The sequence below is a fragment of the Mytilus californianus genome, unplaced genomic scaffold, assembly GCF_021869535.1.
Source record: "Mytilus californianus isolate M0D057914Y unplaced genomic scaffold, xbMytCali1.0.p SCAF_7, whole genome shotgun sequence".
NCBI lineage: Eukaryota > Metazoa > Mollusca > Bivalvia > Mytilida > Mytilidae > Mytilus > Mytilus californianus.
This window is the reverse complement of record NW_026262723.1, coordinates 95586178-95652858: the sequence shown is the minus strand read 5'-3', so window position 1 is coordinate 95652858 and position 66681 is coordinate 95586178. Positions and strand designations below refer to the sequence as shown.

At 32.1% G+C, this 66681-nt stretch overlaps 2 protein-coding genes and 1 long non-coding RNA gene across 3 annotated transcripts; 2 read left to right on the top strand and 1 right to left on the bottom strand.

Moving 5' to 3' along the window:
• The first annotated feature begins 6007 nt into the window (after nt 1-6007).
• LOC127708849 (uncharacterized) lies at nt 6008-38158 on the top strand. The gene is made up of 13 exons (XM_052214007.1): nt 6008-6149; nt 12951-13578; nt 14997-15090; nt 17338-17471; nt 18254-18319; nt 19078-19219; nt 20337-20497; nt 22330-22502; nt 22909-23022; nt 24385-24446; nt 32792-32851; nt 33639-33854; nt 37570-38158. Exons 1-13 carry the CDS (start codon nt 6067-6069, stop codon nt 37713-37715), a joined length of 2079 nt encoding a protein of 692 aa, XP_052069967.1. The 5' UTR covers nt 6008-6066; the 3' UTR covers nt 37716-38158.
• Nucleotides 26638-31503, top strand: LOC127708872 (uncharacterized). Its single transcript, XR_007985413.1, has 3 exons — nt 26638-26713; nt 28757-30094; nt 31015-31503. It is a non-coding gene; the product is annotated as an uncharacterized LOC127708872 (long non-coding RNA).
• A 5930-nt stretch (nt 38159-44088) lies between the features above and the next one.
• On the bottom strand, nt 44089-63489 carry LOC127708853 (eukaryotic translation initiation factor 3 subunit L-like). The gene is made up of 19 exons (XM_052214012.1): nt 63417-63489; nt 62663-62714; nt 61907-62060; nt 61353-61432; nt 57021-57082; nt 55611-55680; nt 54269-54342; nt 53695-53775; nt 53013-53103; nt 52489-52643; nt 51760-51930; nt 51414-51547; nt 50005-50104; nt 48985-49058; nt 47850-47907; nt 46939-46977; nt 45909-46001; nt 45410-45490; nt 44089-44204 (listed from the first exon to the last, which is right to left on the bottom strand). Exons 1-19 carry the CDS (start codon nt 63456-63458, stop codon nt 44175-44177), a joined length of 1641 nt encoding a protein of 546 aa, XP_052069972.1. The 5' UTR covers nt 63459-63489; the 3' UTR covers nt 44089-44174.
• Nucleotides 63490-66681: the final 3192 nt, after the last annotated feature.

Here is a 66681-nt window from a genome sequence, read left to right as displayed (position 1 = left end):
AAGAACTTACATCAAAAATTTATCTTTATACCATGTTCTATATATATATATATATATCTTTTATTTTTAGCATCATGTCAGCGTTGAACGATTCACTTCCCCTAATTTTTTTAGTCCAACATGCCAAAATTGAAGCTACTTGCATTCTTCCTAAATTGTTTAGATCAATAAAATACATTTAAGATAAAACTATGCCTTTCACATGTGGACACTATCCACATTTATTTTAGCAAGAGTAAGGAGAGTTCTACAAATAATGTGAATACACAGAACCCTGATCCAATTTATCTTTTGCTAAAAGTGTTCATCATTTTCTGTTTTGTATCTACTAACAAAATTCCATTTTTCTATATTTCCTATTTTAAAAGTGTTACAAAGACTGCTTTAAAAATAGATATTCCCAAAGTTAACATTCCGCTGATTGGTTGAGCTACTGAGGTCATCCCTAAAATTCACAAACCTAAACTATAAATACTGTGGATTCATTCATTTTCGTGTGTACCAATTTTCGGGGATTAAGAAAAACTTGCATGTTCATGGATACTTAATTTTGTGGTTTTGCCGAAGTCTGCCTACAAGCCTATATATATAGGAAATATGTCATTTGTTGAAAATTTAATTTCGTGGTTCACCTGTTCCCACGAAATCCACGAAAATTGGTATCCCACGAATAATAATGAATCCACAGTACATTTCCTGTGCTTCATGTAAGTATTCAGTGAAGCTACTGTAAAGGTAATATATTAATCCTGATGTAATCTTTAATATTAAATGAAGCAGAAACTGTATACCAGTAGATGAGAAGACACTGACAGATTGTTAAATGAACGTCTATATAATGTTGTTACATAAAATCCGATAGTGAGTAAGGATCCATGATCCCGCCATAAAAAATTTCATGTTTGAGACTTCTTTGACTTTGAGAACAGAAAATATAATCTTTTTGTTTTCAGAAATTCTGTTAAGCATTCATGATTTATTACAATAATTTGTATTGTATTTGGGTGCTGTTGACCTTTGTCTTTGAGAGCGGTAAGTAACAATCTCATTTCTTAGAAATGTAGGGGACAATGAACAGATATGGGTCACTGACATTTTTCTCTAATTTTAATACCAAACCATTTAATAATTTCTGAATTATCTGTATTTGCAATATCTTTGTATTTTACGTGTAATCATGAACATATCTTCAATTTGTTCAAGTAAATACAGGATAAATGGCTATCATATGATGATGCACACAAAAGATGGCAACAAGACATTATTATTTGTAAACAATCGTCGAAACGAACACGTGTCAGACATTTTCATATCAATCCAAATTTTGGATTATTTTCTACAGATTTTGCAACAAATACTGGATTTCCACCTATTTGTCTAACCAAATTTTTGTCTTGAACTAATATGTCCAAGAAACTTATTCAATAGACAATACAACACCATCATCCATATATTATTAATGTAATATAGCTATAATTTGAATGAAGAACACATTGAAAATATACACTTTATCGCTATTTGGAAATCTGTCCCGGTTGACCCGAGAATCTGCCCCGCTTGAACTATTGACGTCATACGACAATCACTTTTCCATTGTAGCGTCAGATATTTTGTATTATAACGTCGAAATTTTACAGGAACCTTTGTGATGTCCAGTAATGGCAAACAATTAGCGAGCAGGTGTGTTATTTCAACAAACATGTTCAATACTTTGTAAAACTAATCACTAATAAATGGACTTATTTTTTTGACAGTCACCATTACATATAAACACTGACAGCTGCAATTGTAGGTGAGGAACCCTTTCCCAATAGACCACTTTAGAGTTAACGATATGTTTGCTGGAAAATTTCGTCAATTATACACGCCTTCAAGACGTCATTTACTAGATAAAGGGGACCGCCTGTATCCCTGCACTATTAAAGTTCATCAAGTGTCTTCGTAATCGTCAAGATGAACAAGAAATAATAATGTTTGTTCCAAAAGGTCCTTGCAATAACATTTCTCTAATGACTGATGTGATGATTGGCAATTGTAAGAATTTAATTTGCGAAAATGATTCGTTCAATAAAGCATTTTTTTTTCAACCAATCGCTCAACATAGGAACAAAAGTGACGACGCCCTTAAACGCAAGAATGATGTTCACTTAAACCAAAGTTTTTGAAGGAAATGCAATTAACTTGAAAGTTGTCTATTTCTTTGGTCTTGCGCATGCTGCAACAAAGTCTCCAAAGCTTAACTAAGGTACAAAAAATGTATGCTGTTTTTTGCATAGCCAATGATGTTAACAATTTGTTAAAGATTATGATTACAAATTTTGACTCAAATATAATCTTTATTGACTATGACTGTCAGTTTTCCAACCCTCTGGCTTCCTCCACCTATGATATAAGTCCACATTACTGTTTGTTTACCTGTAGGTTATTTTAACAGGAAACACTTAGGGAAGTCAACGATACATGGTATATGCGTGTACTATAATGCAGCTGAAGGAGCATTTGAATACATGTATCTCATTCTTTTGATATTAAGGGGCCTGCCCCCAAAAAATATTGGTTAGTTTATATTACAGAACTCCATATCTAGATAAGATGCGTATTTGTGTGATCATGCAATGAAAACAATTGAAAACCCAATGCAATTGACTATTGCAACGTTCAAAAACACAATTCATACTAAGGAAAACCCAATTATCTATGAAACCCATGGGTTCTCAACCCTTCTAATCGTTTTCCTGTGCATTATTTACCCTTACCTATTCATTATCTTCATGTAAATCTATTTTTGTAATATTAATTATCTGCTCTTTGGTCGTGTTGTTGTCTCTTTGACATAACCCCCATTTCCATTCTCAATTTTACTTTTTACAGAGTTTGTCTTTAGTGCCGTGTGGAAACAGTAAAGTGCCTACCTGTGCTTCAGGTTTATGCTCTTATATCATATTAGATAATGGAGTGTGTGTTTCGACTCCATTTGACTAATCAATGGTGCAACAATAAAATCAGTTGTTACAGTGAAACATCAAATCAAATATATAGTTGAATAGCATTGGAAACCAAAAGTTACAATAAGGAACAATCAATGCCAAGATAAAAAGACGCTGCTATTTTCAGTGTTTGGTACAGGTTGGCTGTCACTGTGTACAACATAGAACCCTATGGTGAAAACCCAGATAACTTTTTTGTCAGAAAACACTGTCAAACATCCAAACATACTATCCACACAGATATGTGTCCACACTTGTAAACTTTATAAGATATATCGTATAGTTTATAAGATATCTTATATAGTTTACAAGATATCTTATATAGTTTATAAGATATCTCATATAATTTATAAGATATCTCATATAATTTTCTTTATAAGATATCTAGTATGAAATATCTTATATATTATATATGAGATATCTTGATTCGAACGAAAAATATTCTGAAACAGACATTATCAAGATTCTTCAGTTTTTTATTCATTTTTTCTGCAGACAATCGGCATTCCTATGCGAACTATCTGTGTTCCTCATTTGTCGACCTTTACTTTACCTTTACTTTATTCATTTAAGACAGACGACATACGGGACCTTTTAAAGAAGAATGAAAAGGAGCTACCATATCCTTTAACTTCACGTATCGCTAAGTATATGATGTTCTCTCACTACAAATGAGCCAATGAGAAAACTCTACAACCAGAAACCACAAATGACGTAGAAGTTAACAACTATAGGTTACCGCACGGCTGCTACTTCGTATCAGAAATTGACAATGAGGATCGGTTGAGAAATAAGCTTTACGACATTACTATTTAGCAACATTTCAGAAACGCGTTCATATGGATATATATATCTCCCAGTTGATACGACATTCCAGAGCTTACGTATCCTATCATGATTTCTCTTTGATAGAAGATTACTGCTTACAAATTGGTTCCATATGGTAAAGTTGAAGTCATCCCTTCGAAAGTTCACAGACGCCATCATGATTTGATTGACCGTTATGGAATATAAGTGTCACAGACCCTCCGCTTTTGTAACATCATCGAATGCGACTTACTAGTATTACCAAATGTTTACTTGCCTTGAGCAACACGTCGGGTGCCACCAGTGGAACCGGATCTGCTTACCAATTAGGAGGACCAGACATCAATTCGCTAATTTATATAATAGTATAACCCTGCAGCAAATTAAATGTTCCTGTTTCAAGTCATGATGTATTGGGTGTTGTTAGTTGACCTTTGATTGTTTCTGTTTAATTCATCCACACTTTTTAGAGAAACGTGACGAATAAGAACTTGACAGAAACGCCTGTCTATTGTTGAAGACTGTATGTAATACACCGAATGTCTTCTAGATATCACTCGCTTGTCATCCGTGCGCTCCACAGAGGGCCAAATAGTAAACAATCATATCAACACTACAACTCAGATTGATGCCTCTTTGAACATTTGAAGGTCCTTTCTATGTATTGGCTACCTAAACTACTAAAAAAATACGTCAAATATCGTTTCATATTGGCCTATAGTATGTGTTCTACGTCAAGTCTTTCAATGCCTTTATTTCCCCCTTTTTTACTACTACCAATGTATTTATCATTAATTTTTGTGATAAAGCATATGAAAACAATGGTATTAACTATTTCTGGAGTGTAAACGAATCTTTAGATGTTTCAGATAAATTACTGAATACTTTTATGATCCTTTTAATTCGGTTGTCAGTTTTGACTTTTCGACTCTCTACACTATACTTCCAAAAAATCTTATTAAACACACGTTTTCCTAGTTATTAAATGGTCCTTTGAAAAATATGATTGCAAATTTATTTGCTGCAAATCTTATAGAGCTTTCGTCTGAAATGATAAAGGGAAATATGCTAGATGTGATTACTGGAAGTGTGATGAGATGATGGAAGCTGTAAATTTTCTTCTTGACAACGTCTATGTGTGTTCCGGTAATACATTGTATCGACTGGTGGTAGGTACTCCGAAAACATCCGTCTACATTTAATTTGATTGATAAATTCAACAACACCCATCGTTAAAATGATGACATTTTTTGTTAGATAACCAATAATTCTCTAAATATAATGCCGAAATTAACTCAATGGAAAATTCAGCAATAATTTCCATTTCCTAGAATAAGATATTTCAATTTCATACTGGAAATTCTATACTTACTAGAGGCTCAAAAGAGTTTGTTTCGCTCACCTGCATCTTCAACAATGGCCACTTTTTAGTAAAAATCATCATTAAATGGGGAAAAACTCTAAAAAGAGTTAACTAACAATTTCATTCATGTTTGATATATTTGTAGATCTTATCCTGCTGATAATTTTCTTTTTTAAGGTTTCTTGTTATCTAAATATAGTTTTCATGATAATAGGCAAAAAATGCATAAAAATGTTAAAAATTATCATTTAAGACCAATAACTCAAATAACTTCAACAAGGAGTCGACTAACGATTTCGGTTATTTGACTTATTTGTAGATCTTGTCTAGATAATTTTTTGCAATTTAAAGTTTCTATATATCTATTATACTTTTTAAGATATTAGGCAAAAAACGGAAGAAATTGGTTAATAAAATCTTTATTAATTCGTTTTAAAAAAATATCTGTTAATTGTCAATTTGAATTCATTATTTATCATATTTTTCTATTAAAATCTCATTGTATTTAACCAAAAGTCATTATTGAATTAGATTAAATCAACAATCGGTGAAATTTGATTATTCCAAACTTCAACAGCATACAGATACATCTATACAGATACATGTCTATACAAAATGTCAAGCTCTAAAAATGTCTTTCACTCAATCAATCATTTATACAGTGAAAAATAATAATAGTACTTTGTTTTAGCTGACATTATAGACAGTCGAGTTGACTTTATAGACGGTCTGAATTTACTTATTGGACGATCCGGGTTACCTTCATAGACCGAGTTGTCTTTTTTGTAGACGGTCCGAGTTGTCATCGGGCCGAGTTAGCTCGCATCCTGTATGGGTCGAGAAAAAAAGAACAAACATTTTGACGACTTGACAATCAAGTTCATTTTTTTCAAGGTTGCGAAAATCAAAATGTTCGCACGTGGGGGTGTTTGTAAACTCATAGGAACATTATATCAAAGCAGTGCTTCATGTATTGTCATCAGATATCCAAGGTAAAGACGAAATTAATTCATGTCATTTTTTGATTGATCGAACCAAGACAACAAAGTTATGTAACACGGTACCGCCGGTGTCGCTGATTTCGTAATCTTTTTTCACGACATTTTGTCCTCTTACTTATAGTTACTTATAGTTACTTATAGTTGATTTCCAGTACAGGACCCCTCAAGGTTCCTCTTCACCAGACTCATAATTTAATGTTTTTCTATTACTGTTTTGTCCGTGACTTCCGGATATTTCTGCTCTGTAGTCATTATAGTATATCTCTTCGTCTGACCAAAATTTGTCTAATCGGTTTTTAAATGCATTTATTGATGGTGACTTTGTTATTTTATCTGGTAATTTGTTCCAGGTTTTAGCAATTCTAACAGAGAAAGAGTGTTTACGGATATTTGTTTTGAATCTTTGATGAATGACTTTATTACTGTTGGTCCTGCTACTGAATCTTTGTTGAGAATCATCTGCCGTTCTTAAAAATGAGCTTACTTCTTTGTCGTAGTATCCATTCATTGTTTTGAAAGTTTCAATCATATCCCCTCTTATTCTCCTATAGGATAATGTTGGTAAGCCTAGTTTTTTAAGTCGCTCTGGGTAGCTCATGTCTTTGAGACCTGGTAATTGTTTTGTTACCCTTCTTTGGACACCTTCTATTTTGTCGATATCTTTTTTCCTGTATGGGGACCAGACTGAGCTGGCATAATCTAGGTGGGTTCTAACCATGGTTTTGTACAATGGCATGAATGTCTCAATTCCCAAGTACTTAAATGTTCTTCTAAGAACTGCAAATATAGAGTTGGCCTTGTTCACTTTTTCACTTATGTGATTTTCAAAGGTGAGTTCTGAGTCAATAAGGACTCCTATATCTTTTTCCTCTGTAACTTGTGCTATTGGATGGTTTAGAAGACTATAATTTGATGGTTGGTCAGTGCTATTAGATTTCTTACATATTTTCATATATTTACATTTTTCCGGGTGAAATTTGAGTAGCCATTTGTCACTCCAGGATTCCATCTTGTTAAGGTCTTCTTGTAGAATTTGTCTGTCTTTCTGGGTTTTTATTATTCTAAAGATCTTGGTATCATCCGCAAATAGGTATGCATCAGAATCCACTTGGTCTGAAAGATCATTTATATATAGAACAAATAGTAATGGTCCTAGTACTGATCCTTGGGGTATCCCAGATGTAACGTTAGCCCAGTCTGATTCTTCACCATTCACTATGACCTTTTGTTTCCTATCTTTTAAGAAGCTTGTTATCCACCCTACTATATCTTCACTGACACCTAGATTTTTGATTTTGGCTATTAATCTTTTATGAGGTACCTTATCAAAGGCCTTCATAAAATCAGTATATATGCAGTCTATGTCTAAACCTTGATCTAATGCCTCTGTCCACTTATCAATCACTTCTAATAATTGAAGACCAGTTGACCTCCCTGCAATAAATCCGTATTGCTTTTTAGAGAATAAGTTGTTCTTTTTCATATGCTCTATAATAAATTCACGCAATATCTTCTCCATTATTTTGCATACTACAGATGTCAAACTGACTGGTCTATAATTTTTGGCTAGTGACTTATTACCCTTTTTAAATATAGCACTTATCATAGCATTTTTCCAATCGTTAGGTACTGTCTTACTTTCAAGTGATTGATTATATATTATAAATAAAGGATTTGCTAATGATTCAGCGATCTCTTTTAGCAGCCTAGGGTGTAGTTTGTCCATACCTGGAGATTTATCTATTTTCAATGCATTTAAGTGTTTCAGCACTACTTCTTCCTTTATTTTCTGATTTGACATTACATTAGTTACTAATACCGGCGTTGGTGATGGCACTACTCCGTCAGGTTCCTTGGTGAATACGCTGGAAAAGTATTCTACTAGTAATTTGGCCTTCTTGCTATTATCCTCCGTTTTATCTGATTTTGTGTCTTCTGGATCCAGGTGTAAATCCCCAATTCCTTCTTTGGTTTTAGTTTTTGACTTGATATAACTCCAGATAGCTTTTGGGTTTTCTTTAGCTTTTTCAGACAGATTTTTCTCATATTCCCTCTTCAACTTGTTTACTCTACTTTTTACTTGATTCCTTATCTTATTGTATTCTTTCCTCACATCTGGGTCGTTATTATGCGTTATCTTTTTTGAGAGGATGTTTTTCCTTTTAATTTTATCTATGGTGTTTTTATCCATTGGAAAATTGTTTTTCCCTCTACCGATTTGTTTCCTTTCTTTTGTTGGTATATATTTTTTGTCCATATCTTGAATTATACTTAAAACTGATCTCCAATTTTCGTTTATATCATTTTCTTTCTGTAGTAATTCTGACCATTTAATGTTATCTAGTTCTTCTTTTATTTTTATGTAGTTTCCTCTATTAAATAATTTAATTATTTTTGGTTTACTTTTAATATTTGTATAGCAACTAAAGTCAAATTTCATAGTGCAGTGATCGCTTTTTCCCAGTGGACTTTGGTATTCTAAATTTGAGATCATATTTTCCTCATTTGTTAAAATCAGGTCTAGGGTATGGGGTGTATTTGTACCCCTCCATCGTGTTGGTCTTGTAACATGTTGAAATAAGAAGTTTTCTTGTAGATTCTCTAAAAATTTGTATTCATTACTTTCTGTACTTTCACCTGGTGAATTCCAACTGTCCCAGTTTATTTCTGGAAAATTATAATCTCCCATTAATAGGATATGTGAGTAGCCTTTACTACAAGCTTCAGTGGTAAGCGTATTTAATTGTTTAGTGTATTCCTGTGATCTGTTTGATGGTGTTCTGTATATTAGGCCTAATAATAGCTGGTCTGACTGGTTTAAATTAATCTTAATAAATAATTTTTCTTGGAATTCTGTATTCATTTGGACCTGTGATGCGTCCAGTTGTTTATCTATGTACAATAAAAGAACTCTGCCTGTGTCAACGTCTAGGTTTTTACCAAACATGTTGTAATCGGATACATCGGCTAAAGAATATTCTGAAATTCCTGGTTTGTACCGATTATTTTTAGGTTTAACCTCTGTAATACCAATTATTTTTGGTTTATCGTCTCTTGTTCTTACTGTTAATTCAGGCAGCTTGTTGAATAACTGATCTGCATTTGTGTATATACAGCTTAATTTGGGTAAAACTGTAAAATTATCTGTTTTTACATTTTTAAAAACCTTTTTACCATTAAAATTATTTACATTCTCTTTTCCTCTTTTATCTTTTAGGAGTCTAGCTTCCTTAATTTGACAACCTTCCTTGCCCAAGGTGGGCCCCTTACTTTGAAATGGTAGTCCCCCGAAATCTCTTCTTCGGTTTGTCTTCTCACTTGATCCCACAATCTTTTCTCTTGCTCTCTTTCTGCTTGGGTTAGGTCATTACTGACTCCCACTTTTTCGTATTTTGGGTTTGTTTTTATATAATGGATGTTTCTAAATAGGGTGATCTTAGGTTCTGCACTAGGTAATTTTACTAGGATTGGTCTATTTAGCTTTTCTTTGTTAAATTTCCCAAGTCTTTTGACCATTTTCAAATTTTCCTTATCCAGTTTTATTTTGCAGTCTGTAAAGAGCTCGTTTAGTTTTTCTTTGTCAGTATTATCTCTTACTTCTTTGCTCTCGTCATCTATTTCAGGGATCCCAAAGACGATCAGGTTATTTTCTCTTGCCTTTCTCTCATTAATTTCTTCAAGAACATTTGTTACAGTCTCCTTTCTTGTTATAGGATTGGCTGCTATATCTATCTCATTGTTTGTGGAATCGCTATCTCCTTTATTCTCGGGCTTTTGTATCTTGCTTATTTCTTCTGTTATTATGGCTTTAACTTTTTCCTCATTACAACTTTCTTCTATGATTGGTGCCTCTATTTTGCCAACTTCCTCTTGTACCATCAATTTTACCATATCGTCATTGCAGTTTTTTATTTCCTCTCTAACAATCTCCTTGACTTTATCCTCGTCACATTTATTTTCAACTGTTTTTTCAAGTAATGTAATTCTTTCCTCATAACTCTCCATTATCTGGTTGCACCTTCTTTCTATTTCAATATCGGTGACTGCATGTTGTTCCATGACTATTCTGCATTTCCCACAAAACCACATTGCATCTGTTTTACATAGCATGCTGTATTCCGCTTTTGTTTTCTCTAGACAGGTTATGCAGAAATGTTCCTTACACCTTTGGCATTCCATAAGTTGAGCCTCTGGCTCCCTGAAGATTTTGGTACATTTTGCGCATGTCCACGCTTCATCCTCATCTTGACTTGTTGTTTGTGACGATTTGGGGCCTGTGGTACTGTTTTTTCTGGTTGACACCATACTTCTTACTTAATAAAAATAGGGCTTCCCTATTTTTTATTTTTTTTTAATTATTATTATTTTTTTTTTTTTTTTTTTTTTTTACCTGGCTGAGGAATTGTATAAGGCTTCCTTACACCAATTTATTTTGTAGTACTTTATTTTATTTTACTTTTATTTAAAGGACAAGGCTACCCTATCCTTGTCTAAAGTTCGATTTCAAATGAAGCTAGACTATCCTAATTTTGACAGGGCTTCCCTATCACGTGTTTAATTTATTTTGGGACAAGGCTTCCCCATCCGTTTGACATAAACTGCACTCTCAAATGATAGAAATAGGGCTTCCCTGTTTCCTCAATAACTATCTCTCTTTACTTATTTTTCAGGACAAGGATTCCTTATCCCCCTAAAAATTTTTAGCACTGACCTTTTTAATAAAAACAAGGCTTCCTTTGTTTTTATTTCTCCTTGTTGTATATATTCCTTTCCCTTACTCAGAAGACAAGGCTTCCTTGTTTTCTGTTCACGTTTTAAATAAAACTAGGCTTACCTCTACGTAATAGGGCTTCCCTAGCCTATTACTTTAAAAATTTTTTTAATTTTTTTTTTTTTTAATTATTATTTCTCTGTTAGAATATGCTTTTTTGCTTTAAATTTAAAAAAAAAAATTTGACCTGAGAAAAAACATGTTCTTAGGTATAAACTGTAGTAATTAAACGAGTAGTCACAACTTTAACTGATGCATTTTACTTAAACTCTATTATAATCTAGTATGGTTTAGTTTCCTGATCCGAAGGCTACATGTGTAAGGTCAAAATTGACAAATGTTCTCTCTGTACTATTTTGTGTAAGTGGTGACAATATTGATCATATATCTGTTTGGATGGTCTGTATTTACATTTGTCTTAGCATGTCTTCTCTTTCCTGTTGGTGTTTGGCAGTATAGTAAGAAATGTTCTGTTGTTTCTTCTTCACTGTAATCACAATATGGCGTGAGGGATTGAATTATTTTGTTTCAGTATCTATTCAATCTGCTGTAACCTGTTCTCAGTTCTGACAATATTCTTCCTATTTGGGAGTTTGGTGTGTCAAGTTGTACATCTCTCCCAACAATAGGTACTAAATCGAAAAATTGTTTCATAGTTTCACTGATTGACCATCTACTTTAATTTGCCATTTCAATTTTGTAGACATTTTGACTGCACTTCCAACATCTGACATTGTTATCACATTGAATTGATCGTTTTTTGAATTTTACAATGTACTTAAATCTTCTAGTATATAAACATGACTTGTAAAAGTATTACCCCTAACTGTTATACAGTAGTGTCTGGTAATTCCACCTGTTCGGTAAACCCGCCCACTCCCATTTACTTCCGTAAAATTGTCACTTCCGTGAATATTTGGGCTGCTATTTTATTCATAGAAATTGTACTTATCATCACTGCATGTCAAATTTTAAAGAAAAATCCTTTATTACGAAAATATCTAGTGATATATATAATGCAGTTCCTAAACGATAATCATATTATTGCTTACAAAACTCACTTCTGACTTGAAATTTTTTTTTTTTTTCGATTGTCTGGAATCTCTGTTATAAGTGGTCTATTAATAGATCTCCTTTTGCTTTCATAAATATGTGATAAACTGGCCCTCCATACATATTTTACTGCACATGGGCGGATTTACCAGACAAACACATTGCCGATAAAAAAACAGATGACCCACTTGTTTTGTTGATTTTAAAATTTATTTCAGATATTTTTGGGGAAATGAGATTAACTACTCAAAATTGATTAGTCAGTGAAACGATTTATATTAAATTTAATACAATTTGTATATAATTAATCAGAAATACATACAATCAAAGCCTTAAATGCCTTATGAGGGTTGATTTACCAGACTGCATCATACATGTAGCACATTTTTACAATGCAATAAATATGTCAAGGAAGCCAATTAATCATCAAATGATTGCAAACCAAATGCCAAATATCAAAGTATTAAAATTAGCAGTTGTTCGAGGTCCCTGACCTTCTATTTTTGAGTTTGGACTTTTTCCTCTGGAATTGGCTACACCTGACAGACTTGTTTTTTGCTTGTTGAAGATGTTCAACAAATAATTAAGTCTGCCATATTGTTATACTAAGAACTTGCATACAAGACACACAATTCAAATACCAAAAAGTTAAATTGTACTTTTATTGAGTAAAAATGACTAATATCTCAAAATTATAGACGTCATTATCTAGCAAAGCAGTATAACTCCATATTAAATAGAGGTTTCAGGTAATCTCTATCGGTTCTCGGGATCATATTGAGTTTTGGGGAGTTTTCTGGAATTCGTTTTACGTTTTAATTAGGCTGAAATTAATTGTATTCCCAGACAAAAACTTGTGTTTGTATCTATCATTGTAAATGAAAAAGCTTTGACACAAATATACATGTATAGTCAATATCCAATAATTGATGTTATGATATAATTTTGTAAAACATTTTGTTTTGTAGAAATGCTGGTAGATATATATTGAGGAACTGTTCCGTCTCAACCAAATTTGCAGATGTTGATGAGGACAATGACAATACAGTTAATAGACTGAGTGAAACCAAAAACAGTTCAGATAGTGGTATAGCTGGCAAATTAAAACAACTTAAAATTGAAAAAATAAATTCAGATTCAACAAATGAGAATTATTTTTCAAGGAATAAAAGTGACTTTGAAAACAGATATAGTAGTAATAATTTTGAGGATGAATTAAATCAAGACAATGATATTGAAGGTTATTCAAATAACAGTTTTCAACAAAAAAGAACATTCAATAGAAGACCTCAGTTTAATAGAAATAGGTCTGAAAATTGGGACGAAAATTGGGAAGATGAGGATAGTTTTAAAAGTAGTAGACCATTCAATAGAGGATCTCAGTTCAATAAATCTAGAGGTGGAGACTTTCAAAGGAATTTTAATAGTAGCTTTCAAAATAGATATGAAGACAGAGGTTTCCAAAAGGGAAGATTTAGCAATGATTATGGAAGAGACAATTTTGCATCTAGAAAAAGGGAACAAAGAAAACCAGAATATAAAGAATTTCAAAAAGATTTCTACAAAGAAAATGAAAGTGTTCATAATAGATCTAATGTAAGTCACTTACACTATTTTTTTAGTATACATGTACATGTAGGATAAATTTTTTTTGATCTATAAAACCATTTATTTTGGACATGTCTGTCTGATAGCTAGGATTCACCTGATCATGACCTAATTTTTGTGGTTGGGTAACCAATGTTAAGTATTGGTGTTTACCGGTAGATTAGTTTCTCTGAAAATATATCATAAGTGAATCTGTGATAGGTAAACTATAGTTGGTCTTTACTCATTGCAAGGTAATCATTATCTTTTTGAAAGGAGACAGCTGATATAGACCATGCACGTTTGCGGATCTGCAATTCAAATCTAACTTATTGACAGACTCTAATTTACTTATTTAGTCAGAGCTAATGTCTATCATGTCTATAGTGAGACAGTAAACAATTGCAATATCACTTAAAAGTTTGATACATGTAGGTACATGTACTAAGACCTTGACAGACTACAGGAATGAATTTTATTTTTACAGGACCTACATGTAGCTTTACCAGACCGAATGAAATTTAACCAGACCATTTTTTTTACATCTTATTTCTCATCTCCAAAATGCTGAAAAACAAAATCATGTGACAAGAGTGTATATTTTGATGAAAGTTGTGCACAATTGATTGAATGCATTTCAGTGATAAAGAAAAGTAATGTCACATGACATGAAAATTATTTGTGAACTAAAAATAATTTAGAGTTTCTGTATATTTCCTGTTTCTTCTTTCTTTTTCATATATCTTTTGGTTTAAAATTCTAGTAGATATAAGAAGATGTGGTATGTTTATACAGTGTTTATATTTCATAGCTGTATTTTGTGACCTGCTAAGATTTATTAAATTTATTTATTGTACATTTGTATTTGATTGGCAAACCCGGATTAAGCCTTATCTGTTCCCAGAATATGATCCGGTATTGTCTACATTTCCGGTTGATTGCAGCCATTGTCTGTTGTTTTTGTCAGTCAGATATGTTTTTCCTCGGATTTACACATTACTTGTTGGCGATTTTCGGCATAAAGCTAGCGGTTGAACAAAATAAACATCGCTGTCATGAATAATAAAGAAGAAAATTAATTTTGAGATTGATTGGGAATTTTGTTAGAATGCTAGAAAAATCCATGAAAAAAACAATACCGGACATTCGGACTGGAATTCAACAAAATTTTACCAGACCGATCCATTATTCACCGGATTTGTCCGATGGTCCAATGAATTTCGTGTAGTCTGCCATGATCTATAACCTTCAACATATAATTCAGTCATAATCAATTATGGAGTCCAGACAACTCAGCTTGTCTACTCTTGTTAAATATGTAGAACACCTCCCTTTCAACTGTGAAAATTTAGTTTACTTATTTAAATAAATGACATCATATTGACAAAATTGTGAATTAACATTTTTTGTTCATAAATGTTTTGCAGGAAGAAGTTAAAGCATTTTATGAAAAGCATCAGATAACATTATCTAATACAGATTTACGTCCATTGGAAACATTTGAAGAAGCAGGATTTCCAGGTATTATAACAATTCATGATATTCCTCTGTTGCTGCGATTTGTTTTTTTGTTTGTGCTAAGGCAGCTTAAAGCAAACACCAATCAATTAATTATTATTATACCCCCGCTTTAAAAAAGTGGGGGTATACTGTTTTACCTCTGTCTGTCTGTCCGTCCGTCCGTCCCATGAATATTTTTCGTCGCATCTTTCTCAGGAACTACATTATAAGGATTTCTGAAATTTGGTTTCAGGGTTTATATAAGTCAGCTTTACCGTGTGATGCGTTTTCAGATTCATTACTCAACAACTTCCTGTTTACCGAACACTTGTATCATTTTACATATGATAGCGAAGTTGAAAACTTTGTCACATTTTTCTCAGGAACTAAAATACAAGGATTTCTGAAATTTGGTTTCAGGGTTTATATACCGTGTGCTGTGTTTTCAGATTCATCACTCAACAACTTCCTGTTTACCGAAATATTTTGGTGGGGGTATCATCAGTGAGCAGTAGCTCGCAGTTTCACTTGTTATACCTCTGGAAAGATCACACTGCAAATCCAATGTAACATAGAATTTTTTCAGCTACATGTACAAATTCCTAGCTGACTTTTTGCAGTATGACTTTTTTAAAAAAATCTTTGCAAGCTAAATGACAGAAAAAAATCAGTGAAAATTCCTTTTCATACAGTAAAACTTCTTCAGAGAAACATTTCATATGTCGGTTACAGGCCATAATCTTGCCGGCAAAATGATGATTTAAGTCGCCAAAGAATTTTGAAAATCGCTAAATCTCGCCGGCCGACTGACTTCATAGCGAAGTCAAATCGCTATCAAAATCGGTAAAAGGGAGACAACTTGTGATTGACAAGTCTCACAGGTAAAAAAAAAATGGCGGATGACAAGGAAAATCGAGATTTTCGAAACGACCCAGGACTTATACTGTAAACGATCAAATTAAATAAATACAACGGCGACTTTGAACATCCTCGGATATAACTTTCAAAACTGTTCAAACGGAAAACTGACCGTCTGTTTAAGTTATCGTTTTACGATGATTTTCATCTGAGGATGTTGCTTAATCACTCAGCTGATTTGTTTTATTTTTATTACCTACACGAGTTGATCAATTTTACTATTCGGTAGGTAAAGGGTGGGAATTAACGGTAGATTTATTATATTCATTGAATAAAAATTGAAATATAAAAGGTAGAAAGACAGCTGATGGATAATGTGATTGCAAACGTACGACACTCGACCAGATTGTGATCAGCAGTGGATTTTTTCTCATGACCACTTCGTTGATATGGATGATATTTTTAAAAAATGATAGAAATTAGCTCTTTATCTGATAATTAACTTGAGATTGAAAGATATTTTCATTTATAGACTTACAATCTTTAACGATAATCTCAATTTACTACAACTAACATAAATGTCCTGGACATTCAATAATGTTTTACAAAACAATGACAAGTGGTGATATAAATTAAATTCCCATTCATGTGAAATTCATCATATTTTTCTGGAGTTTTAAAAATAAATTGAGGCAGATGCACATGAATTTAATGCATCATAATCTTGATAATATTACTAGGCTACTCCCTCATGTCCCAACCAACAAATTTTATTTCGAACACATTATGGTATCAATAAATAAATAACAACTATATATTGTCTAAACCTTTTTATTAAGAACTTTCTATATATACATTGTGTACAATAACATATGAAAAAACTGCAAGTACATCTTTTATTGAATATAAAACAATTTCCTTAGTGATAAGCTTAAAAACACGATGCAACCGAAACAGTAATGGAATCTCACTTCTCCAAGAAGTTGACCACTTCTCCCTTCTCTCTCATGGAAGGAGAAGTCACTTCTCCCTCTTCAAAATCCTAGATTAGGCCCTGGTCGGTTACAGTCAATAGATATAAGAAGATGTGGTAGGAGTGCCAATGAGACAACTCTCCATCCAAGTCAAAATTTATAAAAGTAAACCATTATAGGTCAAAGTACGGCCTTCAACACGGAGCCTTGGCTCACACCGAACAGCAAGCTATAAAGGGCCCCAAAAATTACTAGTGTAAAACCATTCAAATGCCCATTAAAAATACAATATAAGTAAATGTTAATCGAATTGTTATTTTATAGATCAATATACATGTTAAACCTACTTGTATACTACAAATTATTGAGAACCTTTTTGGACAAATATGAATTTGCATGATTTGTTTTATACATTTAATGATCTTGTTTTTGATAGACATCATCAACAGAAAATTACAGGAAGAAGCTTTTACATCACCAACAGCAATACAGTCTGTAACCTGGCCCCTGGCATTGTCTGGGAAAGATGTTATAGGCATAGCTCAAACAGGATCAGGGAAAACATTAGGAGTAAGTCTTATGGTAGTTTAAAAAATGTAGAAAAAACTAAATTATATTTTTAATCTGCTGTAATAGATTTTTACTAAAATTAGCAAACTTAAATACAGAAATGCAGTTCTTCAATTGATTTTCATTTTATATGAAAAGTTTATTATTATCTTATCATACGATAATATTCTTTATCCCCCAAAAAAGGGGAAACTTGATTTAAGTGGAAAAAATTGAAGAATTTCACATAAATATGCATAATCACTATTACATAACAGCAATTCGTCCTGATGGCTTTTTGTCAGGCTCCCAACATACACTCTTTAAAAACGATTTTAATATGATAAGAAAAATATTTGTGTTACATACTATCTGTTTTAGTTTATTCCTCTCAGCCACTGTAATGAGTGAAAATAAGCTCACTTACAGTGGTTCATTAATAACAAATATTTTACACTTGAATACAATATTATGCAATCTGGAATATCTTATGCTGGTAATTTACATGACCTTCTTAGAAGATCTCCCAAAAAACATACTGAAGAATGATATTTGGTCACAACTTAATTTCAGACAAACTATAACAAATATAAAATTTAGCACAACTCATACACGTATATACAATTAGTCATGATAGTGTAGGATTCATAATACAGTATTGAAGCAGTAAATACTTTCGTCAATGGAGGACAGTTGTATCCAGATTGGTATCAAGACAATATCCACCAAAGACTTAAAAGACGAGAGAAGCTGTGTAAAAAAACACATATTCGATATGATATCATGTTTAACTCTGTTTTCAGTTTATGTTGCCAGCATTTGTTCATATACAGAACCAAGAAAAATTACAGCGAGGAGATGGACCAATAGTAAGTGTTGATTTTTTTATATCATGAAATTAAGTGCTAATTTATTACAATACTTGAAAGATATACCTATTGGGGGATGGGGGACATTAATTGTTTTAGCCATAAGGTTAGGGGCTAGACAAGTGTATAACCTTTATCATTTAGCTGTAAGGTTAGGGTCTAGACAAGTGTACAGCCTTTATCATTTAGCTGTAAGGTTAGGGTCTAGACAAGTGTATAGCCTTTATTATTTAGCTGTAAGGTTAGAGATTTGACAAGTTATTGAACTGCCAAGACCTGATTCATTATCAATAAGATAAGTGAGTATTGTAAATATTAGTGTAGGATATTTATTTAAATACAAATATTATAAATTGCACATTTCCTCCCAAGTTTAAAAGCAGAAAAAACGATATCAAACTTCTTAAAGCCTCAAGTAAATCATAAGGGATATACACTTGTTTAGACCCTAAACTTATGACTAAAACAATTAATATTCCCCCATAGATATATCTTACAACAATTTTTATTCACGTAAGTGCATAAATTTTCAGCAAATAGTCCGGTAAAAAAAGAAATTTGAAAATAGTTAATTAATTGTTCTAATGTGATTTTTGAAATTTGAATTATGGTACATACAGGCTATTTTTGTAGATATTCAATTAGTGTTATTTGCCCTGAATAGTACAAATAATTGTCAGCTAGTACATTTATATCAATATATGTTGATAAATGTAAATATTCGATTACCCTAATTTTCTCCATTGCCTTCATTGTAGTGTCTAGTGTTAGTACCAACAAGAGAGTTATGTCAACAAGTACAGGAAGTAGCTGATCGGTTTGGATATCCAATGAGAATGAGGAGTGCAGCAATATATGGTGGTGCTAATAGGTATCCACAGTTACAGAAACTGTCAAGAGGTACAACAAAATATGGAGAAATGAAACTTTTGTTAAAAAAAAATAAAATTTAAAGGTCAAATTCACAAATAAAAAGAAATAACTATTTACTTTTCATTTGAGCTGTTTTCTGTAATATTATTGTATAATTCCATTAACTATAATTAATGCAAGATGTAAGTTAGTCAAAACAAAAATTGAAACAGTCTAATTACTAGGAAACAAACATTAAATGTTTTCAAAGTTGTGGAGTGATAAGGAATTTTTAAAGGAAGATTTGGTAAAAACTAAGCAATTAAATGGATACATTTTTATTTTATATTTTATCAAGCTCAGTGATTTTGTGGGCTAAATTGCAGGAGGTTTGATCCCCTACTGAATTTAAATTTGTTATTAGCTCCTTCTCTGCAAAGCATAATGCATTTAGAAGTAGGTGCAAAGACTGATTGGCACGCAGTCAGAAAGCTGTTTCTGAGTGGGGTGATGTGTCTTTTTGTAGACCTTGTGAGGAAGCTTGTTAAATAACTGACTCAGGATGTCAATCTAGTACAAAGCAGGATATGTTCATTTCTCATTAACATGTGTTTGGCTTTAATATGCATGTAATATTTACATCTGGACATTAAGCAGTCATAAATCAAAGAATTGATTCAAAGTCTGCTGTATTGGTCCCGAGGGCCGTTTGGCCAAGGGTAATACAGCTGACCGAGACTCAATACAGGGTCAATACAGAATCAGCAAGTGCATAACACTTTTATCAAATAATCAAAACAGTCCATATGGCTGGTCCGTATGGCCAGTCTGTATGACAGGAAGTAGATACAGCTGGTCCGTATAGAAAAACTTATTAACTGGATGAAACAGCCGTATTTAACGTATGGTTTATATGAGTTGATTTTTTGAATACCATATTAGTCATGATGATTTTAGCATATAAGGGCCAATTTAAACATATTATTTAATAATATTTCTTATTGATTTTGTCACTGTGAGGTTCATATAAGGGAGGATAAATACTATGATAACTGTGTTACCCTACATTGTTTTCAGAATGAAAAACTTACTTTTAATTTTATTGTTAGACAATTATGGTTATTGATTTTAATGTGTTCTAAATACTGTATATATTTTCCCTCAGGTGCTGAAGTGTGCATCGCCACCCCTGGAAGATTGAATGATTTTCTAAGTTCCGGTGAAACAAATCTAGATAGATGTACCTGCCTTGTTTTAGACGAGGCAGACAGAATGTTAGATATGGGATTTGAACCACAGATTAGACAAATTATAGAACAAATTAGGGTAAGTTGATTTAATAAATGTACAATTACTATGGGGGAAAGTACACAGTTTCAAAGAAAAACAATCTACCAGCGCACACAAAGTAGCTCAGTTGTACAATTGTCGTAAAATTCTATTTTCTACGACTTTTTTTTATGTTTGGTTGATTCAGAAGAAATGGTATATTGTTCAAAACTTGAATGATTTTACATCAGTTTTATATCAAAACTTGAACAGGTTTAACAAATGTTCTTGCAGCTGGTCAATTCAATTTGAATTTAATCTATTGCTATTTTAAACATTACCCTTGGGTATTGAAGTCAGTATTGCTCAGGTGAAGGAGCTTACTTCCAGTGACTTCACTTTTGGTTTACCTGAGTCCCATCTGAACAGATTTGGTTTAACTATCTGAGACATCTCTTCATAGAATTATAATGAAGTTGATCACTTAAAAGAAAATTAGCAAACACCTTTGTAAGTTAGACATATAAGAATACCACATTAAAGTTAGACTTAGGAGGATATGCAATATGAAACTACTCAGAGCTATATTTCAGGGCTTACACTACTTCAAAATCATAGGGAGAAGTGACTTCTCCTTTTGAAACTGGTAGGGAGAAGTGGTGAGATTTGAAAGAGAAGTGCTCGTTCGCTCACAGCGCTACAATGTTTGGTTTTTACTATAATATAAAGGGCCATATGTATCCTTTTTTTTATATATATATATGTGTTCAATTCATACCTGAGTCAATTAAAGTAACAGTTGTTTCAGTTTTTGTCTTAAATAGTCATTTATAGTTGCATAATTATATTAATCCTCTTGACAGAATCTACCAACTAAATATCTAGCACTTATAAGAACTTTAATATCAAAAAAGGAAAAGAAAGTATCATATACATGTATCAATAAAAATGCAATTAAAAAACTATTCTGTTTATCTTAATGAAATTCACTGTTTCTCATTAAAAAGATATATAGATTTAACAAAGTTAAGCTACTTTAATCAATAAATTGAAACAAAGCATTTACATGGAAATATATACATTTAGCAAGGAGATCTAACCAAAAGTCTATTAATGCGTGTGGAATGCGTAATTTTCACTTTTGGGGTCATTATTCTATTGTCAGCTGTTTAATTCAGGCGTCTGTAGTTATTATAGTAAGAATACAGATTTCGGTCATAGCTGGTCCACTTCCGATGAATCCCGCCTCCGATCCGTGGTTCGTACAAATATTTCAATAGAGGACGATGAAAATTTACGAAAAAATAAAGTTTGACAAGCAATTCGGAAAGGAATATGACGCTTTTAATGCAATCAATGGACCAATCATTAACTAAAGGCAATTTTGATCACTTTCTAATGAAGTAACAAACTTATTTTGCCGATAATCAGAACGTTTTGATATACGATCTCAAGTAACAAGTACCGGAAGTGAAGAGAATACTTCATAAAAGTTGTTTCTCTGAAATAACATACGATCAATCTGTAAATTCAATACTTTCACATCTTTTCTAATGAAATAAATCTTTCAAGTTTTTGAATTTATTCACTTTTAAATGAAAAATATTGCTGTTTCATTGACTTGATAAGAAGGGGAAATTACTGATGACAAAAGCGACTGCAAGCGACTATTGTGAACACCAGGGCGACTAGATATCGCTTTTGATGGTCGGGGAAAGCGAAGTGACGGACGGGAATGCGGCTTTTTCGCCCCAGTTGCCTGCTAGCGAGAGCCCTGTTTTTACACTAAATTAGTCATCTCTACAGAAATTTGTATTAAAACAATGAAAAGTTGGTTTCCAAAAAAGTCGTCTTAATAAGTATTTTTAGTAAAGTGTATTTATTTTCAGCCTGACAGACAAACACTAATGTGGAGTGCTACCTGGCCTGAAGAAGTACAAGAGTTAGCCAATGATTACCTGACAGATCATGTCAAGATAAATGTTGGATCAGTTGATTTAATTGCAAACAAAAATATAAAACAAGAAGTCGTTATTTGTAATTCACATGAAAAGCCTCAAGAGTAAGTTCTATTATTCTGTGAATTAATACCGGTACATCAGTTATAATTGCTACATTAGTGAAATATGACAAAAGGCATATTGCAGTATAGCATAATGATGTTTATTCATGAGAAAATATCTCTTGGTAATAATTCTTCATCAGACTTCATTTTCGGCAGAAAAATAATTTATCAGTCAACAGTTTCAATTACCGGTACTCATTCTCACTTTTTTCCATCTTATAATAATATAGTTTTACAATTTTAGGTGTAGAACTGTTATTCTGTTACCTCATTTTAATTTCCTTTCTCAAGTCATTTTCAAGTGGCAATTCAAATTGCTATATTTTTTTATCTCAAAATATGTATGAAACAGTTTACTTTGTGTATATATCCTCAATATGTTTTTATTTTTCTTTTCTTTAAGATTGGGAAAAATATTACAACAAATTATACAATCACCTAAAGATGAAAAAGTGTTGATATTTGCACAGACAAAAGTTATGTGTGAGAGAATAAGCCAAGAAATAAGAAGAAATGGGTAAGTTTACTCTTTTGATACCTCTGCTAGCTTATACTTTATATCACAAACAATAAGGTGATATCAGATTTGACGTCTTGATAATTATAGGTAGAAACAATTTAAATTTTATTTAGGGGCCAGCTGAGGACCACCTCCGGGTGTGGGATTTTCTCGCTGCGTTGAAGACCCATTGGTGGCCTTCGGCTGTTGTCTGCTCTTTGGTCGGGTTGTTGTCTCTTTGACATATCCCCATTTCCATTCTCAATTTTATTGAACATTAATTAAACAAACTATTCTGTGTTGTTGCATGAAAAAAATGTTTGTTTTGTTTGATTTGTCAGTAGGTTAAATAGGAGGTTAGCTCAAATCATTTTAATCAAAATTCACACTTTCTGTCTGTAATACATGAATTAATTGGTGATTCCATATACTTTGGATTCATGTTTATATGTTGTATACCAATTTTTGTGGATTTGGTGCGTTAAAGCTAACAATGAATTAAAGAATAATCCAAACACTTGAGTTTTAATTGTGTAAGGAATGAATGAATCATTAATACATTGAAGCCTTGTTTCATCTCTGATCAACTGTATGTTTCCAGTTGATGTTTGTTGTTTCTTGCCTTAGAGAACAAACTATTTGATGGAAATGGTGCATAAGAAGAAAAAGTCTTGCACTTTAAATTTTTTAAATGAGAAATGTGTATTTAAAAGCGATGGTTTATTTCCTGTAATGTGTTGACAAGCATTGCAAAATAAAGAGTTTTTGCAAATATAATTAAAAAAATATACATAATTTATTTACACTTATTCATATCCAAAAAAGAGGGACAGAAGATAACAAAGAGATATTCAAACTCATAAGTCAATGACAAACAAACAACATCATGGCAAAAAATGCAAAACGTCCAAAAGTCAAACATCAGTATACAAAACACAACATAAAAAAATAAAGACTGAGCAACTAAAAAACGGGGGTAATCTCTGGTGCTTCAGAAGTGTCATCTTTCAATCAGATGTAGAGATCACAGAGGTGACCATTTTTATTTTGTTTAAGATTGGATTTCCATTGACACAAATGTTTCTCTGGTGCAAACTAATAACAAAGTATCAATTAGATTTGATTATATCAGTATAATAAAATAAAAATGTTTTTAGGTTTAACCTTTGCCAATATTTTGATTGATTTCAATGATCTGAGTATGAAACAGCAAACAAACAATGTTTTGTTTTAAGCCTGATATAAATCATTGATAAAGAAATAATCCCTACTCCAACCCTGTCTGTTTGGTTAGAAAATCTTTGTTCCAACAGGCAGGGATATTTTGAAAAACCTTACTCATGTGCAATTAAAGCATAATATTTTATTTAAATGTTTCAGCATTCACAATGTTTGTATCCATGGTGATAAAAGTCAAAGACAAAGAGACCACTGCTTAGAAGGTAATTATAAAGCATTTAATCATTAAAGTCATATAATCTTTCCAAATGTGACAATAAAGAAGACTATGTTTTACATAAATGAATTTATATATACACTTTTTTTAAAAGAAAATCCCTGATACTGTATAAATCGGCAGGAAATTTACTGCTATTGAATTATTGTCTTCCAGTATTCAAATTCATCAACAGCTTATCTGCATGCAGCAACTTTAACATGACCCTTCTTGTTAGAAATTCACAATCACACTCCACTTGTGCAAAGGGAAAAACCATGATGGAAGAATAAGTGCACAAACGTAGGATTGGATAGTTGTCTCATTCGCAATCATACCACATCTCCTTATTTTATTTTTATACGACCGCAAAAAAATTTTTGTGGTCGTATATTGGTATGACGTTGGCGTCGTCGTCCTCCGACGTCGTCGTCGTCGTCCGGCGTCGTCCGAAGACACATTGGTTTTCGCACTCTAACTTTAGTTTAAGTGAATGGATCTTTATGAAATTTTACCACAAGGTTCAATACCACAAAAGGAAGGTTGGGATTGATTTTGGGGGTTATGGTAATAACAGTAAAGGAATTAGGGGCCAAAAAGGGGCCAAAAATAAGCATTTTTGTAACATCCAGACATAACTTGTGTGTTAGTATATGGATCTCTCTGACATTGTACCACAAGGTTCCATATCACTAAAGGAATGCTGGGATTGATTTTGGGGGTAATTGCCTCCAAATTTTAGGAATTAGGGGCCAAAAAAGGGGCAAAAAACAAGCATTTTTCTAGTTTCATGACAATAACTTGTGTGTAAGTGTATGGATCTTTCTGAAATTGTACTACAAGGTTCCATATCACAAAGGGAAAGCTGGGTTTGAGTTTGGGGGTAATTGCCCTAAACGTTTAGGAATTTGGGGCCAAAAAGGGGCCAAAAAACACATTTTTTTCTAGTTTCCAGACAATAACTTGTGTTCAAGTGTATGGATCTCTCTGAAATTGTACTGCAAGGTACCATACCACAAAGGGAAGGCTGGGATTGAGTTTGGGGGTGATGAATCATAATGGGGGTTCAAAAAATTTTGGGGGGGATTTATTTTTTTTTCCTTTTTTTTCTTTTTTTCCTTTTTTGTTCCTTTTAAAATTTTCCATTTTAAGTTGGTTATTTCTGATTTATATTTAAAATCAAATAATAATGATATGGTAGGAGATACACACCAAACAGGATGTGTAAATTATAATATAATAAGTATTGTGCAATAGCAAGAAATTTTCAATTGCACAGTATTGCACAATAGCAAGAAATCTTCAATTGCACAGTATTGCGCAATAGCAAGAAATCTTCAATTGCACAGTATTGCGCAATAGCAAGAAATATCCAATAGCACAATATTGCGCAATAGCAAGAAATTGTCAATTGTACAGTATTGCGCAATAGCAAGAAATATTTAATAGCACAGGATTGTGCAAAAGAAGATACTTCCTATAAATTGCTTATTTCTTGACCAATTTCAATGGGGTTTTATTCTTGATTTCATGGGGTTCTTTAATATGCTGAATCTAACCGTGTATTTAGTTTTTGGATTTTGGGCCCCGTTTTTAAATTGGTCCACATTGAGGTCCAAAGGGTCCAAAATTAAACTTTGTTTGATTTCATCAAAAATTGAATTATTGGGGTTCTTTGATATGCCGAATCTAACTGTGTATTTAGATTCTTAAATTTTGGTTCCGTTTTCAAATTGGTCTACATTAAGGTCCAAAGGGTCCAAAATTAAACTTAGTTTGATTTTAACAAAAATTGAATTCTTAGGGTTCTTTGATATGCTGAATCTAACCATGTATTTAGATTTTTGATTTTTGGGCCCCGTTATCAACTTTGTCCACATTGAGGTCAAAAGGGTCCAAAATTAAACTTTGTTTGATTTCATCAAAAATTGAATTATTGGGGTTCTTTGATATGCCGAATCTAACCGTGTATTTAGATTCTTAATTTTTGGTTCCGTTTTCAAATTGGTCTACATTAAGGTCCAAAGGGTCCAAAATTAAACTTAGTTTGATTTTAACAAAAATTGAATTCTTAGGGTTCTTTGATATGCTGAATCTAAACATGTATTTAGATTTTTATACGACCGCAAAAAAATTTTGAGGTCGTATATTGGTATGACGTTGGCGTCGTCGTAGTCCGGTGTCGTCGTCCGGCGTCGTCGTCCGAATACACAATGGTTTTCGCACTCTAACTTTAGTTTAAGTGAATGGATCTCTATGAAATTTTACCATAAGGTTCAATACCACAATAGGAAGGTGGGGATTGATTTTGGGGGTTATGGTACCAACAGTTAAGGAATTAGGGGCCAAAAAGGGGCCGAAAATAAGCATTTTTGTAACTTCCAGACATAACTTGTGTGTTAGCATATGGATCTCTTTGACATTGTACCACAAGATTCCATATCACAAAGGTTCAATGCTGGGATTGATTTTGGGGTTAATTGCCTCAAAATTTTAGGAATAAGGGGCCAAAAGGGGGCAAAAAACAAGCATTTTTCTAGTTTCATGACAATAACTTGTGTGTAAGTGTATGGATCTTCCTGAAATTTTACTACAAGGTTCCATTTCACAAAGGGAAAGCTGGAATTGAGTGTTGTGGTAATTGCCCAAAACGTTTTGTAATAAGGGGCCTAAAAAGGGGTTTAAAATAAGCATTTTTTAGTTTCTAGACAATAACTTGTGTTCAAGTGTATGGATCTCTCTAAAATTGTATTACAAGGTACCATACCACAAAGGCAAGGCTATTATTGAGCTTGGTTTGGGGGGAAAGGGGGGTGGGGGTGATGAATCATAAGGGGGGCGGGGGTCAAAAAAGGGGTAATTTTTTTTTTTCCTTTTTTTTTTTGTTTAAAATTTACATTTTAAGTTAGTTATTTTTTATCACGAAGAGAAAGTAGGAATTGAGTTTTGGGGTTAATTGCTCAAACATTTATGAATAAGGGGCCAAATATTGGTCGAAAATAAGGATTTTTTTAGTTTGCAACAAAAACTTGTGTTCAAGTGTATGGATCTCTGTGAAATTGTATTGCAATGTACCATACCACAAATTGAAGGTTGTGATTGAGGTGGGGGATGATGAATCAAAAGGGGGTTGAAAAAATGTGTGGGGGGGTAGGATTTTTTTTTTTCCTTTTTTTTTCTTTAAAATTTTCCATTTAAAGATGGTTGTTTCAGATTTATATATGAAAGAAAATAATAATGATACGGTTATATATCATGAGGAATTGAAATTTAAAATTATGTATATTGGAAATTTAGGTTACATTGGAAAGTAATAATTGGCTTTGGAGGGGGGGGGGGGGGGGGGGGGTGGTTATTGCTCTAATGTTTAAGGAATAAGGGGAAAAAAGGTTAAAAAACAAGGGTTTCCATTTTAATAGACAAATAATTGAGTAAAGAACATTATTTAAAAGCAGTGTAAGGTTGGTAATTCAAACTCATTTAAATATCTCATCTACACTGCTTTTAAATTATTGGAAATTGGAAATTTGCCAATAACTTTATTGTTAATAAATGCATTGGAAATTTGCCAACAATTTTAGTGTAATAAACTTCATTGGAAATTTGCCAATATAAAATTTTGCTGATGAAGGTTTTTTGTTTACCTTTAGCCTTGACTATGAAGTCATTTTCTATTTTTATAGCCTTATGATGTAGTTGAATTATTTAATACTTTTATGATGTGTTTAAATGGGGTTTTATCATGTTTATGGTTGCAAATTTATCGTTTTAGTATAATAACTCCATTTAAAATTTGCCAATAAAAAAAATTTTTGTTTATTTTTAGCTATGATTATGATGTCATTTTCTATTTTACTTTTATGGTTGCAAAGAAATTTTTATTTTTAGATATTACTGTTAAATGATGCTGATTAAGGTTTTTGCTATGTTTAGCCATGACTATGATGTCATTTTCTATTTTAATATCTGTTATGATGTATTTAAATGGGCTTTTATGGTTACAAAGGAATTTTATTTTTAGATATTACTATAAAATGTTGCTGATGCTGATTAAGGATTTTGTTTATTTTTAGCCATGACTATGATGTCATTTTCTATTTTAATATCATGATGTAATTTCCATTTTTAGATATTACTGTTAAATGATGCTGATTAAGGGTTTTTATACGACCGCAAAAAAACTTTGTGGTCGTATATTGGTATGACGTTGGCGTCGTCGTCGTCGTCGTCGTCCAGCGTCGTCGTCCGAATACATATTGGTTTTCGCACTCTAACTTTAGTTTAAGTGAATGGATCTTTTTGAAATTTAACCATAAGGTTAAATACCATAAAAGGAAGGTTGGGATTGATTTTGGGGGTTATGGTACCAACAGTTAAGGAATTAGGGGCCAAAAAGGGGCCAAAAATGAGCATTTTCTAGTTTCCAGACAATAACTGTGGAACGGTGTATGGATCTCTCTGAAATTATACTACAAGTTTCCATACCACAAAGGGATGGTTAGGATTTGCTTTGGGGGGTTATGGCTCAAACCGTTTAGGAATTACGGGCAAAAAAGGGGGAAAAACAAGGTTGTCCTGGTTAATGGACAAATACTTTAGTACAAAACATAATTTAAAGCAGTGTAAGGGAGATAAATCAAATACATCATTGAAATTATCTCCCTTACACTGCTTTTAAATTATGTATAAAGTAATGGTTTATGAACAATAAAGATAATCTAAAACAGTGTAAGGGAGGTAATCCAAATACAACGTTTTGGTTACTTCCCTTACACTGCTTTTAAATTATGTTTAAAGAAATGCATATTTATAAAGGAAGACCAGTAAAAATATCTGCAAATGTTTTCATCTTTTTTTTTTACAAAAAAATCCATATGAAAGATTTGACACTATATTTTTATTAATTCTATTATAAAATAGATTAAGTTAGCACTATGGTAAATTTAAATGGGTAATTATGGTTGCCAACTCCATTGGAAATTTGAATTGAGATTATGACCATATCTTGAGGGAAAGAATTTTTTTGGGGGAAAAAGGGGGGGAGGGGGATAAAAAGAAATTGTGGGGGGCCAATTTTTTCTCATTTCAGATTTCAGAAATTAAAAAGAATTATTCTTCAAATATTATTTTTTTTTCAAATTTCAAATATTGAAAAATTTCAAGAAGTAATCTTTAATTGCACAGTATGGCGCATTAGATTTGTAAAATCTTTGATCACATTTATTTATTTGTTATGGCGAATCAAACAGTGTATTTAGATTTTTAATTTTGGGTCCAGTTTTCAAATTGGTCTACATTAATGTCCAAAGGGTCCAAAATTAAACTTTGTTTGATTTTAGCAAAAATTGAATATATGAGGTTCTTTGATATGCTGAATCTAAACATGTATTTAGATTTTTGATTTTTGGCCCAGTTTTCAAGTTGGTCCAAATTGGGGTCCAAAATTAAACTTTGTTTGATTTCAACAAAAATTGAATATATGGGGTTCTTTGATATGCTGAATCTAACCATGTATTTAGATTTTTTATTTGTGGACCCCGTTATCTAATTGGTTCATATTGAGGTCAAAAGGGTCCAAAATTAAACTTTGTTTGATTTCATCTAAAATTGAATTATTGGGGTTCTTTGATATTCCAAATCTAACCGTGTATTTAGGTTTTTAATTTTGGGTCCTGTTTTTTAAATTGGTCTACATTGAGGTCCAAAGGGTCCAAAATTAAACTTAGTTTGATTTTAACAAAAATTGAATTCTTGGGGTTCTTTGATTTGCTGAGTCTAAATTTGTGTTTAGATTTTTGATTATGGGCCCAGTTTTCAAGTTGGTCCAAGATAGGGTCCAGTATTTAAACTTTGTTTGATTTCAACAAAAATTGAATCTATGGGGTTCTTTGATATGCTGAATCTAAACATGTATTTAGATTTTTGATTATGGGCCCAGTTTTCAAGTTGGTCCAAATTGGGGTCCAAAATTAAACTTTGTTTGATTTCAACAAAAATTGAATATATGAGGTTCTTTGATATGCTGAATCTAACCATGTATTTAGATTTTTTATTTGTAGGCCCCGCTATCAAATTGGTTCATATTGAGGTCAAAAGGGTCCAAAATTAAACTTTGTTTGATTTCATCGAAAATTGAATTATTGGGGTTCTTTGATATGCCAAATCTAACCGTGTTTTTAGATTTTTAATTTGGGTTCCGTTTTTTAAATTGGTCTTCATTGAGGTCCAAAGGGTCCAAAATTAAACTTAGTTTGATTTTAACAAAAATTGAATTCTTGGGGTTCTTTGATATGCTGAATCTAAACATGTGTTTAGATTTTTGATTATGGGCCCAGTTTTCAAGTTGGTCCAAGTTGGGGTCCAAAATTAAACTTTTTTTTATTTCAACAAAAATTGAATATATGGGGTTCTTTGATATGCTGAATCTAACCATGAATTTAGATTTTTTATTTGTGGGCCCCGCTATCAAATTGGTTCATATTGAGGTCAAAAGGGTCCAAAATTAAACTTTGTTTGATTTCATCAAAAATTGAATTATTGGGGTTCTTTGATTCCAAATCTAACCGTGTATTTAGATTTTTAATTTTAAGTCCCGTTTTTTAAATTGGTCTACATTAAGGTCCAAAATTAAACTTAGTTTGATTTTAGCAAAAATTGAATTCTTGGGGTTCTTTGATATGCTGAATCTAAACATGTGTTTAGATTTTTGATTATGGGCCCAGTTTTCAAGTTTGTCCAAGTTGGGGTCCAAAATTAAACTTTGTTTGATTTTAACAAAAATTGAATATATGGGGTTCTTTGATATGCTGAATCTAACCATGTATTTTGATTTTGGACATTGGACCATAATAGGTAAATTAAAAAAATTCAAGTCCTTAGACCACATTCTTTCTGTGTCAGAAACCTATGCTGTGTCAAATATTTAATAACAATCCAAATTCAGAGCTGTATCAAGCTTGAATGTTGTGTCCATACTTGCCCCAACTGTTCAGGGTTCGACCTCTGCGGTCGTATCAAGCTGCGCCCCAGCGAAGCATTTTATTTGCTATGTTTAGCCATGACTATGATGTCATTTTCTATTTTAATATCTTTATGATGTATTTAAATGGGCTTTTATGGTTACAAAGGAATTTTATTTTTAGATATTACTTTAAATGTTGCTGATTAAGGATTTTTGTTTATTTTTAGCCATGACTATGATGTCACTTTCTATCTTAATACCTTTATGATGTATTTAAATGGGCTCCCATGTATTTAGATTTTTGATTATTTATACATGTTACCAAATTGGTCCACATTGAACAAAAACGGTCCAAATTTCAACTTTATTACATTACATCAAACATTGAATTCTACATATTCTTTGATATATTGAAATTAACAAACAATATAGTTTATGGAGATTCCACCATAATAGGTAAATTAAATTTTTTCCAGTTCTTACACCACATTCATCCTGTGTCAGAAACCTATGCTGTGTCAAATATTTAATGACAATCCAAAGTCATAGCTGTATCAAGCTTGAATTTTGTGTCCATACTTGCCCCAACTGTTCAGGGTTCGACCTCTGCGGTCGTATCAAGCTGCGCCCCAGCGAAGCATTTTATTGATTATGGGCCCAGTTTTCAAGTTGGTCCAAATCGGGGTCCAAAATTAAACTTTGTTTGATTTCAACAAAAATTGAATATATGGGGTTCTTTGATATGCTGAATCTAACCATGTATTTAGATTTTTGATTTTTGGGCCCCGTTATCAACTTTGTCCACATTGAGGTCAAAAGGGTCCAAAATTAAACTTTGTTTGATTTCATCAAAAATTGAATTCTTGGGGTTCTTTGATATGCTGAATCTAACCATGTATTTAGATTTTGGATATTGGACCATAATAGGTGAATGTCCAATTTAAAATTTTTAAGTTCTTAGACCACATTCAATCTGTGTTAGAAACCTATGCTGTGTCAAATATTTAATCACAATCCAAATCCAAAGCTGTATCAAGCTTGAATGTTGTGTCCATACTTCCCCCAACTGTTCAGGGTTCGACCTCTGCGGTCATATCAAGCTGCGCCCTGCGGAGCATTTTATTTTAACTGATTCTGAAAAACAATTAATACACCAAATCATTTTATGACAAAGTTTAAGTCTACAAATAGGAACAAATGGAAAATATAAAAAAAGTCTATTTAGAGTCATATAAGATTCAATATAATAGGCTTATTGTTATATACCAACTCTTACTTGTGAACATAAGAACAATAATAAATAGAAAAGTTAGTAGAATTCTTTCCTTGTCTATCTTGTTAAGCAATTATCATTTTTGGCAAATTACCTGAATGAAATATTTCCTTTACAGTATTTCGTAATGGCCGAGTAAAAATCATGGTTGCCACAGATGTTTGTGCCAGAGGATTAGGTAAGACTGAAGTATAGATAGATAATTCTTACATTTATGTTATTAACTTATATTTGATAACCATTTAAGCTAATGCAATTTCTTGTCACCAAAACAAAAATAAGGTGCAAATGGGGTCATTAGTTTTACCCTCATCTGGTTGATCTTCCTTCTAATATCTGGAAAGGACCTCAACATAACCTTTTAAAATCTTAATCTTTAATATGTAATTCAATTTAGAAACTTTGTAAATATTTCCAAGTAATCATATATATAGTAGACTACTGTAAATTCAGAAATTATTGCGAAGTTTTTATTATTGCGAAAAATGCGACAGGGTTATAATCGCAATAATTTAAACTCGCATTTTGAAATTTTTTAGATGAATTAAACAGGATTTTTCTCAATATCGCAAAAATAAAAAACGCATTTTAGGCTAAAATGACAAAATCGCAATAATAAATGCACGCAATAATTTGTGAATTTACAGTATATGTTCATGGGTGTTTAATTATGAAGTTTTGTCAAATTATTTGATGTCTTCCTATATCAGTTTAGTATTTTTAAGAATACTGTTTTTTGCCCATTTAAGGTACTGTGGATTCATTTAATTTCGTGGATACCAATTTTCATTGTTTGAAGAAAAGTAATATTTTCGTGGATATTTGATTTCATGTATTTGCCAAAGTCTATATACAAGTCTTTACAAAATGTATACTTCGTTGAACATTCAAATTTGTGGTTAACTCTTGCCTACTAAATTTCTTTTATTAGTTATACAGTAAATATTGTTATTGTTTATTTTTAGATGTAAGTGACATTACATATGTTGTGAATTATGACTTCCCACCAAAAGGGGTAGAGGATTATATCCATAGAATAGGTAGAACTGGCAGAGCAGGCAATTCAGGAACAGCAGTCACATTGTTTTCTTATGACGACAGGAATTCTGCTAGAGATTTAATAAAGATCATGAAAGAGGCAGACCAAGAGGTCCCTGAAGAATTGTTGGGAATGACAAGACGTAAGTTAACCTGTCAAACAAGATCATGTGATCTACACAATATTTTCTAGTACATATCTTTACAAGGTGTTTTTATACGACCGCAAAAAAATTTTGTGGTCGTATATTGGTATGACGTTGGCGTCGTCGTCGTCGTCGTCGTCCGGCGTCGTCGTCCGAATACACATTGGTTTTCGCACTCTAACTTTAGTTTAAGTTAATGGATCTTTTTGAAATTTGACCATAAGGTTAAATACCACAAAAGGAAGGTTGGGATTGATTTTGGGGGTTATGGTACCAACAGTTAAGGAATTAGGGGCCAAAAAGGGGCCAAAAATAAGCATTTTCTAGTTTCCAGACAATAACTGTGGAATGGTGTATGGATCTCTCTGAAATTATACTACAAGTTTCCATACCACAAAGGGATGGTTAGGATTTGCTTTGGGGGGTTATGGCTCAAACCGTTTAGGAATTAGGGGCAAAAAAGGGGAAAAAACAAGGTTGTCCTGGTTAATGGACAAATACTTTAGTACAAAACATAATTTAAAGCAGTGTAAGGGAGATAAATCAAATACATCATTGAAATTATCTCCCTTACACTGCTTTTAAATTATGTATAAAGTAATGGTTAATGAACAATAAAGATAATTTAATACAGTGTAAGGGAGGTAATCCAAATACAACGTTTTGGTTACTTCCCTTACACTGCTTTTAAATTATGTTTAAAGAAATGCATATTTATAAAGGAAGACCAGTAAAAATATCTGCAAATGTTGCATCTTTGTTTTTTTACAAAAAAAACCATATGAAAGATTTGACACTATATTTTTAATTCTATTATAAAATAAATTTAAATGGGTAATTATGGTTGCCAACTCCATTGGAAATTTGAATTGAGATTATGACCATATCTTGAGGGAAAGAATTTTTTTGGGGAAAAAAAGGGGGAGGGGGATAAAAAGAAATTGTGGGAGGTCAATTTTTTCTCATTTCAGATTTCAGAAATTAAAAAGAATTATTCTTCAAATATTATTTTTTTTTCAAATTTCAAATTATTGAAAAATTTCAAGAAGTAATCTTTAATTGCACAGTATGGCGCATTAGATTTGTAAAATCTTTAATCACATTTATTTATTTGTTATGCCGAATCTAACAGTGTATTTAGATTTTGAATTTTGGGTCCTGTTTTTTAAATTGGTCTACATTAAGGTCCAAAGGGTCCAAAATTAAACTTTGTTTGATTTTGGCAAAAATTGAATATATGAGGTTCTTTGATATGCTGAATCTAAACATGTATTTAGATTTTTGATTTTTGGCCCAGTTTTCAAGTTGGTCCAAATTGGGGTCCAAAATTAAACTGTGTTTGATTTCAACAAAAATTGAATATATGGGGTTCTTTGATATGCTGAATCTAACCATGTATTTAGATTTTTTATATCTGGACCCCGTTATCAAATTGGTTCATATTAAGGTCAAAAGGGTCCAAAATTAAACTTTGTTTGATTTCATCTAAAATTGAATTATTGGGGTTCTTTGATATTCCAAATCTAACCATGTATTTAGATTTTAAATTTTGGGTCCTGTTTTTTAAATTGGTCTACATTAAGGTCCAAAGGGTCCAAAATTAAACTAAGTTTGATTTTAACAAAAATTGAATTCTTGGGGTTCTTTGATATGCTGAATCTAAACATGTGTTTAGATTTTTGATTATGGGCCCAGTTTTCAAGTTGGTCCAAATTGGGGTCCAAAATTAAACTTTGTTTGATTTCAACAAAAATTGAATATATGAGGTTCTTTGATATGCTGAATCTAACCATGTATTTAGATTATTTATTTGTGGGCCCCGCTATCAAATTGGTTCATATTGAGGTCAAAAGGGTCCAAAATTAAACTTTGTTTGATTTCATCAAAAATTGAATTATTGGGGTTCTTTGATATGCCAAATCTAACCGTGTTTTTAGATTTTTAATTTGGGTCCCGTTTTTTAAATTGGTCTTCATTGAGGTCCAAAGGGTCCAAAATTAAACTTAGTTTGATTTTAACAAAAATTGAATTCTTGGGGTTCTTTGATATGCTGAATCTAAACATGTGTTTAGATTTTTGATTATGGGCCCAGTTTTCAAGTTGGTCCAAGTTGGGGTCCAAAATTAAACTTTTTTTGATTTCAACAAAAATTGAATTTATGGGGTTCTTTGATATGCTGAATCTAACCATGTATTTTGATTTTGGACATTGGACCATAATAGGTAAATTAAAAAAATTCAAGTTCTTAGACCACATTCTTTCTGTGTCAGAAACCTATGCTGTGTCAAATATTTAATAACAATCCAAATTCGGAGCTGTATCAAGCTTGAATGTTGTGTCCATACTTGCCCCAACTGTTCAGGGTTCGACCTCTGCGGTCGTATCAAGCTGCGCCCCAGCGAAGCATTTTATTAGAAAGGTGAACATTGTTAAAAAATTGTCTAATATGAGTATTATTTACCTATTTTTTTTTTAAAGGAGTGAACTAGCCTCCATTATCTCATGACTTAATTTTCCACTTGCTATATATGTATCAATTTGGAAATTTATCAAAAGTATTCTCCATTGTTTGAGATAACCATAACTTAGAATGTTGTTCTGTTTGTGATAATCATGAGTCATGCTTACTATTTGAAAGATTATTATGCCATACAAAAAGATTTGAAAGCTTACCAGGTCAAATAAAGAAAAAAGTAAGAATCGGAGAGGCTTTTTTTAACTGGTGCAAACAGAACATGACATGACATCAATAAAGATGCCATATTAGAAGACAGTTTTTCAATACTGCTTCATCTTAATGGAAATCAGTTTATAAGTGCTCTAAACTGTTCACAAAAATGTTTCAATACAAAGACCAGGATATTTTATATGGAAAGGGTATTGGAACCAAAAGAATAAATAATTTCTGGAGTTTAAAAAAAAAATTAAAACCCTCCATTGGGTGAGCATTAAGGAACATGCCGTTATGCCTGTGAGTCAAATGATTTTTAGGAGCCCTTATTGGTTGGTTTAAATTTTGTCGATTTTATAATTCCATTACTGTAATACATTCAGGGTGTGGTTCTTATTTTCTGGTTTTGTCTAGATTTAATTTTTTAACAAATATCATGCAACTCTATGGGTAGCACCTGAAGTGCAAATTTTGTTTGAATTGGTTTTTGTTTTGAATTTAATGTTAGTTTCATTTTAATTGCTTACTGGTCTTGTGTAAAGGTCAAGGTCACAAACTTAGTTAAAAGTTGCCAAGATAGGTCTACAAACAAAAATTGTGTTTGATCTTTAACTTCATTGGCCCTCAGAGCTTATTAACATTATTTCGTATGAATGTTCATCACAACGAGATGGTGTAAAGTAAATAAGATTTGAATCACCACACAACTTTAGACCCTAGATCTATGTTTATAAACTGTGTTTGCTCTATGTCTTGAGTACTAAATTTGATTAAGTAAATGATATGCAGAGGTCAAATAATCCTAGACAAATATTAAAGGATATTGTGTCCTAAGAAATCTCAGTAAATTTTAGGGAAATTATGTACGCTATATGTTAATGAAATGTCTGTTTATTCATATTTCAACAGGTTGTACCAATATGATGCTTTGGCAGAGGAAACCCTTTATACCACAAAAATATGTCATTTAAGTACAGACAGTCAAATCTTGTTTCAAAGTTTGTGACTTTATCATAAATTCGGATATGATCTTTATTTCAGATTCCCATGGCAACCAAAGAAGAAATAGCAGATACCAACCAAGTTACAGAAGAGATTCCAGAGATTACCAGGATAGAAGACCTTTCAGACACAGAATGAATAGAGGAGAAGGATATGCTTCAGGCTTTACTCGCATGGATGACTGATACTGTCATATGTTAATAAGAGTTATCAAGCATGAAGTTGGACATAAATAAGTCTTTTGAAAAAAAAGACATAAGTCTTTTGAATAAAAAAAGACTGAAAATTGTGATCATGAACAATATGTATATATCAATTGAAATTTTTAAAATCTTCTGACAATTGACATTTTACAAATTTTATTACTGAAGACAATTAGTTATGTTTTCATTTTAAAATTTGTGATGAATCATTTGCATTTTGTAAAATGCAAATGCATTATCACGAGTTTATACTTTGGATCTAAAATATAATGTCCAAAATTTTATTTAAAGTTCAAAATTATGGTTAAAAATTTTTTGTTACATGAAGAATGAAAATCACAAAACAAATGTATGCATGAAATGTTTGTTAGTTATAATTTATTTGAAATAAAACAAGTATAACAATCTTTAGTAAAAATATTAAATTTAATTTGTTACTATTATACCTCAAATCATGAATTGTTTAGGATATTGCAATGCCCTTGTCCATTGGTTCATCTGTTTGTCTGTTTGTCTGTCTGTTACTTTCATTACATAGAACTCAGCTTCTGTATTTAAAAAAAATTATTAGATATTTGGCTTTTACCTTTATAATGTTGTGTGAGGGATTTTCAGATCTGTAGGCAGTCACATCCTGTTTTTACCTGCGTCACCGAAGGCGTAAACAGATCTAGTAACCGCTTGACTCTGTCCATCAGTCTGTCTGAAAGAAAACTTTATACAATTTTTTTTCAGCATCAATGAAAGGAAATGATTTAATATTTGGTCCACAGCTTGATAATGTTGAGTTGTAGAGTCTGCCATGTAGCCAATTTCTGTTTGCCAATAGTTTGAAATTTTACAACACTCGTTGTACAAGGAAAATTTTCATCACACTTTTCTTGCCTCCAATTGAAGTGATTCATTTTAATATGGCCTGGGAATGATCAGTTATGCTCTAGAATACATGTTACCTAAATCAATTTCATGCAGCAACGCAGGTCCAGACCAAATATTGATCTTGTTCATTCTTCAAATTTTGATTATACTGACTCTGCATGGAGTTTTTCATTATTGTCTAATAATGGGTGTCTTTACATGACATCCCATGCAATTTCTTGATTGACCAAGAGTCTTCAGGTGTAGGTAGCTTGTCAATAAGCAAAACAGTGGATTCTATCATCACAATAATACGTCTTAATTTTAATGCATACATTTATTGACTGGATGTACTAAACTTTATTCCTATGAGGGAGAAAGTGCTATCGAGAACCATTTTCTGTCATATTAGGTATACTTGAATATAACTGAATTGGGACAATACAATTGATTTATTTAGTTGAGTAACTTCCAATTCTTTATTATAAATTATATCCCCTTGCATGGGATAGGGATGCTAATAAATTGTGTAAAGCTTTATATTTCAAAACGTAGAAGAGCTAACTACTGCATATCTTGTATACAGATGCCTTCTGTTCTGAAGTTTCAGTCTGACATATGTATAGTGTCCTTAACCTTATTTTTACTGGTTAGAGACTGCAAAAAATCTAGTTTTTTCACATATTTTTTTAGTTATGAGTTAAGGGACAATTATATTTGATATATAGAATCATTGCAAGGTATGTGCGACAGGGTTCACTTGACTTCGACATAATTTCATTGATCGATGACGAAGGTTAAGTTTTCTTGATTAGATCTATTTCTCAGATAAGTAATAGGTCAATTGTATTTGGTGTGTGGAATGGGTAGTCAAGGTTGTTAAACACCCCCTTGTAGTAGTGTATGTAATGATTGCAAGGGTTCCATATATTTCTGGCAGGGTTTATCTGACCTTGGCCTCCTTTTCATGGATAATTGACATTCTGGTATCTGTAGTTAAACCTTGATCTTGGAGACTTATTGAGTAAAGCAGGCTAGACATTTCAGTGTGAGCACTCTAGTGATATGGTATCATTCATTTGTATGTAGGCCAATGGAGGATTCCTTCTTGGTAATGTATGCTTCTTTTTCAGTATAATTGGATCTGCATAGTCCATTTTGTTGCTCATAGTAAATCTCTGGGGATTCCTGTTTAATTCACCAATGAATAAACTTCCAGATATCAACGATTTTACACACACAGTCATCAATCTTCTCAGAAAGAAAATATCTTTCCTGTTGTAAACTGAATAAAATCACTTTTCTTGCATGATTTACTTGTACCTGTGAAATAATCTGAGATGGAGCCTCTGAATTTTATTGCATTCACCTCACAACTTACTACTTTAAATCTGAAACTTACCCATGATCACTGATCCATACAATTTAGGTCATATCCTGATATATTTTATCCAATGTTAACGTTACATTGTACCACATCCGATTCCTTCATAGCCACTTTAACCTGAAACTTCACCAAAAGCCTATCCATAGTAATTGAATGAGGAAAAAGGAAATACACACTATCCTTCCGATTTTTATACGACCGCAAACAAATTTTGCGATCGTATATTGGTATGACGTTGGCGTCGTCGTCGTCAGAAGACACATTGGTTTCCGCACTCTAACTTTAGTTTAAGTGAATGGATCTCTATGAAATTTTACTATAAGGTTCAATACCACAAAAGGAAGGTGGGGATTGATTTTGGGGGTTATGGTACCAACAGTTAAGGAATTAGGGGCCAAAAATAAGCATTTTTGTAACTTCCAGACATAACTTGTGTGTTAGTGTATGGATCTCTCTGACATTGTACCACAAGGTTCCATATCACAAAGGGAATGCTGGGATTGATTTTGGGGGTAATTGCCTCAAAATTTTAGGAATTAGGGGCAAAAAACAAGCATTTTTATATGGACAAATACCTTAGTTCAAAACATAATTTAAAGCAGTGTAAGGGAGATAAATCAAATACATCATTTAAATTACCTCCCTTACACTGCTTTTAAATTATGTATAAAGTAATGGTTTATGAACAATTAAGACAATTTAAAACAGTGTAAGGGAGGTAATCCACATACAACGTTTTGATTACTTCCCTTACACTGCTTTTAAATTATGTTTAAAGAAATGCATATTTATAAAGGAAGACCAGTAAAAATATCTGCAAATGTTGCATCTTTTTTTTTTTACAAAAAAATCCATATGAAAGATTTGACACCATATTATAAATTCTATTATAAAACAGATTAAGTTAGCACTATGGTAAATTTAAATGGGTAATTATGGTTGCAAATTCCATTGGAAATTTGAATTGAGATTATGACCATATCTTGAGGGAAAGAATTTTTTTGGGGAAAAAGGGGGGGGGGGGGTAATTCTCATTTCTGATTTCAGAAATTAAAAAGAAATATTCTTCAAATATGATTTTTTATTCAAATTTCAAATATTGAAGAATTTCAAGAAGTAATCTTTAATTGCACAGTATGGCGCATTAGATTTGTAAAAACTTTGACCACATTTATTTATTTGTTATGCCAAATCTGACTGTGTATTTAGATTTTTAATTTTGGGTCCAGTTTTCAAATTGGTCTACATTAAGGTCCAAAGGGTCCAAAATTAAACTTAGTTTGATTTTAACAAAAATTGAATATATGGGGTTCTTTGATATGCTGAATATAAACATGTATTTAGATTTTTGATTTCGGGCCCAGTTTTCAAGTTGGTCCAAATTGGGGTCCAAAATTAAACTTTGTTTGATTTCAACAAAAATTGAATATATGGGGTTCTTTGATATGCTGAATCTAACCATGTATTAAGATTTTTTATTTGTGGGCCCCGCTATCAAATTGGTTCATATTGAGGTCAAAAGGGTCCAAAATTAAACTTTGTTTTATTTCATCAAAAATTTAATTATTGGGGTTCTTTGATATGCCAAATCTAACCGTATATTTAGATTTTTAATTTTGGGTCCAGTTTTCAAATTGGTCTACATTAAGGTCCAAAGGGTCCAAAATTAAACTCAGTTTGATTTTAACAAAAATTGAATATATGGGGTTCTTTGATATGCTGAATCTTAACATATATTTAGATTTTTGATTTTGGGCCCAGTTTTCAAGTTGGTCCAAATTGGGGTCCAAAATTTAAACTTTGTTTGATTTCAACAAAAATTGAATATATGGGGTTCTTTGATATGCTGAATCTAACCATGTATTTAGATTTTTTATTTGTGGGCCCAGCTATCAAATTGGTTCATATTGAGGTCAAAAGGGTCCAAAATTAAACTTTGTTTTATTTCATAAAAAATTGAATTATTGGGGTTCTTTGATATGCCGAATCTAACCATGTATTTAGATTTTTAATTTTGGGTCCAGTTTTCAAATTGGTCTACATTAAGGTCCAAAGGGTCCAAAATTAAACTTAGTTTGATTTTAACAAAAATTTAATATATGGGGTTCTTTGATATGCTGAATATAAACATGTATTTAGATTTTTGATTTCGGGCCCAGTTTTCAAGTTGGTCCAAATTGGGGTCCAAAATTAAACTTTGTTTGATTTCAACAAAAATTGAATATATGGGGTTCTTTGATATGCTGAATCTAACCATGTATTTTGATTTTTGGACCCCGTTATCAAATTGGTCCATATTGAGGTCAAAAGGGTCCAAAATTAAACTTTGTTTGATTTCATCAAAAAATGAATTCTTTGGATTCTTTGATATGCTGAATCTAACCATGTATTTAGATTTTGGATATTGGACCATAATAGGTAAATTAAAAAATTTTAAGTTCTTAGACCACATTCATTCTGTGTCAGAAACCTATGCTGTGTCAAATATTTAATCACAATCCAAATTCAGAGCTGTATCAAGCTTGAATGTTGTGTCCATACTTGCCCCAACTGTTCAGGGTTCGACCTCTGCGGTCGTATCAAGCTGCGCCCAGCGGAGCATTTTATTATTTTTTATACTGGTAGTAATAATTTGGCAATGAAGTTAAAAAAGGGTTGTAGTTGTGGTACTGTGTTCTGAAGGTCTATATTTATTTTCATCAAATATGGTATTCATAATCGCCATGATGGAAGGATGACCCCTATTTAAATTTAAAACACAAGGTCAGGAGGACACTTGTTTGATGGAAGACTGCACGTTGACCTGAGTAGGACCTACTTTTATTTACTGTGTTTTCTTGCACAAATCATGTCTTTATTTGGGGTTGTACAGCAGGTGGGCTGCTCCTGCTGTTTTGTGTGCAATAACTTACGAAGCCTTCAATTATCAATTTCAAATTTCAATATCTTTTTGATGTCAAAACGGAGGTCAAGATCGATATTGAAGATTTTCACTTAAGCTGTTCAGGAGTTGTGGTCTTTGATTGATTGAAAAATGTCACCATATTTTATTTCCATGTAATAAGTTGAGAATCTTTTAACAAATCCTTTTCATATTTTAATATGTTGTAACTAGGGATGTTAACGAGTACTTAAGTATTCGAGTAGTACCAAGTATTGAATACCAAAACGATACTGGACTAATCGGTTTCCTGTTAGAATATTGCTGTCTTCTTTATATATAATTGATCTTCTTGAGAACCTCTTTCGGAAAATTAAATAGGCATCACTGATTAATCATACTAGTAAATAAAATACATTTTGTTTCGAATGTTTGTGCTAAATTGTCATTTAAAATGCCTCCGAAAATATGTGGGCTATACCTAGACTATATGTAACACTTTAAACTAAACATGTCTTAGCCATTCCGTCACATCGGTACCATCAGGTTCCATCCTCTGGTGACCCTCAGTGAATAGTCAATCTTCTAATCCTTATGCCTTTGTAAACATTAAATGTGTTTTCCTAACGATTACCAAATACTATTGTTTGATATGGTTTGATTTGACTTGGGACAGGCACATGAATGCATTTATCATGGATCTTTTTTAGAACAAAACCCGCCCGACTCTAATCTTGAACACAGGATAAACAAAGGCTACATAAAAGAAAAAAAAAAATGAGAATGTGTCCATGGGACACAGATGATGCCCCTGCTTGCATATAACATTATAAAGGGACATCACTAGAGAACTGTCAAAGGGATTCATCGAATTTGGGAAGCCACCCAAATTTGAACTTGATCTGTGTTTTATGGTAATAAGCATTGTGAATCAGTTTCATAAAATTTGGTTCAGGCAAACTTAAGTTAGAGAACGGAAATTAATTTTGGGACTATGGACAAGGGTAACACTTAATGCCCCCTCTGCCGTGGCAGGGGGCATAAAAAATCTGTTTAGAAAAAGTGCAATACATGTATAATAGATAACAGAGGCAAAAGCATGACATTTCATATCACAATCATACTGTCACATAAAGATAAGATTTTTGCATTCATCAGGGAAAACAATATCAAGAACTGTATAGAAATCAGCATCTAATATAATGATTGTGTAAGAATTAAGATACAGACAATTTGACAGACATGATTTTAATAGCATTATTACACTATATATGAGTCTTAAGAGATGTTCATATCAATAATCCATATCTGTCTATCAGTTGACTTGCTTTAAACTTCTTGTTATCTGAAAGATAAGCATTCAATCATTGAAAGATATGTTCAGTGTGCTGTTAAAGTTATTAAAAATATTTTAAATTACCGTAGTAGTAGTCCCTTAAATGTAAACACTAACAGTATTCATAAAATAAATGAAGGTAGTGTTTATTATGTTTAAAATTAACCACCACCCAAAATTTAATGTTTATATCATATAAGTTATAAAATATATTGAATGATCAATAAACAAACTTAAATCTAGCATCTATTAATCTTGTGTACAACTTTCTTTATAAATGAAACTATATAAGTGTCCAAATATCCCTGGGATTGTTTTTCATTCCAAATTTCTGTACTTCTGTACAAAAACAAACAGTCGTAAACATTCTACAGCCTGACAATCTCCATTGCACAAGATCATGTTTTCTCTTGACTATTAATGATGTCTTTACACTAAATCCATTGGATGTTGGATGTTTACTGATATTTAAGTCTTAGATATATGATTTTTTTATAACTTGTTATTGGGATTGAACTAGCTTTCAGTAGCTGTAAGTACTCTCAGATCTGTACTTTGTTAGTTTTTTTTTTTAGGTTTGTTGATGAGCTGAGCCCTTTTCAACTGATTTGTATGGTTTGTTCTTATGTTGTACTGTTACACCACTGTCCCACGTTAGGGGGAGGATTTGGTGCCAGCAAACATGTTTAACTACACTACATTCTGAATGTGCCGGGCCTAAATAGGAGCCTGTAATTCAGTTGTTGTAGTTTGTTGCTGTATATCATATTTGTTTTTTTGTTAATTGCTTTGTACATAAATCAGGCCATTAGTTTTCACGTTTGGATTGTTTAACATTTGTCAATCGGGAACTTTTATAGATGACTCTGGTATGGGTTTTGAAAATTGTTGAAGGTCGTAAGGTGACCTTTACATGTGGTTGTAAACTTCTACATCATCTGATCTATGGTGGAGAGTTGTTTCATTGGCAATCATACCACATCGTCTTATTTTTATATCCAGTAATTTTCATTCAGAATTGCTCATTCAAACCTTCAAATTTTGTTGTGTTTTTTTTTAAATCCCCATACCGGGTAAATAGATGACACCACATAGTTATGTTTACAATTTCTTAACTTAAAAGCAGCCAAATATTACTATTTGAGGTATTTGGGTCACACAGAGAGTAAATACAGGGTCCCTTAAAATAAATAGAGGCCATCGTATTGACTTACCTCTTCAAACTTGTGTATCTGTCTGATAAAGAAATCTCCATAACGTCTGGCTACCTTAGTATCAGCTATATGTATCATATCCTACAAAACAATTCTCCAGATATATTTTATAAATAAAAATTGAGTAAAATGTGAAAAAACTTGTACTCATGATCTCATTTATCAGCAGTTTTTTTCTGCACTTGAGAAATGGTAAAACAATGTTTACTACTGATAACCAAGGAACAGACTTAATCACAAAAATATAGAATTGTAATAAATTCTGTAATCTATAATAGACAATCTAGTGAGATGATGTCAAAGTCAGAGAAAGATTTTACAATAAATGTAGTTTGACAGGTTGAATGATTTATAGTTTTTTGAAGGCATTTCTAACTGTTACCATAAACTAGGAAATAGTTCACACTACCACCATTTTAAAAGATGGTATTTTCAATTGAGGTAATTTTCTTACAAAATCTCTAAATTTCACCATTCCTCTATAAGTAACTTATTTTACCTTGTCAATATAGAAGTCTACTTCAGATGCTGACTGAAATTCTCCTTCCAAACCACTTGTTCCTTTTGTCCATACCACATTCTTCATCTTATGCTAAAATGACAAGAACTTTATTTTAAAGTTATCTACATTGTATGTCAACTGTCACCAAATTAAACAGAAGTAAAGTCTGTGAACATGTATAGTTTTATATGAGAATTTAGTTATGGTGTTACCAGATGAAGATTTATCCAAATAGGTATTCTTTGGCTTCATCATACATGATTTTTAATTACTACCACTAGAATTATACCATAGATGGTGAGCTGTATATACCAGAGAGTTAACATCAACTCAATGGCCACTGCCTGATTTATTATATATATTAGTAATAATGGTTCAGCTGTCTGTGCGTCCCATGAAATTCTAAAGAACTAAAAATCGCTTCCATAAATTTGGTATAAAGGTTCATGGGAGCATGCTTTACTGTGTGATACATTTCCACATCCATCGATCATCAACTTCCTGTTTACAGAATACTTATATATTCTTACACAAAATGGCAATGTTTGAAATTTTCCTAGCATGTGTGATGTGTTTTCACATTCATCTCTCATCAATTTCCTGTTTACCATTACTTAATATAGCAGGGATATCATTTAGCTCACAGTACATCTTTTTTCACTTTGCTTTGCCAGGTTCTTATATTTTAAGTGCTTGTTTCCAACTTTTGGCAATGTAAAATAAATGTATTGAAGTATAATTCTAAAAAGCACTTCATATGCAATATATGTCAAGATATTTGCATTAAACAATACAGAATTGTCCTCACGATTTTATTTGAATTTTTTGTTAAGTACAATGTATCTTTCCTATATCTTTTGAAAATTCATAAACCACACTTAAATTCTATTTGTATCTCCTAATGCATAAACTTGTTTCAATTAAAATAGAATGTTTTGCTTACCTACAAAACCTAACTTTTACATATCAATATCTATGAACAAACTATATTACAATAATATGATTGCTAAACAATACAATTACTTACTTTGAAACACATCAAATGAGTTTTTAATTCTTCAACAGGCTGAAATGGAAAACAAATATCATAGAAAGACACTTTTATTAGTGATAAATATTTCATATTCTTCTATTATATTAATAGCTAGACTGTGTAGAAATATGTATCCTTAATGCAAATTTAGTCAAGGAATATGTTCAGTATTAATCTTGAACAAAAATGTGTCGGATTTGTGTCCATAGTACATGGATGCCCCACTCGCACTATCATTTTCTATGTTCAGTGGACCATGAAATTGGGGTCAAAACTCTAATTTGGCATTAAATTAGAAAGATCATATCATAGGGAACATGTGTACTAAGTTTCAAGTTGATTGGACTTCAACTTCATCAAAAACTACCTTGACCAAAAACTTTAACCTGAAGCGGGACAGACGGACAAACGAACGAACAGACGCAGAGAACGAAAAACATAATGCCCATAAATGGGGCATAAAAATATCCTTTTCTTATCAATACATGTACAAAGATAAATTTCAGATTTAAAGTTGACTGCCAAAATATGCATGTCTCGTATCATACAAAGCTGTATCACTAGCGTCAACATCGGGCAGAAACTGTCAAATGTTGTTGTTTAACAAGAAACATTACAGAACCACAAAGTATTGAATGAAAACTTCATCAAACGTCAATACAGAAGGCATATTTGAAAAATTGCAGTTAGATTGACTTAAAAATTTACTTAAGACTACTATAGTAAATTTTTGGTTTCAATTACAGACAAAATACATTGAGATTTGACAATGTCTTTCAGGTGTTAACTCTGGTCAGTTCGTTAAAGCTAGTTCATAATATAATTGGTCTATCAACTTTTTTATTTGAAAAAACTTATGATTTTCTTATAAAACTGTTAAAAATATAAACAAATATTTTACATACCATTTCCATAAATCCTGCAAGCTTTGACAATGGAAGTGTTGTATATAACTTCAAATAGCTGAAATGATAAAAGTACATTTTGTTAAGTATTCTATAAACAATCTTAAATTTAGTCATATGAAAAAAAATTCAAGAAAAAACTTTTTTTCAAAGATTAACTGAGATTTGTTTTAATGGAAAACATAAGGGTTGATTGACAAGGTGATTATACTGGAAGTAGAATCCTAAGATAAATCATTCCATTTATTTTGTTTAACAAATGGATAATTTCTTTATATAATTCTGGCCACTTGATGTCACCCTTCCAAAATTTGACTTAGGTTCAGTGGTTTCAAATATTAATTGAAACTTGTGTCGATATTCACAAAGTAATGACAATACCTAGGAAAGCCTTTACTCTAGAAAAACTAATGAGACTTTCATCCGACTACTTAATGATTATGGTCAAGAAAAGTTAGTCATTTTTTGTATGATTTTAAATACCACTTGGACATGTTGAATTTTGAAAAAGTAATATTTATCTGTTTTATTTGCCAAAAAAAAAATTAAATAAAAATTCTTTTAAACAATGCACTTAAATTGGTGGGTAATTCTCAAAATAACCTCAACAAGCAATCCACATTTTTTTCTTTTAAATTGATAAGATGTTGCCAGACAAATTTCCATTTAAATAATGAATAATTAAAATAAGGTCACCAACTTTTTGAGTTGCATAAATCATTCAGTTAACAAAATTCTTCAAATGTCGACAATTATTTTTTTCCAAAACATAGAAATACAATATGATTAATCTAAATCAATTAAATAGAAATTTATCTAGCAAAAACATATCAATCTGTATATATGATCTATGGTTTGGTTAACAAGAATAATCATTTTGAAACAATTTTAAGAACATGTTTCTCTGGTTCACTGTGCATTCAACATAAATACATATCTTTTTTAAGAACAAAAGTTCTATAATATTAACTTGACCGTAGTTCAAAAAAAGAAATAAGATTATGGTCAGATCATATGTTCTCGTACGTCATATGAATTCGTACTATGCATGCTTTTTCAATGGAAATTGTGACGTCACAATGCATTCTTAATAGCACGAAAACCCATGACACGAGGATACAATATGAATATATACCTTCTAATGGTTGGCAAAAGAATCTGTTGTTGGACCTCATCAATAAATACTTTATGTTGAAGCATAAATGGTTCCTGAAATGATAAAAACATAAACAGTTCCAGAAATGGTTGAAGCATAAATGGTTCCTGAAATGATTAAAGAAAAACTTCATTTTGAGTAATTTTTTTGCAAAGTATTAAAAACCTGAAGTTCCCAAGACGAAACAATTTGTGTGACAGCAAGTATAACTGCTATTTAATTAAAATTCAAAATACAAAAAGAATTTCATTTCTTAAAATTGTTTGATCTGTTTTATGTTTTTTTAATGTTTTATACTCTTAACACACTTATTTTTAGTTGCTGCATAGCTTCTGTTAGATCTGTTTAACTGACAGAAAAAGCATTTGACACATAGCTGTTTAGGCGCCAATATACATTGCCAGCTTTTTTTAGCAATTAAATGACATGACTTGTTTCATTTGAGTATACTTTTCAAAGCATCTCGGGGTATAGCATGTTCATATGAAGCCTGATAATAAAATTCAGAAAGCAATGGTTTGTATGTTCCGTGAATGTCACTTAAATTTTCATACATGGTCATTATGTGTTACAATATATAAGCATTTGGTAAACAGGAAATGGATGAGTGATACATGTGAAAGTGCATCACACACTACAGCATGTCCACATGAAGCTTGTTACCAAATTTCTGGAAGCTCCAATGTGTAGTTCCTCAGAAAAATGTGATAAAAATACCATGGAACAAATGGACCAACAGGGATAAAACAGTATTACCCCCACTATTGGAACTGGCATATCACTGAATTTTGTCATTAAAATAACACTGATTTAGCAATACAAGTGATTGCATCACAAGAGAAAATAACATACTTGAACAGATAAGAATTTTTACTAAGAAAACATTGCAGGATCATTCAAAATTTCCTTTAGAATTTCCTGGATGAACTTGGAACATGTAACAACTTTTAAGCCTTGAAAAATGTTACATAAACTTTGTTCTTATATATATATACCAACCTTATGGTTTACTACTGAAGGTGTGTCATAGTTCGGTGGTACTGGTGACAAAAACTTAGGACAAGCAAAGGAAAAGTTTGATGTAAACTCTTCAATGTCTCTGTAATGAAAACAAATCTGAGAAGTCTTAACAATCACATCAAATATATATGCATAATTCAGGCAACATAAAAATAAGTCCACATATTCTGCAATTGCTTTTCTTGGGTTAAAAAATTACGTATTATGATGGAAAATAATTTTTGTTTTTAAAGAAAATCATACAGTAGTCCCTCACTTTTCATTTCTTTAATAGATAAGGTGCAGTCCGTTGTATCCGCGCACCTAATACTTTTGGTTTCACTTTGGTAATCTCATAAAACCAATAAGCAAATAATATCGTGTGAAAAAATTCATGACATACTTTAATTTCATGAAATCTTCTTTATGTATGGTTTCACCCTTCAGATTTTATGTAATGCGTGTCTAAAATTAGGGAAACCCCTGTTTTGACAATTCTTCAAATGTCTGGTGATTTCACGCATGCATTCTAAAAATAGATTATGTTGAATACAGGAAATATAGTTCAGTTTGAACCAAATAGACTGACAAGAAAGGAGCAAAATTTATTTCATTTTGATAAAAATTTGACTTAAAATGAAACCAATTTTATCTGATGATGTAATTTTTTTTAATGGATAATGACTAAATATGGTTAATCATGAGATAGATATTATAAATTTATGCTTGAACTTATCAATTCTAATCTTTTTTGTCCTTTTGGGAGACTAAAACAATAACAAGAATGATTCTTTTTATGTTACATTGCAGATATGACAAAATCAGGTAATACGTGATATCATCGGTTGCAAGGACCCAGGGGGATTCCACTGTATGTCATTAACCATGATTTCATTGAAGAATTGAATGCTTTTTTTGTATTTTTATTGGGGTTTAAAAGTGTTGAGCTAATCACATTTTGTATGGAGTGTGGTATGTGCACATGTAAAAGGCTTTTACGATCCTATAAAATTACAAAAAGAAGCACTCAAGTCTTATAATTACATTTTTATGCAACCATGAAATTAGAAGTTAAACTAAGCCTTTTGTTTGTTATCTATGCATTGTTTTCATGTAATCAGAGAGCCCATGTGCAGTTATACGGAAATGCAACTTTTGGAATGCCTGGGCCAACCAAAACAACTGAATCATACAAACTTCTATGTAATGTAATTGTTATGCACATTTTATTTTTTCAATCTCTAAATTAGAAACAGACAGACAGCCATGATGGTCAGTCCTTGGTTTTTGACCTTGTATTGTAATTAAAGAACTAATTTAAACATGGAGGCTAAAATATCTAAAATCATAAACTGAAGATATAATTTGGACTTCAGTATAATTTCATTGTCATCACCACAAGATCTTACCCTTTTTGCATTCTCAACATTTTATCAGCAAACTTTTCTCTGAGTTGTGAGTGAACACTTTCATCTATTCTCATTGGATGTAACACCAGACATATTGCCAACAAAGTGTACATCTTGTCATTCATTTTTGTTATCTGTAAAAAATACATTTCATAGTTACTTTAAATACCATACTTAAATGAAATTATGGATACAGTATACATAACATATTGTGAACAACTGAGATCAAGCAAGTTATATTGATTATAACAAAATAATGAACATTTCAGGAAAGGTATCAATCAAATATGAATAATAGAAACATTAGAAGCATAGTTCATGTCATATTTTAAGTAGTAATGTTTACCTGATCATATAGCTGGGCTCTAGACTGGAACATTTGTTTGGTTCTCTGAATGTACAGTAATACATTAGATAAAGTTCTGATAGCATCTTGGTATCTCCTCATCATCATATAACAAAATCCAACATAATAGAAAGTAGTTATCTGACAGGCTGGTACTCGTGAATACATGTTCTAAAAATATGATACGGAAAAAGATTTGTTTCATGGTGTCAACCTGCATATTTTACATATATCATTTATTATATAAAAATTACATAACAAGAAGTTTTATACAATTCCATAATTTTGATTGGCCGAGGTTAATTATTAGTTATATTTTATTTTTGAAATAATTATGCAAGCCATAAATGTGTTGAAATTTTCACATGACAAAGTATTATATGATGATCATATTTTACAGAATCAAAGTTTCAGATTCAGTTGCTTTATTATTGGTACTGGATGTTTCTTTTATATACTGTGATTTTTTTTTTTTTTGGTGGGTACCAACTTCCTTGGATAGAAATAACATTGCATTTTCATGGATACTTGATTTCTTGGTTTAGCCAAAGTTTGCATACATGCCCATAGGAAACTCATACTTCGTTGAACATTTTAATTCTTTACCAACATAATCCACAAAAATTGGTACCCAACGAATAGTAGTGAATCCAAAGTATGCTAGAAATCAATGTAAAATGTCTGAAAAAAGACAAGACTTACTCACCCTTATAACATTACTGAAATTACCTTTTTGTTGAAGTCAATACTTTCAAGTACTTTAAGTGCTTGGTAGTAGTCTCCTAACAAGGAGTGTAATCTAAGTAAGCCAATCAAACTGAAATATCCCAACATTTTATACAGAGAATGCTGTCCAAACTCTCCAGCAACACTTTCTGGATCACCTGTAAATATAACAGTAAAGTTCACTTGACAAGTCTGATTTAGATAAAATAAACAAAAGAAACTAATCAGACATTAATACAATTATAATTTAACTGTTTACAACACTTTGAATTTTTTCGAAATACTAAGGATTTTCTAGATGACCTTTGCTCTATTTGGCAAAACCTTTCAGAATTTTGGGTCCTCAATGCTCTTCAACTTCATACTTAATTTGACCTTTTTAACTTTTTTGATTTGTCTCTCACTGATGAGTCTTTTGTAGACAAAAAGTGTGTCTGGCATACAAAATTTTAATCCTGGTATCTATGATGAGTTAATTATGTATAGAAAACTTTTACTGTTGTCAACAACTAAACATTTCAACTGACCTCCACTAGTATAGACTTCTAGCTGTCTGTTGATACTTGATTTCTCTACTAGAGAATGTAACACATTCAATACACTATGTACATTCCAGATCTAAAAAAAAAATTAAAAAACAATATAACTTTACTATTTACAAATAAATTTGGGTTTCCATTCCATCACAAACTATAAGAATTAATTTTCACTAGCACTATTGGAAAGCCAATTACATTTTATAATGTTGACGTTAAAAAAACAGTTCGATGCATTTTTTTCAAATTTCAAGCAATATCAACACAAATGACATCATGTTAAGCCTGAAACACTTGGTAATTTAAAAATTGAATGTTTTATAATAATTTCACTTAAGTCTTATCTATTTGTTGTCATACCATATCCTTCATCAAAAAGTATGAGTGAAGAAAAACTCTTAAGATATAATATAATAAAATTGAGAATGGAAATGCAATGTTATTTCTATCCAAGAAAGTTGGCACCCACCAAAAAAAACATTCACGGTATATAAAAGAAACATCCAGTACCAATACTAAAGCAACTGAATATGAAACTTTGATTCTGTAATGATATGTTATATAATGCTTTGTCATGTGAAAATTTCAAGACATTTATGGCTTGCATAATTATTTCATTTTAACCTAAAACTGACAGAATTCATAAATTACAAATTTGACACAATATAGTTACCTTTGGGTGTCCTCTTAGTACATTGATTTCATCTTCTGACTTCTTTCCAATTTTACTTCTGTGTATACTGAAGCACTGAAACTAAGTGAGAACAAAGCATGAACTTCTTGAAATACTGCATATATTTACACTACAAATTTTGTGTTTATTGTTCGATGTTCAACATTACTAATTACCGCAAGCATATTCAAGATGAGGATAAATTTGATAATATTCAAGTTCTTTACCCCATTGTAAATAGGTGACCCAGGAGTTAAACATTGAAATGAATTAGAAATGTGTCATATAATACAATCAATGATTTTCAAAAAGGGACACAAAGTGTATTAACCAAAGAAAAAATTATATCAACCTTGGCCTATAGCCTCTGAAGATATGTCACTCATGGTTTTGAAATCCTTAAGCTTGTAGCCATTACATTAAAGGCATTAATTATATAATAGCAATGACCACTCATAAGTAGTGAAAGGTAACTCTACATGTTGTAATACAAACAAGTATATATATAATTGAGAAATGCAAGTGAAAATCATAGACGAGTAATTGGTGGCATCCCATAACTAGACATACAAACCTGATAAATGAATTCATCAATGATATCCCATAACCACTGGTTTGGTAGCTCTAAATGTACAGGTCCCTCTGCATCTATTATAAACAACATGTTTTAATATTAGTTTTAAATCATGCCTTTATTCTAAAGTGGTTGTAAAAATTTCAGAGTACACAAAATATGCTTATTGAATAACCGTAATCAGGTATGAGTGAGAAGTTATTAAATGAACCCAAATATCTAAAAACAAAAGGGCCAAAATATAAGAAAATGTATTTCAAAACATGATATTTAAAATAAATTATTCAATATAAAATAGATAAAATACAAAAACTATAAAGTAATTTGAAATTATAACTTAACAAAATAAATGTGGATCGTGTCCACATGTGGACACAGATGATGCCCCCGCTTGCATATGATATAGTTATAAAGGGACATAACTGAAGAACGGTAAAAGTGACGCTACCCAAATTTGAACTTGATCTGAGTTTTGTGGTAATAAGCATTGTGTGTAAGTCTCATAACATTTAGTTGAGGCAAACTTAAGTTAGAGAATGGAAACTAAAAATTTAGCAATTTTTCCATTTATAAAGGAGCATTTCTCTAGAACGGTTTGAGTGACGCCACCAAAATTCAAACTTGATCTGTGTTTTGTGATAATAAGCATTGTGTATAAGTTTCAAAACATTTGGTTGAGGCAAACTTAAGTAAGAGAACGGAAACTAAACATTTGGCAATTTTTCCATTATAAAGGGGCATAACTCTAGAATCATTTAAGTGATGCCACCAAAATTCAAACTTGATTTGTGTTTTGTGGTAATAAGCATTGTGTATAAGTTTCATAACGTTTGGTTGAGGAAAACTTTAGAGAACGGAAACAAAACTTTTGCAATTTTTCCATTTATAAAGGGCATTACTCTAGAACGGTTTGAGTGACGCCACCAAAGTTCACCCTTGATCTGTATTTTGTGATAATAAGCATTGTGTATAAGTTTCATAACATTTGGTTGAGGCAAATTTAAGTTAGAGAACGGAAACTAAAAGTTTTGCAATTTTTCCATTTACAAAGGGGCATAACTCTAGAATGGTTAGAGTGACGCTACCCAAATTAAAACTTGATCTGTGTTTTGTGGTAATAAGCATTGTGTATAGGTTTCATAACATTTGGTTGAGACAAACTCAAGTTAGAGAACGGAAACCAATTTTGGGACGTACGGACGTACGTACGTACAGACAGACAAGGGTAAAACTTAATGCCCCCTCCGCTACGGCGGGGGCATAAAAATGCTTAATTCCCTCAAAATTAAATGAATTCATAAAATAATTGCCTTTAACATATCAAAAAGCAGAAGATACTTACTAAGGATAAAGTTGAATAGATTACAGTAGTTGTAGTAGGATTCAAACATCTGTTCCAGTGTAGGTCCAGTCTGTAATAAATATATAAAACTAGTCTTTAGCTTATCAAGATAATTCTTAAAATTCAGATGATATAAGGAGGCCATTCTTTATCATTTTAACTGGAACCAACAAGACTAATTCCCCAGTATAACTGCAGTTTTTAAAAGTACAATTAGTTAAGCTCAACATTTTTATTAGCTTCAACTAAATATTTACTGCAATTGTTATAAAATAAATGGGGAATGTGTCCATGGGACACAGATGATGCCCCCGCTTGCATACAACGTTATAAAGGGTATAACTCAAGAACTGTAAAAGTGACACTACCCAAATTTGTACTTGATCTGAGTTTTGTGGTAATAAGCATTGTGCATAAGTTTCATAACATTTGGTTGAGGCAAACTAAAGTTAGAGAACAGAAACAAATATTTCAGGAATTTTCCATTTGTAAAGGGGCACAACTCTAGAACGGTAAAAGTGACGCCACCAAAATTCAAACTTGACCAGTGTTTTGTGGTAATAAGCATTGTGTATAAGTTTCATAACATTTGGTTGAGGCAAACTAAAGTTAGAGAACGGAAACGAAAAATTCAGCAATTTTTCCATTTGTAAAGAGGCATAACTCTAGAACGATAAAAGTGATGCCACCAAAATTCAAACTTGATCTGTGTTTTGTGGTAATAAGCATTGTGTATTAGTTTCATAACATTTGGTTGAGGCAAACTAAAGTTAGAGAACGGAAACCAATTTTGGGATGTACGGACGGACGTACGTACAGACGGAAAAGGGTAAAACTTAATGCCCCCTCTGCTACGGCAGGGGCATAAAAATAAGGAGAAGTGGTATGATTGTCAATGAAACAACTATCCACCAGAGTTTAAATGACTTGCATAAAAGCAATTACAGATCACCATATGGCATCCAACAATGAGAAAAACCAATACCATATAGTCAGCTATAAAAAACAAGACTGGAAAAATGTGAAAAAAAATCAAAAATTGATGTGTCATTTCATGATTTTTGTCCTTTCAAAAAAAAAAAGGTCTTGATTTTCAATATTTGGAAATCACTGTTGAATCCAGTCACAACTTAAGTCTCGAGATTAAGAACTTTATACCATTTTGACTCTTCATCACTGTTAAAATTCTAATCGTAACCTCTTAAAGTCTTTTTTTGTGTAATTGTGCATAGCTCAGATGCTGTCTCTGACAATGATTTTTTACCCTTTACCACTATTTTCTTTAAACTATGAAAATTAGAATAACATAACACAAACATAATTATATAAATAATGTTACAGAAAAAGAAGATTTCATACAATGATGTTTAGCAGGTTATCAGGGTTGGCACGAGTACATGTTACACTTACCTGTACCCTGGCATATATATGTCTGTAATATAGTTCTTTGTACAATACCAGAAATGTGTGGTCTGAAAAAAAGAAGGTTTCTATTTCTTAACATTGTAATACACTTCCAACATTTTAACCAGTATATTTCCTTGGTTGTTTTATATTTTTGGTATGCAAATGTAAAGTTTGATCAAGCTCAAGAATATGTTGGTTCTAATGAGATTCTAATTCTGCATAAAAGTTTTACAACAAAGATACTTTTTTTTTAAATATAATTTCCTGTTTGCAAATCCACCAACAATGTCTAAAGTAATTAATCAAAGCACTGTAAGCGCTGTAGGCAGTTAACCAAAAACCAAGGCAAACATAATTATGAAAACTGTGGCTATGTTGCTTCATTTTTTTTAAGATTTAAAAGAACAAACATTAAACATTCATATATTGTGCATTTATGTTCATTTAATGAATTAATTATTAAGGCAAATAATTCATATTTTATCAAGGTTTTCAAAAGCAACGCATATATCAAGTATATTTTTAATGGTCATGTGTCTGCAGTGGTACAAGTTCGAAATGATTGCAGTTGTTCTAGTTGATAGTTAACGTTGGTATTAGTTGACTGTTAGTAGTTCAAGTTGACTTAGTACGAGCTTGTAATAGTATGCATGGACTTGCTTCCCTGGAAAGAAAACTGAGTTTGTGTTCTACAGTGCAAAAGTTATGAGACACAAATCAGACAAATGTTTACTACTACGGGGATCAAAGGTGAGGTCTGACTGACCTGCCCATAGTAAATGTAAATGACCCCCGCCTTCACCCCAAGTCCATGATGTCTAAGTTTGGAATAAAATGACAGGTGATTATAATAAAGTTGGTCAAACACTCTTGGGCTTGAAAGATATGTTTTCTTTAAAATGAGCCATATTAAAATGAAATTTTTTATAGAACCAGAAATTATTCAAAATATAATTAAGGTAAATTCTTTAAACCTGCTCATTTTTTGCATCAATAAAATTTTATAATAAACAAGAAATAATTGTAACAGAATGCTGTTACGAAGTCTCCCAAACAAAGCTGCCATAATTATTCATTCCCATGGTCGCCTGACATTGGGCAAAGTCTAGTACACATTGATTAGGTCTAGTAAAGTGATATGCATATGTGATGCCTATGAGATTGACCTTGTATGTCATTCAAATCTGTTTGAAATGACGAACAGGAATGAATATGGTTTAGGAGTTGGTATCTCAAACTTTTACAAGTTCTTAAAACACACACAAGAGGGGATGGGGTGACCTTAGAGACTAACCCTATGTTTCATTTGATTTTTTATGTTGTCCCATACATGAATATATATATGGTTTAGGGGTGGGGATCTCGTCCGTTATCAAGTTTTCAAACAGGAGGGGGTGGGGTGACCCCAGTGACTTCCCCTATTTTTCATTTGATTTGTTATATTGCCAAATACATGAGTATATATGGTTTAGGGGTGGGGATCTCATCTGTTTCCAAGTTATCAAACAGGAGGGGGTAGGGTGAACCTTAGGACTCTCCCTATATTTCATTTGATAAGTTCTGCTGTCCCATACATGAATATATATGGTTTAATTAAGAGGTCGGGATCTCGACTGTTTCCAAGTTCTCAAACAGGAGGGGTCGGGTGACTGCAGGGACTCCCCTATATTTCATTTGATTTGTTATATAGTCCCATACATGAGTATATATGGTTTCGGGGTGAGGATCTCGACCGTTTCCAAGTTCTCAAACAGGATGGTTTACAGTGACCATAGGAGCTGCCCCTATATTTCATTTGATTTGTTATATTGTCCCATACATGAATATATATGGTTTAGGGTGGGGATCTCGACCGTTTTCAAATTCTCAAACAGGAAGGGGTAGAGTGGCCCCAAGCACTCAACCTATATTTCATATGATTTGTTATATTGTCCCATACATCAATATATATGGTTAAGGGGTGGATCTCGACCGTTTCCAAGTTCTCAAACAGGAGGGGTGGGGTGACCCCCAAGGACTCCCCCTATATTTCATTTCATTTGTTATATTGTCACATACATGAATATGTATGGTTTATGGGATCATTATTTTTTTGTATGCTCCAATGAACAAATTATGTCTTTAAGAGAAAGATATATACCTACATATTACACACAAAATCCTTCCCAATTGAAACTTACTGGTCTATTATCACACTGTAACGTGCCACTGCTAACAAAAGTGTGCATGTTTCTAAGACATATTGAAAAAATATTTTCATAATACAAAGCATGTTACAATAACTTCATATCCACGTTGCAATTAAGAATTTTGCAAACAAATCAACCAACTATGGTTTATTTCAATTTTATTGTATGATATCACTTATTTATTTGTTGTGTGTCTTGCTTGTAAATGTATAAGTATATATGTAATTGTTAATGTATAATTGTTATCCTCTTGTAGCACCATACGTGTGCTTAAGTTTAAATAAATTGTCTTGTCTTGTCTTGTCTTGGGATCTTGACCGTTTCCAAATTCTCAAACAGGAGGGGTGGGGTGACCGCAGGGACTCCCTCTATATTTCATTTGATTTATTATATTGTCCCATACATGAATATATTTGGTTATGGGGTGGGGATCTCGACCATTTCAAAGTTCCAAAACAGGAGGGTTGGGGTGACCCCAGGGACTCCCCTGTATTTCATTTGATTAGTTATATTGTCCCATACATGAATATATATGGTTTAGGGGTGGGGATCTCGACTGTTTCCAAGTTCTCAAACAGGAGGGGTGGAGTAACCCTAGGGACTTCCCCCTATATTTCATTTGATTAGTTATATAGTCCCATACATGAATATATATGGTTTAGGGGTGGGGATCTCATCCGTTTCAAAGTTATCAAACAGGAGGGGGTAGAGTGACCCAAAGGATTCCACCTATATATCATATGAATTGCTTACATTCAGGTATCATATAATCTAGTTGCACTATTTGCGAAAACAAAGTAAGAAACTTCCAGCTATGTTAACTGACCCTTCAAAATTGAGAAAAAAATTGCAGTAATATGTTTATACTTTAAAAGCATCTTACATGCATTATCAACATTTATCACTGATAAAGAAGATTTATACTGTCACCAGGAACATATATATTGTTAGATATACTGTTCCCAGCTGTCACATTGTATTGGATTTTGACATTAAAATTTGTCAAAAAGTAATTTTGAGTTTCTGTATCAAATATTTTTTGCTTTTTCTTTCTTTTACATATATCTTTTGGTTTCCATTTCTAGTGTTTATATTTATTTACCATGCATAGATGTATTTTGTCACCTGCCTGAAATTTTATTTGTAGTTGATCTCCAAAACCCGGAATTACCCTTATCCGCTTCCGGAATCGGACCCGATATTGTAATTGTCTACACGGCATCCATTGTTTTTCAATGTTGTTTTTGTCAGTCAGATACGATTTTACTCGAATTTACACATTACTTGTAGGCGATTATCTGCATAAAGCTAGCGGTTGAACAAAATGAACATCGCTGTCATGAATAATAAAGATGAAAATACGTTTTGAGATCGTTTATTTAGAGACTTTGGTAAAAAGGTTTGCAAAGTTATTTTTAATTTTCTTTCAAGTGAAAGGTCCGTCGGGCGTAGCTAGTAACCAAGTCGAGAGTCCGATTGCAAAAGTGGAAGGTCGCGGACCTCGGACCACCGCTAATTTGAACCCCTGCCTCCAAATTGAAAAGATACGAAAATTTCGTCTTCTAATTTGAAATTGCCGCCAACAGCATGAACAGTGGAACTTATTAATAGACTACTGACGTAGTTGTAACACGTATTGACGACAAACAATATTCCTACGACTTTTGCCATTTGGGAAATCTAAACTACTTGTCTTTAAAGATTTTCGGCGATTAAATATTTCATACAATTGTTCTTTGACATCTTTGCCAAAAGCACAGGGGATAATAAACTACATAAGGATTCCTAATGTGCTCTACTTCCTATGTGCAACTTCAAAACTTTTGGGTGGTTCGACGATCATTTAAGGTTTTTTCTGGTCATATTTTTGTAATCCAGAATTAAAAGTATGAAAAAACTATTCAATTAGTTATAAATAACATTATATCCAGCTAGATAATAACAATGGCACGTATTTCAGCATTTATTGGGTAGAACACAAATCTAGGGTGCTCGCATAAGGCAGCTTAACTGCCTAAAAATAACCCTTTTTGTTAGGGTTGTTCTCCATATGAATCATAACATTTTTCATTGCACTTGATAAGTATACATGTATTACTTGGCATACTAAAACAAGATAATAGGGTTAATTTCTACAAATCTTTACCATTCTGCACGATGGGAGCAATTATTTCTGATTCTGGCCAAGGACTTGTCTTGAAAAATCTGTCTGTCAGCTTGTTGAATCTGAAATTGTACAAAATCAATCCAGTTTACAGTTGTACATTAAGAAGAAATTTTACTACACCTGAATAAAAATTGAAAGATTCTGTTGTTTTATAATACTAAATGAAAATATCTGTTTATCGTATGTTGCATCCAAGGATCCAGAAATTTTTACGATTAAGTGTCTAATCTGGTGAAGACAATTTCATGCATATGTACAACATAGTAAAACATTGTAAAGCATACATTTAACCTGTGAAAAATTACTTTTTTCTATGTAAATTAAATCAAGTTTTAATTTTTAAATCAGAATTGTTGATTGTCTGTGCTGAAAATTAATTAAATTATGAAGAAAGTTATCATGGAATTTTATTTCTTTAAAATTTTAGTTCTGAGCTTGTGATCACTGTCAGGTGTGAATTAAAAACACAGGTAAAAAGTGATTAACAATCATAAGCCAATATTTCCATGCAGTTTATACAGTAAGAGACATACCCATTTTCATATGCATTTTGAATTTCATACAGATTCTGGTCATTTATAGCCTTCTGGAATACCATAAGGAAATTCTTGATGACATCTGGTACTATATATGAGGACGTCTGTTGGGCATATTGTCTTTCATATTCCAAATCTTGGCGTGGATCACCTTCAACAAAAAATAACATAACTTTATCAAATCATTTACCTTAAAAGTTATATGTATTTTTTAAGATAACTGATAAAATGTATCTGTTTTTGAAAAAAATTAATTTACTTGTCCTGGTATTCAAAACAATTCTGAAATGCAATTGGAACATTACCAAAAGGACTAAATATTCTGAATAACATAGAAAATTTATGGTCAACTGGTCATTCTTGCACTTTGATTCTGAGTAAAACAATATTGCACACAAGCAAACCAGAGGATAAACAAGGTAGTAGAAATTGACACTGCTTCCTTACTGCATGCATCAGAGCTGTAGGAATTTGACGAAGTATCATCAATGTTACTATATCATAAAAGGGTTATAGCACTAACATTGAGGAATATTGTCCCTCTCAGTAAATCAAATTACACTTTCAAGCTTGTGCAATAAATCTATAAAATTCTTCATTTTGACTGATCTTCTAGACATGAGTACATTTTTTTTACCATAGTGATATCAGTCAGCAATGTTTAGAATTGTTAAATGTTTTCTTTTAGATATAGTCTACTGATGATTAAATGGTCACACATGGAGGACACTTAATGTAGAATATCCAACATACCTGTGTGTGCATCATAATCAGTAGCACCTGGTGGTGGATATGCTGGATAATACTGAAATATAAACAAAACATTTTTGTGTATTCACTCTAATCAAATAAATAATCACTGGTTTAAATATGAATCAATGCATTGTATAGAAATAATTTAAGTATGTGCCATTTTGCTGTGAGAAGATGACTTAATTTACGGTTTGCCCTACTTGGAAGGATAGCTATGAATGATTATGTCTTATGACAACAGATATTGGTGTGTTATAGTTAATACATCATTTTGTTTATAATTTAATGTAGATTTACGACATATATGTAACAAGTTTAAGTGGGATGGACAACCATCGAATCAAAATACACTGAAGGTTCGCGATCAAGTGTCATTTCTAAAAAAATGCGAGTTGGGTACCTTGTGTAATATAAAGGTATATAGGTATTTTTTTCAGAGACAAGTGTCTGTGTTCCTTTGGGAGTGGATATGCAATTCTCATGTTTGGGCAGGATAAAAAAAAATATACTTAAAATCAACAAATGAATATCACGAGTAAGATAAAGATGGGACTAATACCGGATTATCTTTTGGTCAAAGATTTGAGTCTATTTATAGTTCTACTGGGATGCCGGGCGGTCAATGAGTTAAACAATATGATGGTCTACTCTGCATTGATCGAATCAGTAATGTCATTCATATACATTTAACACACACAAACAACCTGTGTAGATTCTATATACAACAGCTTTTCTTAAAAATACTCATATTTACTTCAGGAGGAGCAAAAGATGCTGGTGGTTCGTCACTCCACATGTTTGGAAAAAAATCTCCGCAGAGTTGTCCTTTGTAAAGTAAAAGAAAAACAAAGTCGGACACCGGGGTACATGACAACTCGTACCTTTGCAAACTCGTACTTTTAATACTAACATGAATAGACTATAGTCAAACATTATGTACAGCTAAATTACTGCAAACAAACTTCTGTGTATGAGAAAATATTGTGATCATTTTAAAATATATGTTAAAAGTTACAGTAGTGTAGAAATTTTTCATTCCATAAAATCTGGGTCTAATCTTCTTTAGGTAAGACATTATATGTTTCTGGGTATACAATATTCCATCGACATCCGATGATAAAATAGTGTCGCATACGTGGACTATTTATAAAATTTATCCCAATTTAAACAAAATATAATTATTTAGTGCAATGAAAATAACAAATTTGTGATTAAAACTATATACAATCATAATTTATGCTATTAAATAATAGTACAGAGACGTGACATCAAGAATGAGCTGTTCCCTGAAGCTATCAACTGATGGTACCTGAACAAGTACCAAAGAAAAAGTAGAAGATCTGTTATATGTTAACGCTACTGGATATATTAAAGCTTAAGCTAGATCTGCACAAGTATTTCCTTCAACAGGTATAGCGCGGAACAACCACACTGACTCGCGCTATACCTGTTGAAGTATTTTTTTCTGAGTTAATAGACAATGGTAGATGAGTCTCGTCCATATTCCATATTTTTTCAGGCTGGACTACTCATTAGTTCCTGCTTTGTTCCTCCAGTGTATTCAGAAACAGTTCATCCCGAGGAAGAATATTGGCAAGGGCCAGTTGTTGAAAATATAGAATTAAATCAGCTGAGCAATATTCGTTCTCTCATGAAAATTGGAATCCCAGTCTCCTATTATAAAAATAAGGAGATGTGGTATGATTGCCAATGAGACAACTATCCTCCAAAGTTCAAATGAAGTGAAAGTAAGCAATTATATATAGGCAACCATACAGCCGTCAACAATGAGAAAAACCCATACCGTATAGTCGGCTATAAAATGCCCCGACATGAAAAATATGAAACAATTCAATTAAGAAAACTAACGGCCTGATTTTTAACAAAACATTTTACGAAAAACAAATATGACAGAAATGAACCAACGACAAACACTGAACTACAGGCTCCACCCAATTATACAGATGGTAAATCAGCTGAGCAATATTTGTTCTCTCATGAAAATTGGAATTCCAGTTTCCTAACCAAATCATACAGATGGTAAATCAGCTGAGCTATACTTGTTCTCTCATGAAAATTGAAATTCCAGTTTTCTTACCCAATTATACAGATGGTAAATCAGCTGAGCAATACTTGTTCTCTGATGAAAATTATAATTACACTTTCATAATCCAATTATAAAGATGCAAAGTCATTGGAAATTGACTCTTATCTAAGCTTAATCCATCACCAATTTCATAAACCATCGGTCATGTAAATTTTCTAACCCTGAAACTTGACCGAATGTGAAATTGTGAAATTAAAACAAGTCTCCATGACAAAGAATGGACAAGACTGTTTTATAAATATCACATACATTAAAGAAATAAAAAAGCACAAAAGGACAACACTAAAAACTAAAGAAAGAGCAACACGAACCCCTTCAAACAAAACTAGGGGCGATCTCAGGTGCTCCGGAAGGATAAACAGATTCTTCTCCACATGTGGCACCAGTCGTGTTATTCATGTCAGTACAAACCCGGTGTTAAGTCTATTTCGATTGGTCACATTCGAGGAAAAGAGGACGGGATTGTGGTTACGACAATTGCGATATATCCATAGTCATCTGTGAAACAAATATACCATAACGGTCAACCAATTTGTGATGGCGTCCGTAACATTTTTGAAGGGATGATTATAACTTCACCACCTGGAACTTTTGGTTTAATTGCTTCCTAGTAAGCAACAACCCTCTATCAAGGAAATCATGTTAGGAAATGCAAGCTCTGCATGGAATATCATATCAATTGGAAGATACTCCATATTAAGGCGCTGCTAGAAAGTTGCTACTTAAAAATGAAAATTTCACAATTGGGAAGCTGAAATCATCTCTTTTGTCGTAAAGATTTGTTTTTTAACCGACCCTCATTGTCAATTTCTAGATGCAAGTCAAGATATGAGGCAGACTTAACTGTATCTGTTGTATGCTTTATCTCAAGTTGGATAGGATAGATGCGTTCAACATAGTCAACAAATTTTGAATTATTTAGTGAGAGAACATCATCTATATAGCGAAAAGTGAAGTTAAAAAATACTGCTAACTTTCTTCCTAAGAAGTTCCTGTATGAAGTCAGCCTCATATGAATAAAGGCAATTGTCACCAAAAAAAGAAAAACACGACCTCCAAACGTAACAACTATGTTGTCAACCAAGAAATCAAGCATCTTGATAATGTCAATTTCAGAGAATTTTTTGTATGAATCGGAGTGATTTTTTACAAAGTACGATTTATCCCTCCCAAAGACAAGATACTTGTATTTACGTTGGCCATTCGTTTCTATGAAACAAAGCAGAACCAATTCTGTCATTTTGTCTTTTAGTTTGGAAAGGGTAATACTTTGAATTTTTTAGTATTCACATCTGATTCCAGCCGCCCCTAGAGTAGTTAGTTTCACAATAACCTTGAAGCTCGACTTTTATTACTGGTAAAATTGATTTTAGTAATTTAGAAAGAGGTTCGTGGATCACTTGGAAGACCCAGCAATATAACGTTGTATGTAATGATACTTATGTAATTTAGGTATCCAATACAGTGAAGGAAGCCCAGTTTTTCACCTTTGGTTGAACAGACCGATAATTATTCAGGATTTCCTCCTTGATTAGTGTCGTCGGGGTATATGTTGAGTTTCGCAGTGAGTTGTCCTAATTATACACAAATTCTTTATCAAGCAGTTTATGTAATGTGATTTACACACATCAACGATGTTGTTTTTGGGTTTATCTGCAGGGACAAAAAACATATTTGTCACGAAGGTAAGACAGATACTTAGCAACATTTTGCTCCCTAAAGATCGATGTAGCATGTGTATTCATAGAACCATTGATTCAGTTAATTATAAATTGAATAAACGACCACACAGCCTTTTAAAACCCGATCAGAATGAGTATCTACGTCTTCTTTTTCGCTCTTAGCCCATTTCCTGGAATAATCCTCGACTGAATCCATCAGTATTTTGAAGTTGTATTTCCAATTGATGGAT

Coding starts and splice junctions, on each gene's coding strand:
- LOC127708849 (XM_052214007.1), top strand. CDS start 6,067: ATGTTCGCACGTGGGGGTGTTTGTAAACTCATAGGAACATTATATCAA. Junction 19,220..20,336: donor GTTACAGAAACTGTCAAGAG/GTACAACAAAAT, acceptor ATTTTCCCTCAG/GTGCTGAAGTGTGCATCGCC. Junction 32,852..33,638: donor TGTTTGTGCCAGAGGATTAG/GTAAGACTGAAG, acceptor GTTTATTTTTAG/ATGTAAGTGACATTACATAT.
- LOC127708853 (XM_052214012.1), bottom strand. CDS start 63,458: ATGTGGAGTGACGAACCACCAGCATCTTTTGCTCCTCCTGAA. Junction 55,681..57,020: donor ATATATATGCCAGGGTACAG/GTAAGTGTAACA, acceptor TATTTATTACAG/ACTGGACCTACACTGGAACA. Junction 45,491..45,908: donor TAGACTTCTATATTGACAAG/GTAAAATAAGTT, acceptor ATTGTTTTGTAG/GATATGATACATATAGCTGA.